The sequence below is a fragment of the Streptopelia decaocto genome (genome assembly GCF_964273445.1).
Source record: "Streptopelia decaocto genome assembly, chromosome: 4".
NCBI lineage: Eukaryota > Metazoa > Chordata > Aves > Columbiformes > Columbidae > Streptopelia > Streptopelia decaocto.
Window position 1 is genome coordinate 24,220,396 of NC_138658.1, and position 70,239 is coordinate 24,290,634.

The 70,239-nt window shown below is 46.7% G+C and overlaps 5 protein-coding genes across 9 annotated transcripts in view; 1 reads left to right on the forward strand and 4 right to left on the reverse strand.

Moving 5' to 3' along the window:
* Positions 1-1,084: 1,084 nt before the first annotated feature.
* On the reverse strand, positions 1,085-7,566 carry LOC309438983 (ovocleidin-116-like). The gene is made up of 6 exons (XM_082051030.1): positions 7,514-7,566; positions 6,352-6,417; positions 4,792-4,848; positions 4,003-4,095; positions 2,087-3,920; positions 1,085-1,831 (listed from the first exon to the last, which is right to left on the reverse strand). The coding sequence occupies exons 2-6, from the start codon at positions 6,403-6,405 to the stop codon at positions 1,482-1,484; spliced, it is 2,388 nt and encodes a 795-aa protein (XP_081907156.1). The 5' UTR covers positions 6,406-6,417; positions 7,514-7,566; the 3' UTR covers positions 1,085-1,481.
* A 2,471-nt stretch (positions 7,567-10,037) lies between these two features.
* IBSP (integrin binding sialoprotein) lies at positions 10,038-14,481 on the reverse strand. 3 transcript variants are annotated; one of them, XM_082050541.1, is made up of 7 exons: positions 14,392-14,481; positions 13,254-13,318; positions 13,120-13,170; positions 12,929-13,000; positions 12,685-12,738; positions 11,069-11,170; positions 10,038-10,772 (listed from the first exon to the last, which is right to left on the reverse strand). In XM_082050541.1, exons 2-7 carry the CDS (start codon positions 13,305-13,307, stop codon positions 10,212-10,214), a joined length of 894 nt encoding a protein of 297 aa, XP_081906667.1. In that variant the 5' UTR covers positions 13,308-13,318; positions 14,392-14,481; the 3' UTR covers positions 10,038-10,211. The 3 variants fall into 3 exon arrangements, with proteins under 3 accessions (XP_081906667.1, XP_081906669.1, XP_081906668.1); XM_082050543.1 differs by having other exon boundaries at positions 13,254-13,400; positions 14,392-14,473; XM_082050542.1 differs by having other exon boundaries at positions 14,363-14,440.
* Positions 14,482-22,670: 8,189 nt separating this feature from the next.
* LOC309438843 (uncharacterized protein) lies at positions 22,671-26,610 on the reverse strand. Its single transcript, XM_082050764.1, has 5 exons — positions 26,595-26,610; positions 25,610-25,683; positions 25,450-25,497; positions 24,784-25,017; positions 22,671-24,635 (listed from the first exon to the last, which is right to left on the reverse strand). Exons 2-5 carry the CDS (start codon positions 25,661-25,663, stop codon positions 23,343-23,345), a joined length of 1,629 nt encoding a protein of 542 aa, XP_081906890.1. The 5' UTR covers positions 25,664-25,683; positions 26,595-26,610; the 3' UTR covers positions 22,671-23,342.
* A 25,674-nt stretch (positions 26,611-52,284) lies between these two features.
* Positions 52,285-64,129, forward strand: SPARCL1 (SPARC like 1; the record flags this gene model as incomplete). Its single annotated transcript, XM_082051215.1, has 10 exons — positions 52,285-52,338; positions 52,469-52,522; positions 55,182-56,342; positions 57,439-57,508; positions 58,135-58,253; positions 58,841-58,961; positions 59,776-59,912; positions 61,533-61,681; positions 62,478-62,626; positions 64,025-64,129. The coding sequence occupies 10 exons, from the start codon at positions 52,285-52,287 to the stop codon at positions 64,051-64,053; spliced, it is 2,043 nt and encodes a 680-aa protein (XP_081907341.1). The 3' UTR covers positions 64,054-64,129.
* Positions 64,130-67,309: 3,180 nt separating this feature from the next.
* Positions 67,310-70,239, reverse strand: part of NUDT9 (nudix hydrolase 9) — a 7,252-nt gene continuing 4,322 nt past the window's right edge. For all 3 annotated transcript variants that reach the window (XM_082050265.1, XM_082050266.1, XM_082050267.1), the window contains exons 5-8: positions 69,229-69,340; positions 68,692-68,838; positions 68,393-68,477; positions 67,310-67,935 (exon numbers count right to left, since the gene is read on the reverse strand). In XM_082050265.1, coding sequence (XP_081906391.1) covers positions 67,760-67,935; positions 68,393-68,477; positions 68,692-68,838; positions 69,229-69,340 — 520 coding nt within the window. In that variant the 3' untranslated portion in view covers positions 67,310-67,759. The remainder of the gene's footprint in view (positions 67,936-68,392; positions 68,478-68,691; positions 68,839-69,228; positions 69,341-70,239) is intronic.

Genomic DNA, 70,239 nt, shown 5'->3' on the forward strand with positions numbered 1-70,239 from the left:
CTGTGGCAAATTGCTGAGCCCAGGCTGTGGGCAGCCTTGCAGCTCCTTTCACTGTGAGCCAGGTGGGCTGGCATAGGAGGTCCCTGAGCCTTTGGGGGGTGCTCATGGATGCTGCCCCGTGCTCAGGAAGCTACTTGAACATCCATGTCCCCACAGCACCAGCACCAGGCTGCCTGGCATGGATCCCCTGGGGGCACTGGGGCCTGATGCCCTGATGTGGGTTGCAGAGGACACATGTAATTTTTAGCCCTTTCTACTGGAGTGCACAAGCTCTAGTAAGGCAGAACCCCAACAGTTGGTGCTACTGATAGCACCAGTGAGCTGCACAGTGTTATCCTTGCTCTGATGGTCCCAGAGTCAATCACCCATGCACAGTCCCTAAGAAACCAGTGTTTGGCCTGAAATGGGACCTGCCCCTTCCCCACATGTGGCTGTAGAGAGAGCAGGTGCGCTGCAGGTACATCGCTGCCATCCTCGCTGCTTCCACCCTTTTCCCTGCATGGGCACAGTGCCAGTGAGGTGTCCCCTCCTGCACGTGCCAAAGTTGTCACCTCTCCCTGCGGGGCTTGACACTGCTCCCACTGCACCGTTTGCTCTGGCACACTGCCGAGCACTCCCATTTTAGCAGCTTCTCAGGCAGAAAAAAGCAACCTGCAATTGTATAAACAGTGATTAAGCTTGGGCACCATCGGCAGCACGGCTCCAGCATGTCGAAACCCAGCCCGGCTCACGTGCGGAGACCAGCGGTGGGAATGGCGGCAGCACAGCCAGGGATTAGGGTGCTGCTGGAAGGGTGGCTGGGTGCCCAGTCAGTGTGCCGGGGGATGCAGTGGGGATTTCCCTACTCCCGCGAGGGGACATGCTCTGTGGGGTTCCCCAGCAGGACAAACTGCCTGGAAAGGCTGGTGGCCCTGCGAAGGAGCCAGTGGGGTTTGATACCCCAAGGGAGGGATGTGTGGGGCCAAGGGGTGAGGGGTGTGCTGGGGAAACCTTCCCTGTACACAGGACCAGCCCCCCTGCAGCATGCTGCTCACAGCAAAGCAACCACCTGAACCCCGCTGCAAACACCAGAGTCATCACAGCCTTAAGTACAGAAATGCCTTTATTTCTCTGTTAGGCTGGAAGTGAAACTGCGAGGACAGAGGCTTTTTCCTCACCCTTTATTTACTCGCTTCACATCAGTGCATGACCACCACTACCCAATGCCGCATAGCGTGACTGCTGTTCCATGGCTGCCGAGCACGCCTTATCTACAGCAAACCTATGCACCGCTGGACCAGCGCCAGATGCAGCCCCCCCTCAAAATTAACAGCAGGATTGCATGAAATGGTGATTTTTGGCTCCTGGGTTGCGAGCCACCATGAGACCCCCAGCAATCTGTGGGGTGCCCAGGCACAAGTAGCACCTGCAGCAGGGACGCTGGTGGGGGACAACATGTGGGACCCACCGGCTCCTCTGCTGGACCAGACACCAGCAGCTCCTCAGAGGGTTCCCCGGCTCCAGCGGCTGTGGTGGTAACCCGGGGCCCCCAACCCCGAGGGCCGACGTCCCACCTGTCGGCTGTCACTGCCCTGCTCCCCCTCAGAGGACTGGCTGCTGTCGGCACTCCCAAGGCCCGTGTAGGGGCCATGGGGGCCACCCCCTGCCCCACCAAGGGTGTAAAAGGCCCGTTCCCGGACATGGAGCTCGTCGGCACGTCTCACCTGGTCCACCTGTCTGCTGCGGCCCAATGCCGTAAACGCCCCTGGTGCTGCAGCCCCCGGCCTCCGGCCATGGTGCCCGGGAAGGCGACTGCCCCCAGCCCCTGCTGCCATCACACTGGCCTCGCCACCTCGGCCCCGCTCCTGCCCCTCGCCTGCTGCTTTCACCCCAGCCTCACCACCTCGGCCCCGCTCCTGCCCCTTGCCCGCTGCTTTCACTCCAGCCTCACCACCTCGGTCCTGCTCCTGCCCCTTGCCTGCTGCTTTCACTCCAGCCTCACCACCTTGGCCCCGCTCCTGTCCCTCGCCTGCTGCTTTCACTCCAGCCTCACCACCTCGACCTCGCTCCTGCCCCTTGCCTGCTGCTTTCACTCCAGCCTCACCACCTCGGCCCCGCTCCTGCCCCTTGCCTGCTGCTTTCACTCCAGCCTCACCACCTTGGTCCTGCTCCTGCCCCTCGCCCACTGCTGTCACCCCAGCCTCACCACCTCGGCCCCGCTCCCGTCCCTCGCCCGCTGCTTTCACTCCAGACTCACCACCTCGGCCCCACTCCTGCCCTTCGCCCGCTGCTTTCATCCCAGCCTCATCACCTCGGTCCTGCTCCCGGCCCTCACCCACCACCACGCTGCCCCCAGGTCGCCCTACCTGCAGAGGGGGGCTGCCGCCCACTTCAGCGGTGTGCAGCTTCCCCCCAGCATCACTGCCACGGCTGCCAGCCCTCGCCTGGGTCTTGCTCGATGCCTGGCCGCCAGCTTTCCGGAGTGGGGACAGTGCTTTGTCCACCCTGGAGGGCTTTTTCAGCCCCATTCCCCCTGGCTGGACCTTTGCCCCTGCACCAGGTTGGCTCTCCTCGAGGGGCCGGGGGGTGGCCAGCCCTGCTTCCCCACTCCCACCTCTCCCTGCCACGGTGCTCCCACCTCCCTCGTGGCCACTGGTTGTCCCCAGGGTGGTGGTGCAGTCTCCCTCGCTTGTCCCAGGGGAGGCCACAGTGGTCCCCAGGCGGATGCTGGCCCTCTTGGCTGGGTCAGCAGCAGCAGCCTCCTTGTCACCCTCCTGATGGGGGGTGGTGACAGCCAGGTGGCCCAGCCTCCCCCTGGACCTCTGCCCCTCACCCCTCACCTCCTTGTCATCATACCCACGGCCACCAGCCCCCATGGGGACAGTAACATGACCACCAGAAACCCTCCAGGCGCTGGGGGCCACCGGTCCTTCCCCATCACCAGTAGTGGTGGCACCATCCTCATCATTTCCTGTGGGACGGCTGTCTGCAGGGCTGCTGGTCACTCTGTCCCCATGGCTTGGGGTGGCTGTAGTGGCTGGTCCTTCAGGCTGCCTGCGAGCAGGGGTATTGTCATCATCATCACCATCACGTGCAGTGGCAACATCCAACCTGGGTGTGGGGCTTCTGGTCCCCATGGTGAGGATGCTGTCATCCTCACTACCAACAGTGGCACTGGCCAGGGGGGTTTCTCGTTCCCCCACACGGATGTTGGCCTTCCCAATGAAGATGTTGATCTCGTCGTCTGCATTCGGAGAGATCTGGGTGATGCTGGTGCTGCCCACCTTTCCCTGGGTGATGGTGACGCTGCCAGACTCAGGAATGTAAGCATATTCATCCACACCTTTGGCGTCAACTTGAAAATCCTCCGTCTTCTCAGTGACAGAGGAAAGAGCAGCACCTCCTGTCCCTGCGCCCTGCACAGCATCCTCCTCCCCTCGGCCAGGGATGGTGGCCTCACCACTGCCCTCATCCCCAGCCCCTCCAGTGGTGAGGGCCTTCTCCCTCCCAGCTGTCATAGGCCCCTCTATGGGGACCCAAATCGGGGCACCGTCATCGCCATCCCCGCTCCTGATACCCGACCTGTTCCCCACCACTGCCCCGCCAGGGTGTCCACCATGGGGGAGGATGGAAACACCACCATCAACTTCAACCACCAAATCCAGGTCACCGCTGCCCTCTGAGCTGGCTGGGGTGGGACCCACGATGCCAACACCACTGCGTGCCCGTGTGCTGGTGCCCGGGCGAGGACCAGGGGCATCCCCGCCAACACTTGTGATGCTGTGGTTTTCAGTCTTGAAGCCAGTCTCATTCTCCATCACCTCAGTGCCACCATCACTACCTTGCTCCGGGGCTGCCCCATCCTCTGTCGGCCCCTGCCTGGCATCGTCCTCACCCAGCTGGCGTACGGGGCCGGTGCTCTGGCTGTTGGCCTCTTCCTTCTGCGTGGCACACACAAGGGAGAGGTCAGGGCCACCCCAATGCCCACCAGATGTGTGGGGTCCTGCCCAACCACCTCCTCACCTCTATATGCGTCTGGTTCTTCCGCGTCAAAAAGGAGTAGACATATTCGAAAACGTAGAAGCCATGGTTGGCATTGCAGCCTTTCAGCAGTATCTGTGAGGGGGAGAAAAAAAAAACCCTGAAACCCACATTTTTCTTTATTAAAAGTGGTGGGACAAGATACCCCTGCTGGGCCCAGTGCCACAGCAGGGTCCTGCCAGCACCCACTGGCACCCATGGCACCGGAGTCCCCAGGGCGTTTTCTGTCTTTGTTTGCTTTCAGGAACTGTGAGGTTGTTTGTTTTGTTTTGTTTTGTTTTTCTGCGAGGCAGCCTATGGCTTGAATAAACGACCTGGTTGATGGTCCTATTGGATATGAGTGATGTGACCTACAGCAGCTGAAGCACTGGAAGGACAGCAGCTGGCTTGCAACAGGGAAAAACAGGCATTTTCTTCCACGCTACTCATCTGAATTTTGCTCCCGGTGCATTTGATGCCAATACGCCTTGAAAAAACCTTGTAGCAGCTGGGCCTGGGACTTTTACAACCTCACCTGTGGGTACATGAAGCATTTGTGTCGTGGAGCTGGGAAGGGGCTTGGAGGAGGAAGCCCTCACCTCACCTGAGCACATCACACTTTTCCCCTCCCCTGCCATTCATAAGGGGCTGCTCAGACATTTCTCTCCCATGTCCCCACCAAACACTGGACCCCAGAGGCGAGGAGACCACTGGTGTCTTTTCCTGCAGCTCTGCCCTCCGAAAGTGGTGCTTCCTCCCCGTGTGCCGGTGCAGGGCACCCTCAAAACGTACCCGGTGCTGTCCCAAGCAGTTCCCACCAGCTCTCCCAGGCAGCGGTGGCGGCGGCACCTGTGGGCAGCAAAACACAAGCGAGAACTGAAGCATCAAACACTGCCCCAGCGTTCAGGCAGCTGCCAATGCCTGCTGCCAGCTGCCTGTCATCCAGGGAAGGGTGGGAAAACTGTGTCGGTGAGCTAATAAATTGCCAGGTACCATCTGGGGTGCCATCTTAAAGCTTGCAATAGTAGGAAAGGTCAGAAACCCATTTTCAGGGTCTGAAAAATATGGCAAATTTTGCTACAGCATGCTTTTGTTTGTATGTTACTTTCAATAGAGTATCGTCAGTTTGCAAATACCTTTTCCCCAGATTCTGCTGCAGAGTGTTTTTATTGTAGAGCAGTTTCAATACATTGCACCACTGCTTGTGCCACAACACTCCAACTTACAGATTTAACTGTGCTGGGAGCCTGGAGCTGGTTAAATGGGAGAAATTCCCAGCATTTGCAGTGATGCCTGAGCCCTCATAGCCAGATTTCTTCACTTGCTTGCAAGCTTCTGGCTTCCCCTGATTATCCTCACATCTTTTGGGATCTATTAGCCAATACATCCCTTGGGGATGGGGGACCCAGGGGTGTGAGCATCCCATGAACTCCACCAAGTCATTTGGGTCATTTCCCTGCCTGCCACTCTGGTGCCAGCAAAATCAGCCCCTGAAGCGCCCTAAACCCACCTGAAACAGGCAGAAAGGCAACTCAGCCTATTTAATGTTCCCAGGTGATTCTATTGTTTGTGAACAATGTCATGGGCTGGGTTACAGCCCCGGTTATGTGAGAGTATTAACTATCACTTTTCTGCACCCCTATCTGAAAAGCAAATCTGCACTGATTTATTGCCTCCCCAGCCCTGTGCTGCCCTGTGACAGGCCCAGTTGTGCAAGCTTACCTGGATGGCTAACGGACACACAGCAGGACCCAGCCCCCAGAAAAGACGTGTTTTCCCTCCCTGTTGCTCAGTCGGAAAAGCAAGCCTTCGCTAAGAACATATTTTCACTCTAGCTGTGTATTTAATATGTTGGGCAACAGTTATGCAGGACAAAGGAGGCTGCTATTAAATTTATCTTAGTTTACCCTTTGTTTTATTTATATCTGTCTGAATTTCACATTGGGAGAGCTGGAACATGACTGCAAATGCCCCTCCAACACCTACCCACATGGGTAAGACGAGTATCTTCCCCTTCCCATGGCTCCACTCAGGCTGTTCCCAGGCCAAAAGCTCTGGGTAGATCCTAAATCCACAGAAAACAAGGGGAACAGTCGCAGCAACCCAAGCCAGTCCTTGTGCAATGCCCAGACTGCTAAATTTTAGGGATGTGCTCAGGGAAGTCAGTGCTAATATGTTTTTCCTGATGGGTTCACCTCTGTGCCTCAAAAAAAAAAAAAAACAAACCAAAAAACCCCACAACAAATCCCAGGTGCTATATACAAGTACAACTCATTTTCCTGCTACTGAAAGCGTGCCGGGGCACACCAGGTAGCGAACTTTTGGCAGCACGCTGGGGAGAGCCATACTCACGGGTGTTGAGATGGCCATGCTGAGCAGGCACAGGCACAGGAGGGCTGTTTGCATCTTGCGCAGCTCCTGGGGGGCACAAAACAGAGCATCATCACCAGAGCTTGTCTTCCCAGGACTTGCCATCGCCCACACTCCTGGTCAAGCAGCAACCAAAAAGCTCCTGCCATCCCAAAGCCTCCATGGTGGCAGGGTTATCCAGTCACCCTGGCTTTCCCGGGGCTTTGCAGCACCCCTTGGCATGGCTCTGCCTCTCTGCACCCCTCGCAGCGAAGGCGATGCTCTTGCCTTGTGCGCATGGTGGTGAGGCAAGGGCATGGACAGCCACAGCAGCACAGAGCCTGGCACTCCCGACACCGGGCATTAAAGCTGCTAAACTCACTCCTTCAAAGTGGCTTGCGTGGTTATTTGCAATAAACCACTATCGGCTGAAACACACATTTGTAAGTCTGAAGTAAGAAACTTGCATGGTGTTTTCAACAGCTCTGTCAATTAATAATTCTTGTCTGAAATTACCAGGAAAGCGAGAAGTTTCTGAGGATTTTCTCTTTCCTTGTTTTCCCTGGTACACAAGCTTTACCCTCGCTAGCACTGACAAAGCATTCCTGCTAACATTGTGGGGACCAATAGGCTGTTGGTTTCTTAGGCTAGACACAGGAATAAATTTTACACTGAGGGTGGTAAAACACTGGCTCAGGTTGCCCAGAGAGGTGGTGGATGCCCCATCCCTGGAGACATCCCAGGCCAGGCTGGATGGGGCTCTGAACAACCTGATCTGGTCGAAGATGTCCCTGCTCATTGCAGGGGGTTGGACTAGATGAGCTTTGAAGGTTCCTTCCAACTCAAACTAGTCTACGATTCTATAATTCTATTATTCTATAGTTGTTACACCTGTTGGCCCTGGCTGGGGCTGGCAAGTCGAGCCTAGAGAGTATTTTCAGCCATGCAAGCATTGCTACAGAAAACACGGGAGGGGAATTCATGCAGGAGGCTCAGCAGTACAAAGTAAGGTCAGATCAAGAAAGCATGACAGAGAGACACGTATGGCCAAGGCTTCGGCCATCTCCCTGTCCCCACCATGGCTTGCCCAGAGAAAAAGTGGGAAATGCTCTGCTCAGGAAGGGCTGGGGAGAGACAGGACAGGCAACCGAGGTAAGAAGATTACCTTTCGCTGTCGGAGGCAGATCCCAGCGGCAGACCGTGGAGGCTGTGCCCACTTTGCTGAAATTTAAAGTTGGCCCCCAGGCACGCAGAGCCAATCAGCTCCTGCCCAGCGACATTTGTCAGGGCTGACAGCACCCGCAGATAACCAGGGGGAGTAATTTCCAGCTAAAAATGTGTTTGTGGTGGAAGACAGCTATCAAATGTTCCACCTGGCTGGATAAACAGAAAGCATGGTTTATAAATATCTGTTCTGAAGGCGAAATTGCTCGATGATTAGCGTAGATCTTAGCACGCTGCACGTCCAGCCTGGCTACTGATAAGGGGGGTGGGGGATGCTGCAGGTTGCGGGGTGTTCGCCGTGACCAACACAGGAAAGCTGGCAGGGCTGCAGAAAGGGAAAGGTGATCTACTGAGCCCAGATGCCACAACTGGCAACACTGGCCAAGCCACTAGCCGCTGACACGGTGTAGCCCCCAACACTTGCTTTTTGGGTTTCAACCTCAACTCCCCTGTCCTAAGCCTGGTGAAAATGCAAACTAGAAGAGCAGTAAAAATGAAAAAAAAAAAAAAAGTCTATTTTTCCAGGCACTGCTGGCACAGGTCCCTTTGAATCCACTTTTGCCGTGGGAGGGTGTCACAAAGATGTACACAATGTAGGAGCTCTCCTCTGGTTTTGGTGGTATTGCTGGTCTCTTACATGTACACCAAGGGGGGTTCCCCCTGCTGCGGCCATCCTGGCTCAACTGCTCCCTTGTGGTGACAGTGACAGCAGCTCCCATCCCACCCACCACCCCGCCGCAACCCGAACCCTGGGAGAGGGCACAACCATTGCATTAACACCAGACATGCTTAAACCATCAGCATCCAGCTCTCAGCTGGGAGCGAACCTTGGAGCCAGGAGGAAACTCACCCTTTTCCCTGGCTGGGGAGCTGTGGTTGGATGCTGCCCCATGTGTACCGGAGTGGCCACCATGCCTTGGCCCATGGAGACAGAGCTTTGGCTGGGTGCCTGGGACTGGGGGGGGGCTGACGCACGTGGGGCCAGGCTGGGCACCCCGTGGGAGCAGGATGCAACCCTTAGCAGCACCAGGGCACTTTGTCCTTGCCAGTTCCCTGACGTCTTTGGATTCTCGTGTCTCCCTCACTGGCTGTGAACAGGTGCAGGGTTGCACAGTGTCACCGGAGGGATCTGGCCCCAGGAGTGCCCACCCTGCAGGCAGCATCCCCCACCAGCTGCAGCCTGACTTGGGCATGTGGAGGAGGCTTTGTACAGCAGCCAGCAACTCGCTGCTGCAAGAACAGAAACCCATTTTGCAGTCAGACCTACCTCAGGAGCTGAACACAAGTTTCTCTTCCAGGAGCTCCAGGGCAGTAAGCTGTGAGAGCAGCCAGCATGGTGCAGAAGAGCCACAGCTTTTCCTAAATGGGGGCACCTGCGTGAAACCTGTCAGGATTCAGTCCTTCCCCATCCCTGGCGCTGATCCACACCTGACCAAGGCCACACTCCCACAGGGAGGTGATGCTCTGTGGACCACAAGCTGGTCATCCCCATCCCTGATGCAGGAGGTAAGTGAATGCCTTGCTGTCACCACAACAGCTCTACCTTGCCCTGGGGATGAGTGGGCAGGGAGAGACACAGACTATTTTGGCCTGTGTCCGAAACACACATCTGAGGTGACTGACCCACATGCACAGCGCAGGGATGCAGAAACAAAGCTCTCATTACAGGGGTGTGCACCTACAGCTGGTGATGCATGGAAAGAGAAATTAGTGTCTTCACCTTTATTAATATTGCCTGGTGGGTGGTCAGGCCACAGGAGGCATGCTACCAAGGAGTGGAAGACATGGTGAAATTATCATTCACCACACGGGGCAAATTCACATCGACACTACTGAATTTGCATAAGATGTGAGAGTAATGCATAGAACCATAGAATCATTTTGCTTGGAAAAGACCTTCAAGACCATTAAGTCCAACTGTTAACCTAACTCTAGCACTAAACCATGTCCCTAAGAACCTCATCTACACATCTTTTATACACCTCCAGGGATGGTGACTCCACCACTTCCCTGGGCAGCCTGTTCAATTGCCTGACAACCCTTTCTGTAAAGAATTTTTTTCTAATCTCCAATGTAAGCCTCCCCTGGCACAACTTGAAGGCATTTCCTCTTGTCCTATCACTTGCTATAATACCTGGAGAAGAGACCAACACCCTCCATGCTACAATCTCCTTTCAGGCAGTTGTAGAGAGTGATAAGGTCTCCCTTCAGCTGCCTTTTCTCTAGTTGAATTCCACAGCAATGACCCCAAAAATGCCCTTCCATTTTTCAGATGGGACTCTACAGAGGCTTTCCTCATTAGCCTTTTTGTTCCTCCCTCCTTTTGTGTGCATCTCTGCTGGAATAAAAAGATTAAACCCAGTCCAAGGAGCACAAGCACCTGCAGCCCCTCAGCCCACCGAGCACCACGCTTCACCTGCTGACCCCAGCAAATTCAGCAGCAAACCCTTCCTTACGAACAGAGCTCAGTTCAGTTGCTTTATTTCAATTTCGCTTTGCGAGTTACAAAAAAGCAGCCTGGGACAGAGCCAGTGCATGCTGCGAGCTGCCCGGTGTCCCCTCCAGCGAGCCTCGAGGTGCACGTTCCTGAGTGGGATGGGGCAGGTGGGGGGCAGCACTGGGGCTGCCCCCCCGCCCGCTCACTGGTTGTAGTAGTAATCCTGGCCATAAATGTCGTAGCCATGCCCCTTGTAGTAGCCGTACTCGTCCTCGTAGGCCCGGTAGCTGTCCCCCCGGGTGTACTCATCCTGCTCCCCATAGCTGCCATCGGTGGCACCCTCATCCCCACGGCCATGGCCTCCAACTGTCACCTCATACTCCCACTGCTCCCCAGCTGTGGTGGCATCTGTGGGTGCCTGGTCTCCCACGGTGGTGGCCTGGGACAGCCCCTCTTCAACGGTGGTGCTGGCAACAGTGGTGGCTTCGGTTTCCTCCCCCTCCTCCTCCTCCTCCTCTTCCTCTTCTTCTTCCTCCTCTTCTTCCTCCTCCTCCTCAGCCACTGCAGTACCATTGTTATGAGGTCCATCTGCCCCCTCGGTGGTGTTGGTGCTCGTGCCATTGATGCTGTTCTCGTTCTCGGCTACTTCTTCCTCCTCCTCCTCTTCCTCCTCATTTTCATCACTGTCTTCATTTTCGGAGTCCCCCCCCTTGCCGACAGCACCGTTCCTGCCCCCATTCTGGGGCCCTTGGCAGCCCTTGCCCTGGTGGGAGGAAATAACGCAGCATCAGGCGCATGTCAGGAGGTTGCAGATTTTGGGTGCTGCGTAGCAAGGGCCAGCTGAGCACAGCTGAGCATCCCCCTGTGGCTCACATGGCAAGGCTGCCTTTGTGGGATGCCCCTTCCAAACCCCCAACCAGGTTACCACCCAGAGCTTGACATCTTGTACAGCAAACCTCCAAACAGAAATGGGCTGCAAGGCAACCCACAGGTACAAGCAGGCATGCAGTGAATTCTCCCCCCTCCACGAGTGCTCCCCTCCAGCCCCCCAAACTGCACCTGCTGGGGGGATGTGATGTCCCCTCCCAGCCCGCCTTGGCTGTCCCCAGGGGCTGCTCCGGCAGGGTTACCAGCTACCTCAGTGCCAGCATGGGACGGCTCCTGCAGGGACAGGGGTAGGAAGGGGCAGGGGTCAGCAGTGGGAGCACAGCTTTACAAAGCATTTAAAGGTTTGCTTTTGAAGTTTTTTCCCCATTTCCCATAAAGAGAGAAAGCCACAGGGGCACTACATGCAGACCCGCTACACACTGGGTATAGATAGCTGGTGACAGTGTGGCAGCTCAAAGCCAAGTGCGAACCCAAACCCCACCAGAAATAAGCCATCAGCACCACTTGGCCCCAGAAACTATGCAGCCCCAGAAACTATGCAGCAATCTTTCATTGGTATGCATGACAGTCCGTGCTGCTAAAAAAGAAAATTAATTTAACCCAAATACAAGCAGAACCCGGAGCAATCAGTGGGGCAGCCTGGGAAGAGGAGCAGCACCTTGTCACCCGCTGTGGTGGGGACACACAGGGTCACTGCCACCTCTGCCTCGGGCAATCCCCACTGCTCACGTGCCCTGGCATTTTGGACCAACTCAGATGCTTAAAATACTGGTGCATGTGAAGCCAGTGAAAACCCAGGCTGTTTTCCTCCCCAAAATTGCACTATGCAGCTGGCCATGCTGATGGGAACGATTCTCCCCCTCATCCAGCAGCTACAAACAGCTACTGCATTCCTGCACATCACCTGATGTCTTCCTTGGGAATGAAACTCCCCCCTTGGCTGTCTCATCCCACAAGTCACTATCATCCCCAGTGATCACAGTAGTATTGGAGCAAGGAGCAAATTGCAGGGAGGTGCCTGGACTGGCACGCTGTAACCCAGCCCCAGGTGGGCCTCTAAAAGGAGTTTTAAGACAATAGGCCTGACAACACAGGTTTCCAAGCATGCAGGATCCCAGTCTCAAAGCACCTGTGTGCCTGAGACCATTGGATTATTTTCGAGTGTTTGCAGGCCACTGAGGCACAAGAGACCTTTGTAATCCCCGGCGCTAAATTTTGGACCTGGGTGACTCTGGCAAATGCAGCAGAGCCCAACCTCATATTGACCCAGCAGACAGGAGCAGAGTGTAACTGGGCTGGGCTGGTACAAACGTGCATTTCCCAATATAGCGTGAGTTTGTGTCACTCCACATGCACATGTGTGGACCATAACTATATTTTCCACAGCAATTTTATCAGCTCTGCGGGGTCAAACACCCTGAGAGGGGAAGGTAAGAGGAATCTTTACAAGGCCTTTTGCCTTGGTCTCCCTGCTTCTGCACTTTGGCCCGTCCTGCTCCTTTCTGAGCCACCAAAAATGGAAACCTGGAAAGTTTGTCTCAGGGTGGTTTGGTGTGTCCTCCGCCCATCTTCTTTAACAACAGAACAAAAAGGGGAAAAAAAAATACAAAAAATAATAAAATAAAACCAAGGGTAGAAAATCCAGTTGCATCCAGAGCACAAGGCTGTGGGCGGTCAGCAGCCACAAGTGCTGATGAGCAGAGACTACAAAACCAAAGAGAGTTCCCGAATTCCCGTATTTGTTTTTTTTTCTGGTTTGCTGGGAGAAGGGCCACAGGAGTACTCACCCCTGCATCCTCCTCCTCCGAACCATCCCCCTCTTCCTCCGATGAGTCGCTGTTCTGAGGAGAGGGAAAACCAAGCTGTAGCCGGGCTGGTGGGTCACCATCAGTGTCCCGAATGTGACAGTCTCAGCCCAGCCCTGCAGGCCAGTGGCAGCTGGGTGCAGACCATGCCCCCTGTCCCATTTGGGCTGATATATCCATGTTTGGCAGGTGGTGAAAGCATCAGTGACCCCTCCGAAGCACCCACCTGGTACCGTCGCTGCGGGGGATGCAGGTAGGCGTATCTGTATAGGTAATACCGGTGCCTGTTCTTGAACACCTATGGGAAAAAGGGGCAAATCCCATCAGTTTGAGGGCCTGGTTACAGAAGTAATCGAAACGTCCCCCCCTCAAAGCCAGTGCCATGTGGGGAGGGATGCGCACGGGGTGGTACCCTACCGCATTTTCTTCCGAGTCATCCGACTTGGCTCGCCGCAGCCAGCTCTTGACCTGGGGGAAAGGTGGGGTTGGTGCACACCCCTCAAAAGCCTGGTGAGGGGATGGGGGTCCCCCCAATCCACCCTGCAACTCACCGAGAAGGCGCATGCCATCCCCACCAGGCAGACGAAGACCAGGGCAGTCCTCATGGCTGCTTTTTCTAGGAATGGCAAAACACACCGAGGGCTGGCTTTTCAGTTCGAAAGCGCCGTCACTACCCCAAACCGTACATGTGTTTGTGTCTGCACAGGCGAACAGGGAGAAGAGTGGCTGGCCTCCAGCCACCTCTCGATGGGGTCACCCAACCCCTCTGGAGACCCAAGTCCTTCTTTTTTTAGACAGATTTGCCTCAGTTTCCATGAATACATCTTGGTTTTGCAAGAAGACACAAAATACCAGAAAAATAAGTTTCACCTGGTAGCAGACAAATTGCTTTCCCCGAGCAGGACAACTTGCTCCTGCTTCCCCATTGCCTGCAAGCAAATGGGGAAAACCAAACCCTGCCCAAGATGCGACCATTCCACTGTAGTCATCTCCCCACACCTCTGCAACCTGCTCAGGCTCTGCCCAGAGAACAGTGCCCCCAGGAATTACACCACATCGAGGAAAAATAAATAAGCAAACAAATAAATGAATACAATCAGCTTCTGCAGTCTGGCATTGACAAAACCAGCAGTAACAAGGCAACAATGCAAGGGGACCCCCCATAGGCATATCTGGGGGAGGCTTGGCTCTCCACAGGTTCGAGCTGCACCTCCTAAGCACCAAAACCTGGCCCGCCCCACTCTGTCCCTGCCCCAGCAAGGGGCGCACCAGACCTTTCCCGCAGTGCCCCAGCCTCCCTCCTCTGGGCGATACTCCTGGCAGCCCCTGGCCTCAGCCAGGCCCATTGACCTTCCTTTTTCTTACCCTTCCCTCTGGCTAAATCTGCTATCAGCTATGCTGAGGTTTGAGGTGAGTTGTCCTTATACTTATCTTTACTTGAGGTTTCTCCATCTTTCCTTAACTCAAGGAAAACAACTGTCCACAAGCGAGTTTCCCTGGCTGTGCAGCCAGGCTCTGGATGCACATCCCTGCTGTCTGAAGCCTGAGTGTTTAACAAAGCCACAGACCCAGGAAAGGGCTAAAAGCAGCATCCAACCCCATCAGCAAGCCAAGCACCCCACACCCGAAACCATGCAAAATGCAGACAGCAATGCACAACCTGTCTGGGAACAGCAGCAGCAAGCTTACCCGCTGTGGTGCTGGTGGCTATCCGTGGAGTCAGCCGGCACAGATTTCCTCCTGCTGCTGCCCCGCTGGGATATAAAGTCTATTTTTGCCCCCCCCCAAGCCAGTCACCGCCCTGTGACGCCAGCCTGCCGGCGTGCTCCAGAAAACCCCCAGATTTCAATGCCGACAGATTTGGTGCACAAACATAGCACCCCGTGCCACTGCCAAACCCGGGGAGGTTTGCACCGCAGCGCTTAATTGAGGGTCTGGCCTCAGAGGAATGGTGGCAAGGCCAGAGAGTATAATAACACTCTACATTTAAATTAAAATAAATATTGGGAAATCTGTTCTCAGAGGGTGCCTACCTCCCTTTTTGGGAAATTCTGTCACTGTTTTTTCAAGAAGGCAAAGAAGACCAACCTCAAAGGCGCAGCTCCATGGTCACTTGGGCAGAGCTGTTAGCCAAAAAAAGAGTAAATCTGAACAAGTCCCTCTCCAGGCTGCCTGCAGGGGTGAAACGGGCCTTGTGAAAGAAAAGTGCACTCCGATACAGGTGTAACCAAACCCCTTTGAGAGCCATTTCTGCCATAGCGACACTACAAAATGCATGGTTGCTTTGTTTTTCATGCCCCCCAAACCACACAGACCCATGTAGGGGCCAGCTAGGCCCCTTGCTCCCCAAAACCAGTTATTCCTCAGCTGAAACCTAATAGCTCTGTACACATCCCCAGCAAAGCAAAATAACTGCCTGGGGCAACAAAAATATGAACAATCTATCCTCACAGCCACCCAAAGCTCAGCGGTGGCAGGACATGACCACTGATGTGTGCAGGTGGCTGGGGGTCACCCCTCCTGCCCTGTGCCCCGTGGCAGGGGGTGGGGACATGGGGGTGCCATGGCTGCCCCTTTGTACCCACCTCCTCTGGGATCTCACAGCATCACAGAGTGGCTGGGGTTGAAAGGGACCTCTGGAGATCATTTAGTCCAACCCACCTGCTAAAGCAGGGTCACCTAGAACAGATCACACAGGAATGTGTCCAGGTGGGTTTTGAATGTCTCCAGAGAAGGAGACTCCACAACCTCTCTGGGCAGCCTGTTCCAGTGCTCTGGCACCCTCAAAGGAAAGAAGTTTTTCCTCATATTGAGATGGAACCTCCCATGCTTCAGTCTGTGCCCGTTGCCCCTCATCCACATGCAGAGGAGCCCAGTTTGGGTCTGAATTTGGTTGGGAAGCAAAGGATTTCCACTGAACCGAATTCCCAGGTTAGGACCAGAAAGACAAAGCTGCTTTTTTGTTATTGTTATTTTGTCTTCTTGCTCATCAACAGGTACAGTGTGGGAAGTTGCTAACTGCGGACGAAACGCCATGCATGTCACGTGCATTTTGGGACCGAGAGGTCCCTTGCAGCCCCCACAGGGGTCCGGTAGCCCTGGTGGCAATCTGGGCCACCTGCAAACCCCAGGGCTGTAGGGTGCAGCTGCGCCTGCCCCATGGGCTTCAAAGCTCGCTGTGTCCCTGCGAGGAGAGGTGTAATTACAAGGGAGGCCTGGAGTTGGCCATGACTTTCAGCCGGTGCTTCGGGCCAGGAAAACCCACACACAAAGAAAAAAAATTCAGTGATGCAGTTTTCTAATGCCAACACAGCGGCTTCTGGTAAAGAGAAACACCAACACCATGAGGGACATGGGGCTGGGGTGGCTGGAGGGCTTGCCCTTGGGGGACTCAGTGTGGGGCACACAGGGCAGAGATGGTTCCGTGCTGTCACAGGCTGCCCCGTTCAGGAGAGCGGCAAGTGTGCACCAAGCTTTGAGCTTAAATTTAATCAGAACCAGGGAACAGAGGGTGCTCGTGGGAGGTGATTTTTAATGTAATTAAAGGGTTGCTGCTCCAGCCTTCTTAAAAAAAGAAAGCTGACTACAAAGATGCATATTTCACCCAAGATCCCTAAAAAGCAGCGGGATAATTAACGTGTGCCGAAGAGCAACCATTATCTATGTTTAGCTCTCAGGCCAGGGAGCGGGCGCTGCCCGGGCAGGCCACTGACAGCAACAACCCTTGCGGCACTGCTGGCCAAACGCACCCAAAACATTTCCATTTAAAATAATAATAAATAATTTTTAAAAAGCATCACATCTCAGAGTTGGAGCATTGGCTCTCTTAGTGCTTTTGCAAGAACTCCAGCTCTCCAAGGCAGCAGGGCTTGGAAGAGTCACTGTTTTGCCCAAGAGCAACATTTGGTAGCTGTTACTAAAAGTGGCTGTGGAATTTGACAGCTTCCTGAAAATAATCTCGCCTTTGTAGACAAACAGCTGGAAACAAAACATCTCACCTTCCTCCAGGAGATGTTCCATCAGGTGACAACAGAAAAAAAACCACATTTTTCAGGAGCAGGATGAGAGGATGAGGCAGGCATGCAGCACACAGCCCACACCTGCAAATGCAATGGTTTCCCTTCTGTGCTCCCATTGATTTTTAACATGCACAAATACACTGCCATACTGTGAGGCAGCAGCCTGATCCCTGAGCCCTTCACAGACCCATCGCTGGTGGGGTCTGCACCATCCACTGGCACCAGCTTTGTGCTGCAACTGGGTGGGCTCAAACCCGGGATGGCGTGGCAGGGGCACAGTGTCGGGTTTTGGTGTAATTGCCCAAGGAGACCTCACGGTCAGAGCGTCCCTGCCTGGAGCAGGCTGACACGGCTCCTACATCCAAATTTAATTATTAGTTCTGCAGGGCGGTCATTGAGCAGAGCAGTGCGCTCCCAAACTGCCCGGGGCCGAGGCTGTGGTTAGGGCTGCACCGTTCTATTTCCACGCCCTGGAGCTATTCTGGAAGGAAACCTCAGGGACAAAAATAAGTAAAGAAAGCAAAAGCAGAAGGATGCTCGGGGCATGTCAGGGAGAAGCTGAGGTGCTGGCTGCAGCCTGTGAAAGGGGCACTCTTGCCATGCAACATGGTGGCCAGGACACCTTCAAAATGTGTGTGCGGGACACCAGGGGCCACCCCTGTCCCAGCTCCCACCTCTCCCCACATGCTGTCAGGGTTTGGAGTGCACATGTGCAACAGCCACAAAGCGATGAGTAAGGAGAGGGTGCACCAGCGACAATGTAAGAATTTGGGACCCCTTTCTCACCTCCCGTACATCTCACTGCACAAACCTAAATGCAAACCAACATCAGCCAGGCAGAGATCTTGTGATTTTTTTGCAAACAGACAATTTTAGAATAAAAGCGGGAGGGCTGAACACCTAAAATGCAGCACGTGTCAACCTTAGTTATTAGTACACAATATTTATATATTGGCCTTCTGCAACTAAACATTTTGTATTATTTTCTTTTTCTTCTCTGAGGCAGGAAAGCAGATGAAGCAAATTAACTCTACACACCTGGCAAGAAGTGGGACACAAGCAGCTCTGTAACCCGAAGCACTTTGAGGCAGCCTAAACTCTGGGAAACAGAAACACAGCAAATCACAGAGGCAAAATTACAGGGTTATCACAAATCCCAGCACTTCCCACCACCACCCAGGTCCTAACGTGCTTGAGCAACATCTGTATATCGTGTTTCCTCTTTTTTCTTTTTCTTTCTTTTTCTTTCTTTTTCTTTCTTTTTCTTTCTTTTATTTTTATTTTTCTCTTTTTTAACCTTTTTTCCAGGAGGAAAAAACTATGCACATCAGCTAGAATAAGTCACCACAACTGATCGCACCACCAGTCTGCTGCCTCCATCCACATGTGAGAGCCCTCAAACACAACCATACAACAGAAACAGGAGAGGGGAAAAAAATAAATAAACCTCAATAAAAGGGCCCATTTTCAGGAGCAGAGCGGGCAAAGAGCCCAGGTTTATTGCAGAGTCAAATCACTGTCTTTGGACAGACAGACATCTGGATGGTGTGGAGACACGCTCTGCAGGCTTCCCACCTCCCCATCAGTGCATGCCCTGCTCAAACCTGCACAAACCCTGCGTTTGGGCCTAAAAAGCTGCCATTTACAGCAGAAGCACAGCGGGCAGCATCGTAAGTGCTGAGTTTGCACCAGTTATTTGTTATTGTGTGCACACATGAGCTGCACAACACATGTACATGTAACCATATATACACAGACACGTGCATGTCTGTTGCAATAAGCACCTTAACAATCAGGTTTTTGAAAAAGAAGGCTTGGAAAGCTGTCATGCTATAAGGAACCTACTTTTTGCTCTACAGGTGAAACAGCAGCAGGTCTGGGATGGGAGATCTCTGCTCCCCAGCTGCAGGTCCAGCTCCTGCTTATAGAAACCCGATTCCTACTGCTGAAACAAAAGAGCAGCCCTTTGCAGCTTTGTAATTCAGGGGATGAAAACAATAAAACTTGAACTGCAAACCACTTGCTCGCTCTGCAGCTTGTACATCTCCATAGCGAGTTAGAGGTGCGGCGCGGATATTGACAGCCTCGGTGGATGCTGACCCTCGCATGTTATGTGCCATCCCGTGGTGCCCAAATCCTCAGGGCGGCACCAAGGGCATCACAAAACTCCCAGGACATGGCTGAGCTAAAGGGAGACAAAAGATTTTTTCTGCCAGTTTATCATTCAAGTGCATGACATTGAAGTAAGCTGGAAGAAAAATTTCCTTAGAGCATTCGAAAGGTTTGTGATGTTTGGGGTTTTCACTGAGGTCAGAGGCTGTTTTCCCATGGCTGAGACTTTTCTTTTGTTCAGACTGACGGCAGTGGCGATGCCGTCAGAGTTTTTTTTCTCCTGCTGAAAAGGGCAGAGAAACGCAAGCAAATTCTCCCAGTCTCACCGCGTGCTTGGCAAGGAGCAGTTCCCATCACAGAAATCCATCACAGGGAGCAAAGAAGAGGCATTCTCATGAGAATTTTTTCTTCCACTGATATTCCCATTTTGCTGAAGATTGAAAAAATGGCCAAGGAAAAGGCTTGCAGCTGACTGCAGCCTGCCATGGGAAGCCCAGGGCACTCAGCTGCACCACCGAAAACGCTGATGCTGGGTGGAGGGTGTGCTCCATGGGCCATGAGGGTTTCTCTGTTTCTCCCGTCTAAGTCAGGAAAATACACGGGTTGAACAAACACAGCTTGCCTGCTGTTGTCACCTCAAGATCAGCCACTGCAGTCGGGCTTGGCACTGCTGCCTCTCACTGCTGCAGTCACACCGGCTACTTATTAAAAATATATATATATTTTCTTTTTTCTTCTTCTTCAAAAGGACAAAAACAAATAAACAAGAAGAAACCTTTCTTTTAAGATGACGCAGACTCATGTTTTCACAAACCCAAATGTGACCAAAAATTTCTGCTTTAAACCCCAAATGCTGAATCATTCACTGCATTCAGCTCCACAGGCCACGCCCAACATGCAAAACTTGTCATCTGGGTGAACAAGAAAAATGCATACCTTGATGTGGGCATTTTTTTATCCTTGCCTAACCCAGCGGGCAAGCTGACCTTTACAACTTCATCACCCAATCAACCCGAAATGGGAAGCAGGGTTACCTCCAGCAGAAGCAGAGCCTGCAGCCAACCTTCCCAGCTGATATTCGTGCCCACCTGCCAGCGCAGAGCGGGAACACTCACTTCAGATGTTCTCTGCAGACACACACATGCCGCAAAAACCGAGGACATGAGCTACAAATTACTTAAAATCATTAAAGTGAGCATCTTTTGGCCATGTTATCTCTGGCCATTCAAAACCTCACCCTGTGGAGTGCCCCCTGCCATGGAGCCCCTGCTGAAGGCGTTTGTATATGGATGAACAGCATTCGGTGCTAAAGCTGTTCAGCCTGGAGAAAAGGAGGCTGAGGGGAGACCTTATCACTCTCTACAACTATCTGAAAGGAGTTCGTAGGATGAAGAGTGCTGGTCTCTTCTCCCAAGTAACAAGTGATAGGATGAGAGGAAATGGCCTTAAGTTGCACCAGGGGAGGTTCTCATTGGATACTGGGAAAAATTTATTCCCAGAAGGGGTTGTTGGGCATTGGAACAGCCTGCCCAGGGAAGTGGTGGAGTCACTATCCCTGTGGGTGTTTGAAAGACCAGTAGATCAGGTTCTTAGGGATAAGGTTTAGTGCCAGAGTTAAGTTAACTGTTGGACTTGATGATCTTAAAGGTCTTTTCCAACCAAAATGGTTCTATGATGGGGACAGCCCAGTGCCACCAGTGTGCCCAGACACCCAGCCACCCTCATGGACACGTGCTGCCAGGTGCTCGGCATGTCCCTGTAGCCAGACAGGAGGTTTCCCAAGCCAAGGGCTGAGTTTCCCAGCTGCGATGCCCATGAGGGACAGTTTCATAGGAAGCCATCCCAGCAGGACCGGCAGGCGGCAGCCAGCCCTGGCACCAGCTCCCTGGCCTTTGGGGAGAAGCCAGCCGGCAGGAGGCAAATTTCGGGCATTGCTGGCAGGGACATGTGTGCAACCACAGCACGTGCAACCGCAGCATGTCCCTGGGAAGGCACACAAAAGGGCACCCACGTGCTGTGTGCCCTGTTCGCAAGGCACGTGGCCCTCCCGCTCAAACTAATGCCAAATCACCCCAGTTTTTCTCTCTGTGCATGAAACAAGAAGAAAAGGAGCACCTGCCGTGCCCTTTGCTGGAGGACTAAGGTGAGTAGCCTGTCCCTGGCTGTGCAGCACTGCTGATCACCCCAGTGCCACTCGCAGGAAGATGAGGAATGGAAAGAGAGTTGTGCACAAATTGAAAAACAAAACAAAACAAAAACAAACAAACAAACAAAAAACAACAGACAACCATTTCAAAGAGCAATTTCATCCCATCCTCGCGATGTCCTGGCCATCCTGCCCATGGGCTGGGCTCACCACAGAGCTGTGGGATGCTCCTCGCTTTCCATGAGGGGCCCGAATAAAACCTCCTGGTCACCATCCCCACACAAGCACCACCTCTCATGGCCCCTGGGATGTGATCCAGCCCCATAGCTGAGCCAGCAACCAAAATATCGTGGTTGCTTGAGCAGCAGCACCACTTGCTGGGCATGGGAGAATTCACAGCAGTGCCCTTTGCCACACAGATGAGCCAGCAAACACGCCATTACTACAATTTTTAACCAAAGTGACAACTGTCACCCAGCTCTTTTTGCACCTCTGGGCTGCAAGGAAACCCACGCTTGTTATTTGTCACCCCAGGTATGGGGCTGTGCACCAGCATTTTGGTACCTGCAACCCTGACAGGCATCATCATCACCATCACAGCAACCCCAACTCCTCATACAGCTAACGCAAGGGGTCCAAAAACTAAGGGGTAAGTCGCAGCAGAGGTATCCACCATGAAGTGGGGGGCAGAGGAGGCAGGATCAGGAAAGTGGCTTGTTCCTAGGGTGGTAGCACAGAGAAGCTGCACGTTTTAGAGCTGATGTTATACAGAAACAGAAAAAGCTTACACATGGTGGAAATTGAAACATAAATTCCACTAAAACCACGAGCTGTTCAGCTCTCGGCTTTTGTGGTGGTGGAAAAAGTCTACAAATTAACTGCAGTTTTGCTATAAGTAGTAAAAAAAAAAAAAAAAGTTTTCATTTCTTTACTGGTTCTTTAATTCGGTATTGCAACAGCCAGCAATGACAGCGCTGACTCTAGGCAGCTGAAAGGCATGCACCCACCTGCACTGCCTCCTTGGAGACTGTTCCTGCGGAGCCACATCTCTTCTCTGCAAAACCGTGCAGCTACACAACAGCCCACGGGTTTCTCCATCAGCTCCAACACCCACACTATGCGGCTTGTTCTACATACACGAACAGGTAAGAAGAGGTTGCATGGGATGTTTAAACAAATAACGTATTGTTTACTTGCTCGCTGGTAGAAGAAAAAAATAAAAGGCACACTAAGTAATCTTGGATCTACCTGGACATGATAAGCCCTTTTCCATCGCTCATCTGTGTCTCTGCTGCAGCGGACCTGGCGCTGGGGCCACCACAGGCAGCTAGAGCCAGTGGTCTGGGAGAGCCCCTATGCCTTGGGAAGAGCAGAACAGCCCTGGCTTGCAGCAGGTGGTGGCCATAACACAGCAAAGCCCCAGATGCAGTTCACTGGGGTCGTTAACCAGCTTTTCCCCCCACTGCTGGCTCACTTTGGGGCAGAGCTTGGCCTTTGGGGTGCCTGGAAATGGGGGAGAGGGGGGTGGGAGCACCTCTCAGTGCCTGCTTTCCCCTTCATCCCCAGCATGCTGCAGTGTCCTGTGCAAACAGCCTGCCCTTTGCTTCCCGCTGACTCCAGCCTGGATCCAAATCACAGCACCCGACTCCCCCAGGAGACAAAAACCAGCAACACCTCAAACCACACCACTGTGGAGTCTGATGTTTTTAATGGTAAGCAAGGAAATCACCAGGGTACATTTCAGCTTTGAAATATGAGTGCCATCAATGCAAAAAAAAAAATAATACAATATAATGTTTTCTGTACATTTCTTACAAAAATATTACATACATCCCATCCCAAAGTGGTACTTCGCACGCTGCTGAGCCCATGCGCCACACGCGCACACACCAGCTATAGCTTTTCCTCCTTATGTACAGGACATGGAGCCAAGGGAAAGCTACCGGTGGAGTCTGGGCAGATGCTTTTAGCGCAGTGGTAGGTAAATATGAGGTGTGAGCGCAGGGACTCTTCTGCTGGGCACACCCAGGCACAGCTCCTGGAGCAGTGAGCCACCACCATGCCCTCACAGCAAGTGGGCAGCATCACCCCATTGGCACTCACAACTCTCAGCTGCTCTCTGGTTTGGTATCAGAAACAGCTTTTCTCACTGCAGTTTGGCCTTTTCCCCATGTCCAGCATCACCTCCTGCTTCACGCCCCGTGCCGGGTGCCCAGGTGGAGGCCTGGCGAAACCACCTCCATTTTGTCCACAGCATCTTCTCAGAAAGAAGTCAACCAGGCCATACAGCAAATAAATTAAACCCCTCCTCACACCCCCCCACCCCAGTGCCCCCCAGCACTGACAACAGTGTTAGGTGCACATCAGTACCCATCCTGGCAGTCGTTGTCATCATAGTCAGCAGCAGGCTTGTTGCGGAGGGCGCCCGGCCGCCGCTTGCGGCTCCCGCTCTCCAGGCTCTGCAGTGAGCTGTCATCCCCACGGCTGCTGGACTCACGGGTGGCATCCTCCTGGGAGTGGCTCTCTTCATCATCATCATCATGATCATCCTCCTGGGACTCACTGTTGTTGCTCTCCGTGGACCTGCTGTCCTCACCCGCATCATCCTCTTGGCTGCCATCATCCTCTGGCGATGCACTCTGGCTCTCAGCTGATGTGCTTGGCACATCCCCATCGGGGTTGGAGTCATTCCTGTCCTCCTGTGACTCCTCTCTGGTGTCCTCTGGAGACTGGCTCTGATCACCATCATCTTCCCCAGACTCGCTCTGGTCGCCCTGTTCCTCCTCAGACTTGCTGTCGGGTACAGACGGCACGCTCCTGTCCTCAGCAGACTCCTGGTCCTCCTGCCCTTCCTGGGACTGGCTGTCTCTGTGCTCACTTGATGTGCTCACCACCTCCTGGGAGATGTCCTCTGGGGAGTCTCCCAGCTCTTCATCCCTGGACTTGCTGCCCTCAGCCTCTCTGGAGCGGCTGTCCTCCCTGTCCCCTTCCTCCTCCTCAGACTGGCTGGGGCTGTTTTCCTCTGACTGGCTGCTGGTGGGCTCTTCCGACTGACTCTTGTCCTCCACAGATGGGCTGTCTTCTTCTGATTGAGTATACTCCACCTCTGGGGACCTGCTATTGCCCTCTTCCCAGCGGTAAGAGCCAGCCCTCCGGATGCTCTCCTGGCTGCTCCCCAGGGCACGGGGACCAGCACGATGCCCCCTGTAGCTGCTGCCAGGGCCATCGAAGACAGAGGGGTCGTCACCCTGCATGGCTTCATCCTCAAAGTCATAGCTCTCCTCCTCCTGGCTGCTGCTGCTGCCCCCTCCCTGCCTGTAGGTCCGCTCGTACCAGCTGCCGCGGTAGTTCCTGTACTGGCGGTGATCTGCGCTGATGCTCTCGCTGCTGCTACTGCTGCTGCTGTCACCATGCCCTCTGCCAGCCCCAGCATCCCCACGGCCAAAGTCATGGCCATCCTCACCTGCTCCATCGACACCGGCCACGTAAGTAGGACCTTCGCCAACCTCCTCCTCCTCCCTGTTTGCATCAAAGGTGTCATCCCCGCTGTCGTCCTCCTCATCCAGGAGCCCACCAGCATGTTGGGGAAGCCCATCACGTCCAGTGCCGGGGTGCTCTCCATCATCACCATCAGCAGCATCACGTGCATCTTCCTCCTAAGGAGGTGACAAATAGAGACAACTGTGAAGGCTCACAAGTCATGGGAACTTTTGGCATTGCTGACCGTGCAGGCCAAGCAGTGCCCTGATTGACAGGAAATTTGGGTCTCCTGGCAGACCAAAACACCCCTCTATTCTCACTCACCAGAAAACCAAGGCTGTTCTCCCGTCCGGCATTCGTGTCCTCATGGTCCACCTGATTCAGGTGCTGGACCTCCCGAGCTCTGTCTCCCTCATCTCGGCTGCTGAGCTCCTTGCCTACAGCGTTCCCACCTGTCAGATCTCCAGCAAGGGCATTGTCTCCCCTCTCCGCATGGGCAGGAGGGTGTCTGCCATCTCCACCACCCAGATCATTGATGTCACCTTCATTTGCTCTGTCCTGGAAGCAAAATATAGAAACATTTTAGTTGGAAGAGACTCTCAATATCATCAAATCCAACCATTAACTTAACACTGTCACTAAACCATGTTCCTAAGAGCCTCATCTACGTGTCTTTTAAACACCTCCAGAACAGTGACTCTGCCACTCCCCTGCACATCCTGTTCCAATGTCTGGCAGCCATTTTGGTGAAGAAGTTTTTACTTCAGTTATTTTAAATGCCACTGCATGTTTACTGCTATTGCAGTAAACATATTGCTCCTATAATCCATGCAAGCACTCAAGCCTTTTTCATTGGTTGCACCTCAGCCCTTCACCTGTTTCTGCTGATACAAGAAAAAAACAGCCACCAATAAAGCAACCCAGAAAAGCCCAAACCATGATGGTTCAGAGCACAGAAACTCCCTTTTTCAGGAGCACCCCCCACCTTACCTCCTGCTGGGCGCCACGTCGGAGACGGGTCGGATCCTGGCTGGGCACCTAAGCACATCCAGGAGACATCTGATCAGTGACCAGCAGTTAAGCCGTGTACCTCAGGTGGGGAAAAACTGCCAGGGCTTGGGGTTTGGGTACCTGTGCAGGGGGTACTTACAGGGTGGGCATAGGCTACAGCCCAGAGGAACAGCACCAGGAACACAGATCTCATGTTGGTTGTGGTCCTTGCGGCTGCAAAGGGGAGCAAAGTATTTTCACATGCCCCACAAAGCCCTTCTGACTGACACAGCCTCACCATCCCAGCACACGACGCCCAGCCTGACAATGTCATCAAACGAGCCAAGGATTTGTTCTTGTGCCACCTCCTGGCATCTTCTGTACAGGGACTTTAGTTTGGAGTTTGAAATACCTGGTCATGTTCTTACAGACTTTTTGTCTGAGAATCATTAAAGAGTATCATCCAAATTTCCTGTTCCCATGACGATGACAACCACCACCCCACCAAACTTGGTGGCCAAAATGGGAGCTGGTGCCATGAATAAGCAGCACGTTGAGACCACTGGCTGCAGAGCTGTGCCTCCCACCTGGCATGGTCCCCAAAAGCAGAGCACCCTGGTAAGATAACCCTGCAGAGAGCCACATCCCTGGTGGCCTCTTGGTCAGTCTGGCATCCTAGGGAAAAGCCCCTCAGAAGCAGGAACCCTCTGCCAACCCCAGCAGTAGCTGCTGCAGAAAGCAAGGGCAATGCCATTGATCAGAGAACCATAGAATCATATAGTTTGGGTTGGAAGGGACCTTCAAAGCTCATCTAGTCCAACCCCCCTGCCATGAGCAGGGACATCTTCAACCAGATCAGGTTGCTCAGAGCCCTGTCCAGCCCGGCCTGGGATGTCTCCAGGGATGGGGCATCCACCACCTCTCTGGGCAACCTGGGCCAGTGTTTCACCACCTGAGTTTAAAAAATTTCTTCCTCATGTCTAGCCTGAATCCTCCCCTCCTTTAGTTTAAAACCATCACCCCTTGTCCTTTTGCAACAGGCCCTGCTAAAAAGTATGTCCCCAAATCTACCACCCCTCTCCCCAAATATTGCCATTTTCACTCAAGGCAATGCCAAAGTAACCCAAAGTAACCAAAACCTTTACCTCGAGGTGTTGTACAAACCAGCACTCTCCTCCAGTGCTGGGGATGGGGCGAGCTGGCTGCCTGCAGTGGGATGTCCCAGGCTGTGTGTCCCGGCGTGGCCGTGCGGGCATTTAACCACTGGCCAGCACCGGCCCCGGGCCGGGGGCAGCCAATGGCACCAGCGGGCAGCACTGCCCCACGCGGAGGTGTCACCGGGAACCGGCCTCCCACACTTCCTCTGGCCTCCGCCGGGACGCCGGCCCTAAAAAAGCTTCTTGTGGTTTTAGGATGACGAGACGGGCTGGCAGCTAATGACTGACTGTGCCGGCCCTGTGTTTTGACTGCTAAATTTATTCCCTTCTCACACACTTCCCACCGTGACACACACACACACGCGCGCGCAAACAACTATGGCATCACCCGTGCCGAGCACTGGATCTCGTCCCAGGGGCGGCATCCTCCTAACGTGTGCAATTGGGGTGGCATTTGCCCCGTGCCATGGGGAAGGGTGCTGAAACCCACATGTGATCATTCCCTTGCCAAGACTCAGGCTTCCCCTGTGCTTTGGGGCAGAAGCACAAAGCGCCATTCTGCAAGGAGAGGTGGTGGATGCCCCATCCCTGGAGACATCCCAGGCCAGGCTGGATGGGGCTCTGAACAACCTGATCTGGGTGAAGATGTCCCTGCTCATGGCAGGAGGATTGGACTAGATGAGCTTTGAAGGTCCCTTCCAACCCAAACTATTCCATAATTCAAAGATTCTATGATTGACATACCTATTTTCATGCCCACCTATGCACATGGGCAAGGGAGAAAGGAAATACTGAATGCAGGTGCATAGGGAAGATTGAAACAAGCCTCAGCACAAAAGGACAGCAGCACCCCCAGAGCTTCTTCGAGCTGCTGGCCAGGGGACAAAAACTCTGCTCTGGAAAACATGGGCAACAACGCATGTGTATGGGCATAAATACACATGGACACATGTATAAAATTATATATAAGAATACACAGAGATGCACCGCACATACCCCAGGGTTTCTAGATGTAGCACAGATTATCTTCTCCAAACAACACGGTATGCTGGAAGCACAGATAACCTCTCCTCACTCACAGGTAATACAAGTAGGAGTTTGCAAACCCCCATGTGCACACACATGCACAGACCCTGACATGCCGCACCTGCACCTCTCTGCCCGGGGGGTTTGGGACAGGACTGGCCATATGCCCGGTGTGGCCCCTGGCTCCTGCCCCTCACCTGGCCCCAGCCTGGGCGGAAGGAAGTTGACTTCCTCACCTGGATTTGGCTGCTGCTAAATTCTCCGTGCCGACAACACCCCCGGTCTCCTAATAAAAACATGCCCCAAGTGCAAATACCCCTTTGAAGAGGGTAACACGTTCCCTGCTCTCGAAGCTGTTTTCTCCCCATGGCCAAGCCACAGATGATGGGTATGGCCACAGGGAGAGGGGCCAGGAGTAGAGTGCGTACGGGTGTTTTATTAGGGGTGAAGTGTAAATGATGGCATTCATGCTCTGTGAGGAGTGTTGGCACGTCCTCGCTGGCTGGGAGGAGGTGTTTCTGCTGCTCTGGGTAGAAGAAAGAAGCCTTCAGATGGGGATGGGTGGGCTGCTGTGGCAGGAGAAGCCTGCAAAACACGTCTCAGCTGGACTGTCCTGATGTAAAACCCTGGAACGCCACTGTCACCTGCAATGGCCCCTTGGTGCAGGGACTCGAATTTGCCAGAGGTGCAGGCACAACACAGGGGACACAGCTGCGGGCTTTCAGAGATTCACAGGAGACACTGGCGCTGCAGAATAAGTGACTTAAGGAAACTTGAGCAGGGTCAGGATTGAGCCGGCAGCTTATCTGAATTTGCCTAGGGTATATCAACCCCAGACAACATCATCCCCTGTGATGTGACGCCACCATGGCTCAACAGAGCCTCTTGTGAAAACAGACAGACCACTCTACTTAATTGCACCTCCAGAATCTCCTGCCTTTTTCCCCCATCGTTATCAGCTAGCAGACCATGTGGACTGTGCAAGGACCACACCGGTGCTGAGTGTGATGAGCATCTTTTTTCTCCTTCCTCCTCGCCTCCATGCAGAGATGCCCTGGTGCAGCCCTGGCCCCACCACCCTCCCTGCAGCCCTCACCCTCGAGATGGGCACCACTGAGGTGCTGGCTCTCAGGCACACATGCATCCTTGGCAGATGTTTTCCCTCTTCTTCTTTACCTGGCCGCTGTCACAGATACTGTGGGATGTATTTTCCTCTTGACATGCGACAAAATTATACCCCTGTCCCCAGTTAGATATGAGTTCATGTTGCCAACCTTTTTTAGGCACCTCCAACAACTGCCATAATATTTTTTCTTTTTTTTTTTTTTAAACATCAGACCTGCATTTAACTCAGCCCCCAAAGACCTGGTGCTGCCACAGCTCCAAGTGCCACAGTGTGAGAAAGGGACAAACACCAAGCTCTGCATGCCTGGCCTTTTTATAACACAGGTCACTTGCTGGCCTGCCAGCCGCTCGTTCCTGAGGTCACCTCCCTCTCTTCAGGCGGCCCCAAAACACTGGTGGCACCAGCACACCCAACAGCACCCACTGCCAGGACTCTGACCGGACTCTGATCCCCTGCAACCTCTGCTAGCCATGGGTCAAAAGACCAAGATCTTTCCCCTAGATCTCTTCCAGAGAGCATCCCCCAGCATCAGCCTGTGCAGGCGGTTCTGCCTCTGTTTTGCATGGAAAAGAAACCCCAGCCAACACAGTGTAACCTCACAATAAGCCTTTAGAGAAAAAAAAAAAAAACAACAACACAATAATATTTAGGATTACTGTTGTTACATCAGAGGTGAGAAATGGACTGAGGGTGGTGGGAGCAGCTCTCTGACTGGCATTTTAAATGCCACTGTGTTTCCCCAAGTCCCACTAGGAAGAACATCCTCTCCCAAGGTGCTCGGTCCCCAGCAATGGCTGGGATGGGAAGCAGTGGATAAGGGATATGGGGACATGGGGACACCTGGTCAGGCTAAAGCTGGCACCCTCAGATGGCTGAGTCAGATACAAGACAACTGGTAGTGCTAGTAAAAAGATGCAGGAACATCACTTTTCTGTTAGGCAAGTTGGACTGCATGGTATTGACAAGAACAGAGAAAAGATATGAGCGCAGACAGCAGGAGAGATTAGAAACGCCAAAACCAAGCTGGCACTGCAGAGAGCAAGCTGACGGTGGAAGCACATGACAGCTGCTCTCCTCCTACAATTGAGATATCTCAGCACTACTTCTTGAGTTTTTAAACTCAAGAAATTAAAGTGTTTTGTTTGGGGTTTTTTGGTTGTTTGTTTTTTAAAAAAAATTTATTTTATTTTTAAACCAACCACCTAATGGTGCTCTCCTTTTTTTTCAGTGTAAGTAGTTACATAATATTTACATTTCTTGTGCACTTCTCTTCTGAATATACCTAAGGGTTTTAGCAGCAGTATCAAAAGCAAAAGGACCCATGAATGGACTAGAACAGGAGAGACCAGGATGAGAGCAGGACTCAAGGCACACGTCCTCAGCCCTTTTCCAAGCACTCAATGCCTGCTCCTGACTCATTCTTGAATCCACATCCCTTTGCCAAGCACATACTGGTGAGAGGTGCTAAACTGCAGCACTGCATTTGCAATGGGGAACAGGCGGGAAAAAACGTGTCTCCTAAATGTTAATTTCACCAGTATGTGCCATGTTAGCAGTGGGAATTACCCAGTGTCCAATGCTGAGAGATTTGTTCCCATACTCCTCTGAAAAAACGATGCTCGACCTTTCAAACCAGCCAGGTCCCCATGTCACTCCCTGCTTTGCAGAGAGACTGACCGTGACCAGAGGCTGAGGGCAGAGAGCAGAGAAGCAGCCTGGATTTTGTCTCCTCTGTACCTGCAAGGGAGCTGAGCAAAGGGCTTGTGCTTCTTCCCTGAAGTCTGAGTAAATATTATCTGCATTAGATAGCAGTAATATGACACATAATGCAGTAGCTAATGGTAACATTTTAGATTTTTGAAGAACAGCATTGATATTTCAAACCTTCCTGGCAGCAAACCTCATATATCACAATGTGATATACGGCTGATGGATGTTAGTATTGTGTTTTTTCACAGCACAAAAGTATGCACAAGTTTGGCTTAAGCTAAGTCTTTAAAATTTGCTATTTCTCCTCACTGGAAAAACAAACAAACAAACAAACAAACAAATCACAACACAAAAACCCCACCAAATCAAGTCATTGGAGCCTGAGTCCTGGAGCCTCAAATGACAGACCCATACAGGGGTCCCCAAAAGCCAGATCCTGCACAAGACCAACAGCCCTCTCTCCTTATGCCCTGACAGGATGGGGACAGGATCATTAACCCACCCTTACGTATCTACCATGGTGTTTCCATTTACAGTTTGAGAAAACAAGCATGTTGAAGGCACCGATCATTTGCCCTGTATCAGGTACCTATCTGAGGCTGAAATACATAGTGGATGTTTAAAGTCTCAGTGACATCACTGATGGAGGGTGACCAGCGTGATCCTGTCCTTCCCACCCACCTTGTGGGTATCAAGAGGATGGGACCAGACTCTTCTCAGTGGTGCCCAACAACAGGATGAGGGGCAACGGGCACAGACTGAAGCATGGGAGGTTCCAGCTAAACATGAGAAGAAGCTTCTTTGCTTTGAGGGTGGCAGATCACTGGAACAGGCTGCCCAGAGAGATTGTGGAGTCTCCTTCTCTGGAGACATTCAAGACCCACCTGGACACATTCCTGTGCCATCTGCTCTGGTGACCCTGATTTAGCAGGTGGGTTGGACTAGATGATCTCCAGAGGTCCCTTCCAACCCCAACCATTCTGTGATTCCAGCAAGATGCACCATGCTCTTTCCAACACAAGCTCCCCAAACCCCTCTCCCCATTTCTCAAGTTAAACTCGTGCTCGCTTCACTTCTATTTCCAGCATTTTTCTCCCACCTCACTCTGAGCATCTGGGCCCTTGCTCTTCACAAATGTTTTCCCCTAGAAGAAAATGCCACGCAGAGAGGCACTTGCCAAAGCAATGCCTGTGCAGCCGCCTCCACCTCTGCTGGAGGCTGCAGGCAGACGGGCTGGGCTCTGTGCAGAAGGCAGAGATTAACTCTTAAAATTAAAAACAACTATGAGAGCAATGATGCGATTGCTTTTTCCATGTACAAGATGTGCTTGTGTAACAGGTGCAAGCTCCATTTGTTTTACAGGAGCCACAAGTTCTACTTGTGAATAACTGGGTACATCCCTAATTGTCAGGTTTCGGGCACACTCGACCATCACATGCAAAAGCCCCTTACTAAATGCTGGAAAGTACAAGTGGACGCTGCTCAGCCCCTTGCACTTACATTTTTGGGGACAGGTTGAGGCTGGTCCCTTCCACAGCCCCCATCCTTCCTTGCCACTGTCCCCCACACATACGGCTCCAGCTTCTTTTTGGCAGGGGAGCTGCAAAAACAGCACGTGGCCTTCACAATCTGTTTGGACGAAGCCTCACATGTATGTGTGCCTATCGATTGTCTAAACATTTCATACTGTTCTGATTTCTTGTTGGATGGGGCAGAGGGGGAAGAAAAAAACAGCAGAAGGATATGGCTGATGTGAATTATTATATGAAACAGGGACCGCATGAGTATAAATGAGTGATGCAGAGGCACAGGCTGTCCGGAATGGGCAGAGAGGTCAGGACAGGGCTGAAGACATCTGTACAGAGAGCCAGACCCTCCTCCTGGAGACTGGTCAGCCCTCCTCTGGTTCCTGTACTGTCATTATGGCTCACTTGGGCTAAATTTATCACTGCTTGGTGTAGCTCGGCAGGAAGCATTACCATAGTCCCCTGGGAGCCTGGAAAAGCTGGATAGATGCTGTCAATGTAGCCCTGAGCAGGAGACCGGCAGCAATTTAGCTCTTACTTCCTAAGGACAGAAGCAAGTTTTCAAAAGCTTGCAGTGCTTTCTCCACTACGAGCTGTTTCCTGCAGAGATGCTGAGCAACTGGGGGCCAGGACAGCCCAGCCTTCTGCCAGCTGGCTGGGTGCTGAGAGCAAGGGGACCTGCCGTCACAGCTCTGTGTGAAAGACAGTCCCCATCACCAACCAAACCTGGACTGCAAATCCTGCTGTACAGCCAAAGCATCAACTGTTGTGCCAAGGTCCGCACGCTCCTTGGAAAGCGTCCCATGCCGGGCCCTGTCAGAAAGAGGGTTACCCAATCCTCGTTCTGGCTTGGGATGAGAAATCATGTCTCCAAGCTGGTCCAGTCTGCAATGAGCTAAATCCCTGAAATGCCTGGGCTGAAATATTCTCCCCTAATGCTGACAACATGCCTTCCCTTACCCTCTTTTTTTTCTTTTTTTTTTTTTTTTGACTTCAAAATGTTAATGGACATTACAAAAAAAAAAAAAAAAAACCAAAAAACAAACAAACACACAACGAACACAAAGAACTCAGAGAAGACTCAACAAATAAATACATCCACAGAAAATAGAAGCAGTGCAGAAGATACTAAATTTGTGGGACAGCAGAAGTGCTTTCCAGGAATCAAGGCAGCCTGCTTCTTTACGTGCAAATTTCCTCCTGTGCTTACAAAGTAATTAAAACCTCATTGTTCAAAACTCAACCCAAACCAGCCACAGGACCACATCACTGCCCTCACCAGGCAGACAGGCACAGTGTTCCTCCTGTTTGATTCATCAGAAACAGCCTAATTTCAAGTGCTAAATGCATTTTGAGTAAATTACTATCTAAAGGCATTTCACAGGTGTTTGGCAAATCCTCTACATTTAGTCAATGATCTAGCTCTTTATTAACTGTTATTACATGAGTTCTGTAGCCGCATCTTTCATAACAATATTCCATATTGTATAAGGGTCTACATAATAAAAATGCTATAGAATTTAATTGACATTATATAGGATTCTACATGCCTATGTTAAACCACTTTCAGCGAGAAAAAAAATATTAAATCCACATTCACACAGACTGCAATAAGGACTAAGTGTTACAGCTTTTAAGATCTAGTTTCAGAACATCTTCTATCTATTCACCCCAGGGATCAGTTTTAACTGACTCAGATATCAGTTATAGGGCTGGATCAACTGCTCACTCTCAACAAGACAACTTCAACACTCTTACTCATTTGATCTATTTGTGAATAAAGCTTTATTTTTTTTTCCTAGTTGTTCCTTGTAATTCTGTACTGATCAGCTTAAACAAGCACAATGTCAATGCCAGACTGAAGTCTTACACAACAGACTAATTCTACTGGACAAGTATATTCACACCCTGTTAAACTTCCAGCTGAATTCAATGGTTCAAAGGAGTTACATACATATGACTGCACGTGCTAATCACAACCTTCTGACTTGGGCTATTTCCTCTTCACTATTCCCACTGGAAGTCCCTCTTGTCACACAATGCTTGTTTCGGCACGCTGAATACACATAAGAATATCATGCAGCAAGTATGATCACGCAAGCAAAAATCAAAAAAAAAAAGACTCCTAAGAAACAAACACTGGACAAGCAATTAACCACATGCACAGAATTCACACTTTTGCATAACAATTCACAAACAAGATGACAGGCAGATGTTTGATAACCAAGCAGGGAAGGCTGATGCAAACACACGCCTGCAAGGTGTTGGCTGGGGAAGCGGGGTTAAGAACTGCTGCAGTCCCACAGCTGGAGCAGGTACACAAAACTCCTCTGCAATTTTTTTTTTATTTTTTTTTTTTTTAGTGACCTCAGGGCTTAAGTCACTGACAAAAGCTTTCCTGAGGGTTTCTAGTACTTGTGCCTCTTGAAACACCCGTGAGCTCCAGCACTGCTTGCCTTCTCAAGTCACGTAAGCTAACTGCTGGCGCAGCGCTGCTCAGCCCAGATGTAATTACAACCTACATTTCGTGGTTTTCTATAAGGAAGTGGCATCAACACCTCTGTCTTCCGCCAGGCACCTCTCCAGAAGCTGCCCAAATGGGAACACAGAGCCATGAAAGGACTTCCTTCATCCACCCAGCTGGAGGAGGAACCCTGGCAGCGTCACCCCTCAGCTTACACACCCGGGCACCCTCTGCCTTCAGCAGGCTCCAGGCACTCCTCACTGAAGAAGTGGGGCCAGAATCACAAAAACTGTTCCATCTCACCTGTAATCCTCTCAGCACTGTGGGCTTAAGTGCTCCACTGCCCAGCCCACATGCAAATCTTGCCCGTACCCACAGCCGTCATTTCTATATATGATTCATGTGCTCCAGCTCCAGCAGGTAAGCTCAAATCTTTCCATTGCTTCCAATGCCTGGTCACACAACTGAAAAATAAATGGAATAAGAGAAGGCTTTGGTTTGACTCTCTCTCACAGTTATTTTTCCTTCTAATGAAAACAAAACCCATACAAACTGATCAAGCATTAATGCCAATGGTGTGCTCAAACAGATATCATCCAAAACCATTCACCTTAGCTGACTTCTTAAGAAAACTAATTTCCCAGCATAGATCCACTAGCAAACCAATGCTAGCCACATGCTGTACTGGGGAACACCAGACAGGTTTGCTCCATCTGAGCTTGTCTTGACCCAGTGTGTGTTGTACTAGGTTTGGCTGTGACAGCCACATCTGTAGCTGGCCAGGTGTTTATGGCCACAATTCCAACATGGTGACACAGTGTAGGGAAATACTGCCATGAAATAGGTTGTAGCATGGAGGGTGTTGGTCTCTCCTCCCAAGTAACAAGTGATAGGACAAGAGGAAATGCCCTCCAGTTGTGCCAGTGGAGGTTTAAATCAGATATTACAAAAACTTATTCACAGAAAGGGTTGTCAGGCATTGGAACAGGCTGCCCAGGGAAGAGGTGGAGTCACCATCGCTGGAGGGGTTTAAAAGACACATATATGTGCTGCTTAGGGACATGGTTTAGTGCCAGAGTTACGCTAATGGTTGGACTTGATCTTGAGGGTGTCTTTGAGCCAAAATGATTCTATGATGGAGGTGTAGAATGCAGCATGGGGGGGGAACCGGTGTGGGGAGTAAGAGACAGGCACATGCTGGGCACTGCAGACTCCTCGGCTAAGCACAGCACACCAAAGCTCAGGCCTGGGGCTTGTGGCTTCAGGGTTAACAAAAGAACTATTAATAGCAAATGTATAGTATTATATTATTGAGAATTTTACATGTAGAAATATTCTAAATTATTATTCTTTCTTTACTTTTCTGTAATGATTAGATCCAGACTAAAAACAATGAAGATCTGGAGCTTTCCAAATCCATGTAGCATGGAGGGTGTTGGTCTCTTCTCCCAAGTAGCATGTGGTAGGACAAGAGGAAATGGCCTCAAGTTGTGCATGGGAGGTTTAGATTGGATGTTAGGAAAAAATTCTTCACAGAAAAAGTTGTCAGGCATTGGAACAGGCTGCCCAGGGATGTGGTGGAGTCACCATCCCTGGAGGTGTTTAAAAGGCATTTAGACGAGGTTCTTAGGGACATGGTTATTGCTAGAGTTCAGTTATGGTTGCACTCAATGATCCTGAGGGCCTCTTCCAACTGAAATGATTCTATTATTTCAATTATACCATTGGTATTTTCTTGGTTTTATATTAGCTGTGAATGCTCTCAGCCCACTCACAAGATTCTGAGTGCAACTGCTCAGAAATGGGCACGAACTCATCCTGATGTGATGGCCATGGAGATTTTGCTCTACAATGGTGGTGCTGATGACAGGCTTTTTTTTTTTTTTCAGGCTGTGAACTTCAGGAGCTCAGTTTCTGGGGGAAGGCAGGTGACAGTCACAGCCCCCCACAAGGTTGTGCCTCCACGTGGTGCTTCATTTGCTCCTGATTTGGGTCCCACTTCCCTCTGAGGGCAGGGAGAAGGTGCAGCATCCTTCTTCCCACCACCTCATCCCATAGTAAAACTATAATTTGATTCCTCTCCCCACAGCTATTTTTGGGATTTTCAGCACTGAAATTAGTACAACTCATTCAGTCAGGAAGTCATTGCTACAGCCCTAGAGAAAGGTACCTGGAAATGAATACTAGTCTTTGACTAAAAGATGTCTAAAACCCTTTTAATAAAATGCACTGAAACAGACATATAAAAAAAGGCATCTCAAAAGAATGCTCTGCTCTATTATCCTTATTTCATTTAGGCAAAAGGCAGCAGAAACACTTTTACAACAATACTGTATAATTGACCAAGATGTTTCTGCAATGGCAAGGAAATGATCAAACAAGAAGTAAATAGCAAGAAAATGAAATAAGTAGAAATAAAAGTTTTACTACGTGAGACACATCTTGAATGGTTCAATTACATCAAGCCTTCACCAACTGCAACCTTTTGCCTAATGGAGAAATGACCGCTCAGACAACCTGTGAGACGTAAACACCTTCTGCACTTCTGGTGCTGGAGGAGCTAGAGAAGATGAACATCTCATGGCAAATGCATTTGTCTTTCCTCACTCCTCCTTTCTCGCAGAAGGTCCCTGGCACCACATGAAAAGCAAGCTGCCTCTCATTCCCCTCCCAGCCCACCCCATCCCATCACCTCTTTGCTCCCCTCTCCCCATTCAAATCTAGTGACCTGAGCTACCCCAAAGAGGCATTAGGGCTACAAGAAAAGCCACCAGCCACTGTAACACCAATGCTGCTCGAGTCTGCAAGATATTTATCTCCTCTCAGCATCTTCTTCTCTTCATGTTTAGTTAAATTTTGTTTAAAATAAACATCTCTTCAAATACCTTCCCCATCAGACAACTAACTAAGTTGTCTTGGGTGTGGACCACCTTCTAAAACTGCTCCCCTCAGGTAGTTGACAAGTGTTATTTTTAAACCCATCGCTCACTGAACAACTGACATTACACCCACCCACCCACAGACACTTCTTGCGAGAGGCTGTAACAGCGAGACATCATACGTTTGATAGGAAACTGACCTTCAGGCTGGCACAAACAACACATGCTCGCTCCTCTGTATTTACTTCTATTTGAGGAAGAGGCGACTGCGCAAAGTCCAGGATGCACAGAACAAAACCCCAAGGGAAGGGAGGAGCAGTCACCCAGGGCAGAAGACCAGGGGCACAATGCTGCAGGGGATACCAAAACAACAAGGGAAGCTCCCTGAAATGCTGCCTTGGAGGCAGGGTAAAGAGACACCCAGGAGCAGGGCTATGCAATACCACAAATTGTTTTTTGCTGAGTCATGAGAAAGAGAAAGCTGGCATTAGTGCTGAAATAATTTTGGTTGGAAGAGACCCCTCGAGATAATTGAGTCCAAACATAACCTAACTCTGTCACTAAACCGTGTCCCTAAGAGCCTTATCTACACATCTTTTAAACCCCTCCAGGGATGGTGACTCCACCACTTCCCTGGGCAGCCTGTTACAATGCCTGACAGCCCTTTCCATGAAAACTTTTTCCCTAATATCCAATCTAACACCCTCACCCGTAGGAGGCCATTTCCTCCCCTCCTATCCCTTGTTAACTTGGGAGAAGAGACCAACACCCTCTGTGCTACAACCTCCTTTCAGGTGGTTGTAGACAGCGATAAGGTCTCCCCTCAGCCTCCTTTTCTCCAGGCTGAACAACCTCAGTTCCCTCAGCCACTTCCAGGCTATATGGGATATGAGCAGCAGAACCATGACCACAACAGGAAATGCTGACACTCCAGGCTAAGGCCATGCTGTTCCTGCATCATCAACAAGGAACAGATTAAGTGCAATGTTCTTTTGGACAGAGGCTTTGCTGCTTGTCATCACCAAAACACTTGTTAAATACACAGTCTTGACAAACTCCTTTGTGAGTCTTCGCGCGTTTTTTACATCAGCTTCCCCGTCACAAGCAGACACGGCTTTTTTCTCCGCTTACATTTGTTGCATGGTGTTCCCCAATGGCTGCAGAGCCACTTCACACGGCAGGGGGGCTTGATACTGAATGATCCATAATACGTAATGTGTTTTAAACCCCCACTCCAAGACTTAAATCCATCTACATAGGCAGTCGTAAGGTTCAGTGAAACATCAGCAATGAGGAAGATGAGCCACAACACACGGGGCTATTGGGACAGCCGTCTCTGCTGGATAACTCTCTGCGTGACACTTCCCCAAAAGCCTCTAACTGCACCGTGTGTCTGAAACGATTAAGTGAAATAACCACCAACTCCTGAGCTACACGTGGAGACTGCATGACTTCTGTGAGTGCTTTCAGCAGAATTGCCCTTAAAATACTCCCGCTAGCCTCAGGCTCTGCCTCTCATTATCAAAGCAAACGCACACTTGAATAATACAGCGAAAGCCCATCTCTGCACCTCTGAACTATGGCAGGGTTCAGGTACAGATAAGAACTTCTCAATTTAGAGCCATGTCTCCCTTATGCTGGTTTAAAAACCTTTCCTGTTATTTTTTTTTCTTCTTCTTTTTAAAAATTTGGTCAACAAAACATTTTGAACAATACAGACCATTAGCTGAGTCTGTCTGTCTGAAGGGCAAAAATAGCCATCCCTCAGTCTGAGCTTTAAAATAGCTCCTCCCCAACAGGACTCAAATGTTCCCTGCCTGGGAGAGATGTTTATTTCTTTCTCTCTTTTTTAAACTTTTAATTTCAGCTTACATAGGCAATGTGGTCAAACACAACACAGCCCAGCGCAGCAGCTCACAGAAGACAGGACGAGAGCCTCCAATCCACCAAACTGCATCACACCTCGAAGGACGAGTGCCCGATTTAGCAGCCTCAGCCCATTTTGGAGTCCATTCCCACGCATCACAAATGCGACTCATGTCCGTGCACACAGGAGGCAAGAGCCCTGGCTGGCACTCCTCAGGCGTCATGAAAATCACACACAGAAACAAATTCAGCACAGCACTTAATAGGGGAAGAGAGGAAGGAAAGGAGGGAGAGAGACAGAAAGAGAGAGAGAGACAGAGAGATAGAGAGGCAGAGAGAGAGAGAGACAGAGAGAAAAGTGATTTTTTTTTTAAAAAAGCAATATATGTTTTTGATAAATCATGATTCCCATAGGATCAGGTCTTTGCCCCATGCAAGCAGATAATGATACAGTGAAGAGATCAGCTTCCCCACTGAAGAGAGGCTGCTCACGAGACCTGAGATCAGTGCAGGACTGGAAAATGCTGCATAGAAAGTCAAATAATTACAATCTGCAAGTGGAAAGAACTCCTCTATGGAATAAAACTTTGATGATGGGGGGGCTACTGGACTAGCACATGAGATAAAATGTGAAACTACATAATCTGTATGGCTCTTGAACCTCTTTTTAGACACAGAGCTGGCCACGTAACAGGCTAAAAAGAACATATAGGAGGACTTTTAACTTAGTCTCTCTGGGATTTTTAAAATGTTTTTAATGCTACATTTTGTTGAGCTTTTTCTCTGGAAAACCTTTTAGGAGATAGACCAGTTCAAAAATATAGATCCTCAGCTCATATACATTTATTATTATCCTCCATCTTAAGAGATCCTTTTTAATCTCAGAAGGGCTCAGGACATCGCTGATCTCTAATTGAGAAGGGCAGCTTTTAGAGTCAAAAATACTGTGCTGAAATTTAATTTTTCAGAGTATAAAAATTTCAGTCCAAATTCAGTACAAGGACCCTTCAGAAGGCAGTCAAGTTTTCTTTCTTTTGAGGTAAAATAGAAGGAAGGAGTAATATACTATCGTAACTTAGTCTAGAGGATGTATTATATATGTGTGTATATACAAATATATATTATATAAACTCTATAATTATCAGTGATTCACTTTACATTTGGTAAGGACATTATAGAGACCTTCCTTAATTTCCTGATGAGCTGTTAATGAATAACTAACAGGCAATCAGAGATCTATATGCTCAGAGACCCATCCACACCATGTGGCAGACAATGATCTGCAAGGCCCAGGGAAGCCCCAGCACACGCACATCAGCGCTGCACGATCAGCCCTGGCTGTGATCAGACCCAAACTGCTTTCATGTCCATCTGGTTTTATTTGTGGTTTTCGTTTCCCCCTCCGGTAAAAAGAGAAAAAGCAGGAGCACACAAGCTTGGTACAATATAATGGATACAATAGCCAGTGTACGTGCACTGTTCCTTTATAAGCTCTAAAAACCCCACTTGAATTCCAATTTGCTTACATTTTTTTTTTTCAGTTCAACGTAAAGCATATTTGACAGAAAAGCCAGACTTTATTTGTGAATCAGAACTAGCACCGATGTCAAAACATACTTCACATTTACAAAGCCTGTGAATTGAACCCTGGTACCCGGTATGGACGTGGATGGCTCAACACCACTCTCTTGTGGGCAGAGATCTGCAGGTCTCTGGCTGGACCACGCGTGCAGACAAAAAACAACTTGCCTTTTCAGCCTAACTCCCTCTCCCCCCGAGTCAGTCATACCCACAGACCATTTCTGCCAGGGAATACAATGCAAGACAGGCATATTAATAAATGTCAGGCAAACTTTACTGAGCTTTTCCTCTCCTTCCTTTGTTTCAAGTGTCCATTTAGCAGCTGTCATATTGAGATGATAAATCAATTTTCTTCACCTCCCTGTACTCATTTGCGTTCTTTCTTCTGTCTTTACTTTTTCTTTCTTGTTTGCTGCATATTATCCCTTTCCCTTTCCTCTTCATGTTGCTTTTTTCATTCCGACAGTCACACTCCTCACTGCCAGTTAGACTTTTGAAGGCCACCATGCAATATTCACCAGTAAGTATTCATTTTGCATAAAAATACTCTTAAGGATGTGAAAAATGCACTTGTGATTCGTACTAAGATGTTTAATGTTTACAGGTATAACCAAATGAGGCACGGACTCTGAACTTGGAAAAGGGAAAGGTGGTTAAGTTCTATGTAAAAAGTTATGAAACTTGTTTAGGAAGTTATATTGATAGAGGGAACTAACATTTTAAGGGTTAAGCAACTATATAATAAGGGCCTACTAACAAGCTAACATTTTAAACCACATAATTAATATCTAGTTTAGAGCTGTATGTAACTAATTGTGCTAAAAAAAGCAGGACTTCATTAAATGCCGAGATAAGAAATTTTACAGCACCAGCTGCAACCTTGAGGAGACAAGATAGCCAAGATTTACAGCAAAAAGGGGGCGCCAGTCTGGTTTCAGTCGGTTTGGTAGCTTGGGTTCCAGCCAGTTCCTCCTAATGAGCCAAAGGTAAAAAGTCCACTGTGACGAAGCTGAAGGAGCCTTCATCCAAAGACCCCTAAAGACCCTTCCTCAAATTCACCAAGTGACATTGCGCAGGCGCAACAGGGGAGGGTCAAGGAGGGGAATATGTAAATGGTTATCTGAGACTCATTTTAATAAAAAGCGGGAAAGTTCATTAATATGTATAGGCGTTTCTGGGGTCATTATGAATATGTAATACCGTACTGTATTTAAGCACACTTCTTATTGTTAAAAGTGTGCATGTTGGGCGGAGTGAATCCCCCGCACACCCAGCACTGTTTTGCTTATGCTCTAATGAACACGTGTTTAAGGAATACAAGGAATTGGATTAAATGCTGTTTATCCATAGAAAAAGCGTAAGTTATTTATTTCAAGGAGAAACCCACATGTCCAGTTTTCCCACCCTCCTGCTGGATAATGCATGACTTCACCATAACAGTATAGGGTGCAATTAAAGAGTTGAGGTCTAAAGTGAAACTATGTATTTTATGTGAGGTATATCAGTAATTGCACAGTACAGCAGCCCTCCAGAATGTGACCCACTGACACTTCAAGCACACATTCATGAAAGCTGTCACGTTCACTGTTAACGACCATGTGTGGAATCCGGCAATTTGGGGAATATCTGAGTTTAATTAATTTAATTGGGGATTAGTCCAAAGTCCACCAAAACAAAAAAGTGGCTCTCCACTGGCACATTTCCTTATCCACCACACAGGTTACAAGCACAGAGCCGAAACAAAAATGGAAACCAGGATATAAATATTCTCTTTCCAAAGGAAATCATCTAATGAGTCACAAAAATAATTTCTAGGTTGCAGTTTCCCAGCACAGCAACTACATGGCTTCCCTCTCTGTGCCCATACTTTGCCACGATGGTACAGCACCTCTTTCTGGTGAGACAACTGTTAATCCATCAGTAAAAGGGTTTCAAAAAATTACAACACCTCGCTATAGACTAATCCACCAGCGCTGACAGCTTTGAGACGAGTTCAAGCCGCCTGGTGACACTCAGAATGAAAACAGGGATCTTTTCTCAACCCAAGCATTTTGTCACCAAACGCAAACCAGAAATGTTGATTCAATGAAACATTTTGTAAATACGTAACAGTTTTGGTAAACAATGTATAATCCCTCAACATCCTCAAAATCAAAACATTTCCTCCCCCCACCCCTTAAGTCCCAAGAAAGCTGTTCAAACACAGAAACAGAAAAGCTTAGAAATCACACCCACATTTTTCAATAATAACCTTCAAACCCCTACAAGTTTCAGCTTCGAGTTCCTGCACAGTTCTTCTCAGCCTGGTGCGCTTTTTTTGTAAATTAACAATTTGAAGGCGATGTTAATAGCCATTGTCTGAAAGTCTTATGAGAAAATGAGATACATACTTCGCTAGCATAAGATTAGCTTTGGAATATTTGTCCTAATTTCTGGGAAGCTACCTGAATATCTTCTGTTGTCTGAAGATCAGTCCATACCTGGAGTAGTTAAACAATCACCAAAAGCCACTTACCTTCCATCCCCCAATAAAGCTAATCTGACAGTACAACGAGGCATGTTTGTGGCACAGAGCAAAGTTTTGAACAGATAAAACCATTCATCTTTTTTAGAAAAAACAAACACAGGGAGTTCTGAAATATCACTGCTCCTTTCAGGCGCTAACTGGCTGACAGACCAGCAGAATTTCAACTCCAATAAGCATGAATTATTTTCCAGGCAAAGCAGCAGAGATAAAAGGGGAAGGGATTTAAAGAATTTCTCATGGGCTTTTGTCAAGGTTTTATTTTCTGCTTGGTCCACAGAGATGGGGATCAGCTGTGATTTCAGCCTCTCTTTTATATTTTTTTTTTAATTAACAATGAACTTCACAGTTGGTCACATGAATCGTGGTAAATCTTCATACATTTCTTACTGTGTCTTCAATAATCACCTTGACCATGTCTACTACCATTTGGGATGAACAGAGCAGAGGACAGTAAAACTGAAATCTTAAAAAAAAAAAGCAAAACATTAAGACATTATCTGAAATTACTTCATTTTCGGCATGTGCATTACAGTTCTTACTTTATTTTGACCTCGCTTTCAATTGTGTCAGCGCAATATACAAAGTGTCCTCCTTAGTAAGGCAAAATATTGGCAGAATGGGAAACTGAAGGCCTGACCTGCTGACTTTACTGCGTGTGCCACTGAAATGCCTGTCTTATTATATTGGTGCATCTGCTCAACTATTTCTGATCTGAGAACGTCTGAGGAAGTATTTCAGTTCAGAAGGTGCATTTTATGGAAGGATGAAAGGGGAAAGAAAAATAAAATTAAAAAAAAGAAATATTAAACTCATTCATACTGAGTCATTGCAAAACCAAAAGCTGCAAAGCATCTGCTGCAAGCAGGTGCCACTTGTAGGGGTTTTCACACTTACACCAGCTTGCTCTGCAGCATCACAATCAAAGAGACACGACAGCCATGGTAACAGCTTCCAAGTAGCTAATGCTTAAAAGTTATGCAAGATCCTCCAACTGATCCTATTTATTACATTTTTAATTTAGAGTTTTGCTTTTCACTTCTCTACCTTCTTCCCTTTTGCAGGGATGCATGCCCTGATTTATCCATAGTGACATGAATTTACAGTATATGGAAACAAGATTGAAAAGCTCAGCAAGGAGCAGCATTCCCCGTGTTTTACCTTCCCCCAGGCCCACGCTATGACCACCCTGGCTGATCCCTCAGTTCAGCTCTTCTGTGACCAGCCAACATGGGAGGAACCGCTGCACCCTTGGGCTCCCCTCCCCACAAAAGGCTAAATATGTCCTTCCCACACAATGGCTGAGCTCCACTGGCCCACAGCCTGTGAGCACTGAATGGTCTTTCAGATTCAATTAATTCAGCAGAATTACACGAGTCCTTTATCGCCCCACCTCATCCCATGGAAGCCTAGGAGATATTTTCCTTTCCTTGCACCAAAACCCACAGAGTATCTTCCCTTCATTGAGGCTCACAGAAAAACCCACTTGCTGAGAGAGGCCACATCAGATGCCAAAATATATCACAGGAAAAGCAGCAAGATTCCACAAGGCTTGAGGATTTCTGGTTCATCCGTGGCTAACCAGGGAGGAGCACCTCTTCTACTGCTATGGTACTGTTTCTCCTTTATTTTTAATTAAAACCTTACAATACCTTGTATCTAACCCTCTGCAAGTTTTTTTCATTTACTGTGAAATAGCTGAAGCTTTCATAGAGTGGCAGTGTTTGAGGATAAATCGATTCAGACATTTATACCTAGAACTGAAAGAAATGTTCTGTAGAAGAGAAAGCACTGGACAGTTATTGTGTTGGGGAAGATTACCTTTACCTTATCACTGGGACCATTATTTTCCATGTGATCCTGCAAAACAATAAAGCGTTATGCGATGGCCAACAAGAATCAAGCAAAATAAAAGCCTCTTGCAGAAGCATACAAACTGTGGTGCAACCTGATTCCCTAACGGTTATCACAATCTCCTGTAATATCAGTTCATGGACCTCAATCCAACAGAAAAGGCCACAAAAAGCAGGTTCACCCTCCTTTTTTCCCATAACAGAGAGGAGAGATAGAAACTATGTGGCTGGAGCCTCTCACAAAGGTGTTGTTAGAACTGGTAAAAAGTTGTAGCAAACAGGGCATCTGTGAAGGAAATGCAGATTTTGGGAAACCGCAAAACCTGCCAATTTATATCAAATAGAGAAAATTATTCTGGCTATTAAAAAGGTTTTATTTTGACTCTTCTCATATTAAATCAAAGTATCTCCTTTTGGCTTGAACTGGACTTAAGCTACACATTCCCTAGGAAAAAAAAAAATCTAGAACTCAACAAGTGAAAAATTAATTCAAATGGTAGAAGGGAAGTGTAACAGATCAAACAATTACATTAAGTGAACCTGAATAGTTTATTTAAAATTGTCTTAACATGTCCTGAAATACTGGGGCTTGGGGCGGGGCTTTTTTTGTTTGTTTGTTTAGTTTTCTGGTTCCTGGTTTTTTTTTTTTTTTTTTTCCCCCACTCCTCTTCTTGTTTGTTTGCTTGTTTTGCATGAAGGACTTTATGGCCATGGGCTGTTGCAGCTCTAAAACTGGTAGCATTGGAGGGATCAATTCCCACTAGCAGACATTTACTGGTACAAAACAAGTGGAACAGTTTTATGGTCTGGTTATTTGTTTTCTTATTAAAATCTCTTCTTTTAGTCAGATCAGATCTCTGCCTCAAACTCTGCATTTAATTTTTATATACGTACATGCATGAACCAGCTTATATGCATATATAGCATGCATACAAGGACTCTCACAAGGGCTTTTGATATAGACCTATATGTAAAAACGTGCTATACCAGTTGGAATGCAAGAATATCATGTACACTTGTTGGTTATAGAAACAACAGATGTTGCACAGAGAATTTTCCGTTTCCACACTCATTAATTCCCCCTTGTACACAAATTTCCATCCCCTCAGAGTATTAGTGCTTTAATCATTACCTGACCACGAGGACCACATTCTTACAGCACCTACCAGTGAGGATGTGGGCATCAGTATTTCTTGCTAACAATCTTGATATAGCACCAAGCAGAGACTTTTTACAAGAATTACAAGACAACAAATTTTATTGCAGTCCAAGAAAGTTTCAATGGGGTGATTAAAAAAAAAAAAAAAAAAAAAACACAATCACTCTTCATGGATTCTCATGAAATGAGCTCGCATGCCCATTCTACACAATGAGACACTAAGTTCCAAAATTAACCTGTAGTCTTCCAGTTATCTTTTCTAAGTGCCAGACAACATTCAAACTCATTAGTGATGGCAGCAGGCTGGGCAACAACTTCTTCTAGAGCCAGATCCAATGACAAAAGCCTATGAAGAGTTCTCTGCCAATGCTAGAGCTGAAAGTAGGTCAGTCTGCATGATTTCTTTCATTAAAAATGAGACATTTATTGTCACCTTCAGCCACTGTCTTTGAGAATTAATCACTTCTGGGGGCATTTCAAAAGGCAAGAGAACCTGCCACATTGCAGCTGCAGGAGGTTTGCTGTGCCTGACAACAATTGCTGAATCAGAAACAAAATACAGAGACGGCAGGAAAGACTGCACTTGGCATCTCATCTATTCTTGAAATTCCCTCTAATTTTTTATTGAAGAGGCAGACTTCCTGGTGTAAACAACAAGAAACAGTGAACCCTGTCGAATCTCCTGGGTAACTGAGCTGGACTGGTGCACAAAATGCAAGTGATAGCTGAGAATGACAGGCAAGACCAGCAGGCATGCCAGATGCCATTAATTCAGGGCCTCTAGACAAAAATAATGTCAGTAATCAGTATTTCAAGTGACCACTGACACAATTTATTAGATGGCAGCCCTTGTGCAGCCTTCCCACAGGGATAAGCTCCCAAGTTGTCTCTCTGATACTTGAGTGCATTGCTTGAGTGCCAGCAAAAGCACCAGCAACTGCAGCAGCACGAGGAATGAAATAACCCCCAAGCAGTTGTCTCTGCAACTGAAGGCTGAAGGACATGAGCCATCACCTCAGTTAAAACTTGAGCTGTTGAGTTATAACCTTTGGGTTTCCGAACAGAAGACACACGATCATGAACCTTTAAATGGCATATTTTAAAATGCGCTTATCTCGAGGATTAACTGACGTTTAACTTTATATCCCTTTTTCTAACTCTCCTTACTGGAGGGAAAAGTGCTACTGTTTGCAAGCTTAGCAAATCATGCATATAGAACCATAGAATAATTTTGATTGGAAGAGACCCTCAAGATCATCAAGTCCAAGCATAGCCAAACTTTGGCACTGAACCTCATCTACATATCTTTTAAACACCTCCAGGGATGGTGACTCCACTACATCCCTGAGCAGCCTGTTCCAATGCCTGACAGCCCTACCCATGAAGAAATTTTTCCTAACCTTCAATCTGAACCTCTCCTGGCACAACTTGAGGCCATTTCCTCTTGTCCTATCTCTTGCTGCTTGGGAGAAGAGACCAACACCCTTCATGCTACAACCTCCTTTCAGGTAGTTGTAGACAGCAATAAGGTCTCCCCTCAGCCTTCTTTCCTTCAGGCTGAACAGCCCCAGTTCCCTCAACCACTCCTCATCAAACTTGTGCTCCAGGCCCCTCACCAGCTTCGTGAGAATAAGATGAGAAGCATTCAGTCTTTTAAAACTCTGATAATCAGAGGTTTCAGTCCCCCTGCCAGATACTTCTGCAAGACTGCTCACAGGCTGGGACAGACGCTCATGCTCAAGGGGCTCTCAGATGCATAGACAACAACGTATGGCTGCTGCCTGCAGCCCATCATGAGAGAGGCAACTACTCTGCATAAAGCAACTCTGCTCAAGCCCTGGCAGAGGCTCGCATGAGATGGACGAACTTTGCTGTGCAGCAGCTGCAGGATCCTACTTTAGAGCTGTCAAACATGGCCCACTGCGTCTGTGTCAATAGTATTTGGTGCACAGATGTACCCTTCGCTCTGCTTCAGCTGGGCAGCTGTGCACTGTCCTCTGTAAAAGGGTCATTCAGAGCAATTATCACATCCACATCAAGAATAGCAATATGTTTTTATTTTCCATTTAAAGCAGAGCTACGTGTCTCCTGCTGGGAGCTCACTGCCATGGAATAAATGACTTGGAGCTTTTGCCTTCTCCAGGTTTCATAAAAAACATATTCTTCTTTCCAAGTCTAAAAAAGGGGCAGGAGGACCTAGTTAGTGTTGTTTTCTCAAGACCTCAACCTGAAGTCTTAAATTCTTCATTCTTAGTTTAAAAAAAAAAAAAAAAAAGGAGAGAGAAATTTCATATTCATCTTTTGACTAAGTTTTCCTATGCATTATAGAGACTAAATTTCTCCAGGGAGATATCTGCTTACTTTTAAAATAGTTTCTTGTGTAACAGTTCTATACTCAGAGTTCTGGGAATTTATACTTAGAGTTGGGGGACTGGACTAGATGATCTTTCAAGGTCCCTTCCAATCCCTAACATTCTGTGATTCTGCTAATCTTACTTGTTAAAAAAGCTTGTTTTTAGAAATTCTATTCTGTAGGACAAATTTGGAAACTAAAGCAAGAACAAAGTGTCTTCAAATTTAGATCTCAGCATGAAAAAGTGAATGTCACAATGCAGATCCTTGTATCATATGACAGTTAGCTAATGCTTTATTTTTTCCATGACCATCATCTTAATTGCCAAATATTACATATAACCCACAAGAGCTTTCTCATCTCTGTACCTGCTAAGGCTGGCTATATTATCACTAAACTAAAATTGACTTTTCTTTTGTAACAGTGAAAGACTAAATGAGCAAGTAGAAAAATCCCGTTGCCATGAGAAACAACCCTTGCAGTCAACAGGGCTGTAGGCTTGCAGGAAGAGTTCCTTCTGTTTGTTTGGGGTTTTTTTTTTCCATCTAACTAAGAGCTTCATCCTTCAAGCAGCAAATCCCCTGGCTCTGGCTCCAGCAAACCACCTAAAACCCTTCACATGATCTACATGTAACAAGCAAAGAAATGCTCCTGAATTCTGGCAAAAGTTCTTGGCTGCCCAACCAAGTCAACAGAGCCTAAGTGACCATGGAGTGGCACCAACAGAAACACTTCTGGAGAACAGAAGGGACCACAGACCATTGTATCAAGATTTTTGTTGTTGTTCTTTTTCTCCCTGTGTTGATTGATGTTGCAGCTTTCTTAGCAGTCATCCCAGCTTCCCCTACTGCTCTCCCTTCATGAGCACTGTCAGCATTGAAAAGAAAAATCTTTGTGACTATGGCTTTCCAGCCACCAGTCACCAACAGCTCCCTGTACTGGCTGGACAACGGGACCGGTGTTGCAGGAAGGAGACACAGAATTACATGGTTAACTTAGAACAGTCAGGTCCACTACAAGGCACTGTCTGAACCCCAAAACTCCTTGCTCTGGAAACAGTAGGAGGAGACACTCGCTGCACAGGAATCGGTATTGCTGCCATATTCAGAAAGGCAAAAACTAATAACTGACATTGGCAACACTTGCACACGCATTACAGTTTAAGAGTGAGTTTAGAAATGTTACTTGATGTTTTGGGCAGACTACACTATGGGAAGAAATATTATAAAAGTTTGCAACTCATTTAGACTACTATGACTAGAATAAAAGATACTCAACTATGTTCCTATACTCCATTCAGAGTGGTCAGACTCCTCCAGTAACTAAAGATTTATGCTTCCTATGGGCCACAAAGCTTCTAAGAGAAAAAATAATATAAAAGCCCTGTCCTGCCACCTTAACTCAGATTTATTCCAAATGCTCTTTCATTGTTTGGACAAAGGTGGCAGAAGCAACTTTTACAGTCAGTGCCAAATTTGAAAACTGTAAAACCAAAATACAACATGCAAAGCTTTTCATTTGTAGCTCTCAAACTAGTTTACCAAAAAAAATATGACAAATGAGATTTTTAGAAGGAGAAACTTGGGTAAGTGACATGCCCACAGCTGTGCTGCTCACCAGGAGATGCAGAAATCAAGATTACCTGTCTTGTAGTACTGCCATTCAAGAACTTCTTTCTTCAGTCACCTGCCAGGCTTTCAAAAGTATGGCATACAGTTTTTACAGCTATACATGAAACTGGATGATGCCCCTGCAGTTCTGGCAAGTCGCCTGCACGACCCTCAGTCCAACAAAACTGGCCTTGATCTGAAGTGACCGCCCATCCACAGCACAGTGAGGCATTTTGCATGTGCTCATTAATGGCTGTAGTTGTTTTCTGTCTTTCCCTCTGAAAACATCTTAAACAATTAACTCAGGATACCAAAGGGATAATAGATAATTAGATAAGAGAAAGTTAGGGAACTAAATGAGTAAACTGAGAAAAATCGTTTGCATACTAGATATGCCCCACTAATCATTTTGCTCTTCATTACCAAAAAGATATTGACATTAAATAATGTATAACACAGGGATCTTCCAAGGTGTACACTTCAGAGGTAAGCACAGCAGTAGCCAGGGTGCTTTTGCAAGCTTCTACATCTAAAAAACCCCCATCCAAACAACAGCAGCAGCAACAGCAGCAACCAACATAAATTTCAGTGTAAGGCTCCAAGTCCTTGCTTCTTGCTTCACCACTCTGGCTCCCATAAACATTAGCTCCCCTAGAATTTTCCTTCTGGGGTTTTGTGCTCCTCCTCTTTCCCAAGAAAAATGAACTGGATGAACAACATTTTGAAACTGTACCTTGAGCTTCACATATCTGAACATGGTTGACCAAACTGACTTAAAATCACTGCCAGTTCCTTCATATGCCAGGAGGTTCAACCAGCAAAAGACGTTATGTTCTTCAACTAAAGATAGGGTGGTGTTTGTTTCATTCATGCTTCAATCAGCAAAAGAAACATGATGCTATTCAACTAAGAACAGGGTGACATGCCTTTCATGAGGAAAGGGGGAGAAATGAAAAGGATATGTGTGAGATGGAAAGTGAAAATATTTTAAAGGGCAAGGGAGGGAAAACCAAGGAGATAATTTCCAGGGAAGAACAGCCAGTAGAATGAGAGCAGAAACAGAAGCATAGTGGAAAATCCTAGTGATTCTGTATGAATACAGAAAATAAAGGGAAAAAAAAAAAAGAACAGAAGGACATTAAAAAGAAGCAGAATGCAATACAGTTAAAAAAAAAAAAAAAAAAAAAAGGGAAACAGCAACAACATGACTTATTTTTGCTTTTCCCAGTGACACAACTACAGCCATAGAAACTTCCAGTTCATCTGCACTGCAAAAGTGAGATTTGCTGGTGACATTCTCAAGGTAAAAATGACTTGCCTTTCACACAAATGAGGATATTAGTGCAGCCTGAAAAACGTTGCTAATGCACCATATGTTCTTTCCAGCCATTCGTCTCGCACACTACTGTGCAACAGAGTTGGGTTTGTTGCTTCCAAAGCAGAACCACACCAGCCCATCAAGCAGCCCAGACAGCATTTCTGGGCTTTTGAGACCTGCTGAGCAGAGCTTCGTCACCGAATTCTTCATACTACAGCCACATAGCAAAGCAGCCAGGAGAAACCTTGGCTGGAGAGATGCCACAAACAGACAATGTCTCAGAACGGAATAAAAAGGGACATTTTTCACAAAGTAGTACCCCAGAAGAGTGGGTAGAACTTCACAGGGTTGTATCTATGTGCATTCATAACTCTGACTTTCAGTGACACCACTAGAGTTTGTGAGCACCTAAGCCCTGTAAAAGAACTAAGACCAAAGTGTCCTCTAGATGAGCTTCTCTAATGCCCGAGTTAACATACAACTAAGCACGGCATGGAAATGTTGTGGGTGTTCAGACTCAGCAAGTTACATCAGCCACTACATTGCTTATAGTAATCATTTTTAGACCATTATACCCAAATTGTGACTTTTTGTTTGTTTGTTTTCATGTTGTTTGCAGAAAGGAAACCTCCAAAACCTGCCACTGTACCATTAACTGTTGTCCTGTTCGAGATCTGAAAAGCATGAAGGCTGTAGCTCTCTTCATTTGTCTTCTAGTATCAGCTTTTGCTATTCCAGTAAGTCCTCATCGTGCTATTGTTGCTGTGCAGTTAAAATTTCCCTTTCTGTGAATACTCTATGTTTTCCCATTGCCCTGTACAAGATTTTCATTTACATGCAGATATTGAGTATATTTGTCTATTCTAGAGCCATGCCTTAAACTACGAACTTGGAACCCACAGACAGAAAACTCCAGAAAAGGTACTCTCATTGTTCTTTAAATAGAAAAACCTATCTTTTTCATCTGAAATACGTAAGACACATGACCACATATGTAGTGGCTGGTAAATAGATTTGGGTTAAAAAAGTACACCCCTTTACCCCAGGAATTTGTACAAAGCATCTCATGCTTTGCATATTACATAGCTAGAAACAGAGCAAGACAAAATCTAAAGCTCAGAACAGAAGTTTCACTTATTTGAAAAAATTACTTAAATAGATCCCCACATATAAACATTACACTCATATTTGTATAAACAATAAGCCCCACTGACAGTCAAATTCATGGTCATCACTGCTCCAGTAAACAAGGATGCAATCCTCAAATTATCATACATCAAGTGATCGTACACAGTCTCAAATATGCAAGAATTTTAGCCCACATAGATTTCATTATTCACGTTATAGAGATCCAGCTTATCTTAGAAAAGTGCACTGTGGCTGACAAGCCAAAAACACAACTCTCATGGCAATAAGAGAGATTACTTCAGCAGCACTTGCCATATACACATGCTAACAAGAGAGCTTCACAATTTTGTACTCATGGTTAACCCAAATTAAAATTATTTCTTATTGTACCATTCTGGTGAGCATCTGTGGTTCAGAAACAATGGGCCTTGGCTCCAAGCCAATGAACTTTTTATAACATCTAAATTCAGAGCATGCTGTGCAGAAGCAAATGCAAAATCCCAGCTCTTATGATAAACTTTTTTTAAAATTACACGTTATATCCCACTCTGTGCAGCTTTCCATATGCATTTCCTGCTGATCTGGATGGTGCCCTGCATTATAAAAACAAAAAAACCCCAACTTTTCATCATGAAGTATCCATCAGAACAAATTATAGTACAAACACTCATTTGCAGCCTGCAGTCTCCCAGAAACACTTCATATAGAAGACACTTGCATCAAAACAAAACATTGCAACACCCAACAAATCATCAAGTGAATTTGTGACACTTACCAAAGGTCAGTTGTCCCCTAACAGTAGCTAATTACAGCTACGTTGACTGAAATTTGCCATCATGTTAAGAGACCCGACTATTTTCACAAGCAACTGAGTCTTAAAAGTTTATTTTATCCTGAGGACAAAGGTCTAACAAAAAGCAGCAGCCAAAAGCCACATCCAGGAACACTGAGATTGTGGTGGTGCACAATGAGCCTTCTTGTCAAGATATGAGCCACAACATCTTTCTCAAATACTACTGCTTCAAACATAGGCACCCGTAAGAGGCAATCTTAATGACTGTTTGGCCTTATATTAATATTTTCTAACTCTAGAATGGAAAGCCCTTCGCAGAAGGCTGCTTCTTGCTTAAAGACATATAATATGTTGTACACAGCAGTGCCCAGAAACACATGTAAGGAAAATTCTTGTTGAAACTTAATTTTCCAGTGTTTTAAAGTAATTTTTAGATACTTGGCAACACATCAATCACTTTTTGTAAGGTGTCCAAGAAACACACATTTAATCTGGAAAAAGCTCTCTTCAGCGAATTTCCATTAGATTTTAGCAAACCTACAACATTTCCCTGGGAAGGAAATATATCGCCTGGTACTTTTCCTGCATCAGCAAGTACACTAGGCAAAAGATAAACTCGCAAAACACTAAGATACCACCTTGACTGTAGGAAATAGGATACAGCTGATCTGCCAAGACCCAAATTAATACTTTTAATCCTACTATTTTTTTAATATTTGTGTAAGTATTTGTTAGTGGAGTGTTTGTTTCCAGTTAGTCTGCGCACACCAAAGGAAATGTTTTGGCAACTTGGGCACCGAGGTCTTGTCTTCACAAATAACGCCTCAAGAGCTTTAAGGAAAATCCTTGTTAGGTGCTATGTTGTAGTAAGCAATAAACATTGAATGCCCATAGCGGTGTTTCAGACATACAGATGTTCCTGCTACTGGAAATGCCTGTACATACCCAGTGAGTTTATGATACAGTCGTTGCCACCAAATACAAAAGCTACTGATGAATTCAGCTAGGAAGCAATGATGCATCAGACTCAAAGTACCTAAATAAGCTGATTATGAAACAGTTAAGATGCAGTGCACTCCTCAGAAATTACTATTATACCACAGTACCTTATGAAAGGTGCACTCTCCCCTTGCTCCTCTTTTCCCAGGCTTCCCACTGGTCTCTGTAGGAAGAGGAGTATCACACCCACCTTCTCTAAGTGATAATTACTGCAGCCTACAAGTGCCTGAAGTTACGACGCTAAATTATCAATTAAGCACTTAGGGATTTCACAAGACACCCATGTGCCATGTATCTCCTATCAGATCATAAACAGAGTTGCATAGACTTCTTGAGAAACTCCAGCAATAAAAGAAGGGACAAACCAACCAATTTGCTGGGAAATGGAAATTACATCAGCAGTGAATTTCATGCTCTGGGCTAGCTTAAGAGGTGCATTTACAAAGAAAACAAAGTCAGCATCACGCTTTGCAATGCAAGGCAAAATTAACATTGCATTGACTTCAAATAAATTCTAAGATTTATTGGTTTACTTGGTTTTGGGTTTTTTTGCTTGGGGTTTGTTGGTTTGGTTTTTGTTTGGTTTGGGTTTGTTTGTTTGTGGTTGTTTTGTTTTGTTTGTTTTGTTGTTGTGGGGTTTTTTTTGTTTTTTTTTTTAAGATTGAAGATATTAATCCTGAAGCTCCAAAGGAAGAGAACACAGAGTATGTAGACAAGGGTGATCTGCTGCCCAGTCACAGAAACGTAAGACTACAGTTATCAGTACCAGACACTGAGCACAGAGATGAGCCCTGGACCACTAAAAAACAAGGAAGAAGTGGTAACGAGCATCAAAGGAAAAATAGCCTAAAAAGCATCAATCTCCTTTCACTGCACAATAAGCCAGTTTTGGCTTTTGATAACCAGGACAGCGAGTCAGAAAGCAATGGCAGAGAACAGTCTGGCTCTGAGCATCACCAGATAAGGAGGCAGGAGAAACAGAGCAATATGGCCAAAGAAAATGTTCTGGGTGATGCAGGAAATCCCGTGGACACTCTCAGTCTTGATCGTCAGCCTAACAGGTGGAAATATAATAAAAATACAGTTGGTCTATCTGAAGACAACCACGAAAGCGATGAAGAAGAAGGTGTGGAAGAAGAGGATGAGGAAGCTGGTTATAGAGATATGAATCACAAAGGCCACAGGACAAATCAAGGTAAACAATACAAAAGACAGCAAAATGAAAACAGTATGCAATCTGATGAAATCCTGAGAGATTCCAGTCAACCAATCCGGATAACCAAGAGACACGGTGAGAAATTTGACCTAGAAGAAGACAAGGAGGACAGCCAGATGAAACCCTATAAAGAAAAAGAAAACATCCTCTCTCAAAAAAAACACAACAAAGAGCAGTATGACAAATGGCAAAGCCAAGAGAGGGAAGATGATATTCAAGTAAGTTATCAGAGTGATCATGACACACTAGTGAAAAGACAAGATGCAAAGGACAGTAGTGTTGATGATGATAGTCATGACAGTGGTGATGTTGATGGTGAGGAAGATCTCAGCAATATCTGGAAAGAAGCGGCCTATGAGGAAGAGGAGAGAATCCAGAGTAATGACCAAGAGACCACCAGCACTGAGCATGAAGGGGAGAAAACCATGGAAGATGAAGCTGCAGGTCATAGAGAGACTCAGGATTACCAAAATGTCAAGATTAAAGACCTCATTCATTCTGAACAAGACGATTATGATCATGAGACACCAAATTCTAACAGCGAGCAACAACTGGAAACAAGTAGCTCTGTTCAGAGCATGAATTCAATGGAACATGAAAACAAGGTAATTTCTTTTTAAAATAAAGCTGGAATACTAGGAAACAGGGAGGAAACTAGTCCCAAATTTAAATTCCTAATGACCAAAAGGACATTTTGGAGAATAATAGGTATAATTTATTAACATTTGGCAGAATCTTACCTTGTTTTCTTCACTAATAATCTGGTTTGTGCTCACTTCACATATAGTATTTAGATGAATTGTACCAGAAAGGAAGTTAGCACAAGTCACAGAAGAGCTCCAGCCCAAATAGGCTGTGTAATGAAACACAGAAATAAATACAGATACATACAAAAACTGGAAGCCAGTCTCAGGCTGACTAGGAAAGCCTGTTCACTCCCCTCTCCCAAAGATTTTGAACACTACCACACAAAAGTGAACGGCTTGGAAAGGCAGGGCTAGAGTCCCCAGAAAAATCACCATCCTGGTGGATATGATGCTTGCACACAAGATGAAGAACGTGAGTTTTGCCCCTTCACACAAAGGAAGATGATGCTCCCAGATCTCCTGTATTGCAGTCACACATTAAGTAACCAGTGGACTATCAGGGGCGTTCTTCAGCAGAAAAGAGTGAGTTTTGCTATGGTTGTTAAGCATGGATCTGTAATATTAAAAAAAAAAAAAAAAAACAAAAAACAAAAAAACCCAAAAAATCGGAGGCATCCATTCAAAAGAGGGCAGATATATCCCCACAGGACCAAAGTGGGGTCTGGACTGAAGACACACTGAGAGGCAGTTCTTGCCCACTGCACCTAGAGAGACCCAGCACAAACTAAAACTTGAAATACCAATTCTGTCAACCTCAAGGCATTATACTGCTTGTGTGTCAAGTACTGTAGAACTACCAGGTGTGCAGGAGCCTTACTGGGCTCCTGTATTTCTCTCTCCACCTCCTACATTTTTTTCCAAATAACAGAGCACCTTAATACTACCAGACGCTTTATGTGCTTCTCACACATTCTGCATAGCAACCTCTTTCTGCTACAAACAGAGCAAACTGCCTCAGCTCTAGAGTTGTCATTGAAAAAAATTTTATCCAAGTATTTTCTTTTTCTTCCCAAGATTTACCACAATTTCTGCTCTTGTCTCTGTGATGTTACAGGTTAAGACTGCAGGCACATCCTATGGTAAGATAGAAAGTGCAAGCAACAGGAGTGAGAGGGCTCTGCTGGGTAAGTCACAAGGCAAAGCTGTCATGTCACTGCTAACTCTCTCTGGCTGGGGAATTTGCTGGTCTGCATTTCTTTTCTGTTTTTGGCAGCACATGTTTCACATGACTGAACTGCACTTGTGCATAATTCCTGCAGTGCCAGTTACATTCCCAGAGAATCCCATCCATTCACCCTTGGATTTATTCATTTGTCTGTGAATAACTTGTCTAGACAGTGCACAAATTGTGTCAGTTATACTGGACTAGGTTTCAATCTTGCATTGAAATCACAGAACAGGATCTTGGATTCATGTAGGAACGGGACATGTGCCAGTGCTGGGTTCAGCAAGGACAGACGGGACATGCTTCAACAAAGGAAGCTGAAAGAGAATGTCATCCCTTAGATAAGAAATACCTTTTTCTATAGAATGTATTTCGCCATCCAGCTCAAACCTGGGACTACTAGAAGTCCCACAAAAATCCTCATTTGAAGTTTGTCTTTATTCAATGCTAGATCCAGCTGCATTTTAACAAACTTACAAAAAGCACTTGACTTCTTGGTGAATGCTGGGCTGTATTTTGCTTTGACTGTCATAAAACCTGACAGGAACATTTGACTTTGTCCTTGCTTCTTCCTATGATCACTAGACCCATGTAGGAACTTCCACTGCAAAATAGGTAAAGTCTGCCATGTGGACAAACAAGGGAAACCCAGCTGTATTTGCCAAGACCCTGCTGCTTGCCCTTCCACCAAAGACTATGAGCATGTAAGTATTTCATTCATTGCACAGCATGGGGGAAAAACAAGATGTTTACAAGCTAACACATTCCACTGCTATTATTTAGAACAATTCTACCTTAAAAAACATGCAAGTAATTGTAAAAGTATAAAGTACCCAAACTCACTGACTATAGCTTGAAAATAGTATGAACACATGTAGCTACAAAGTACCTAAAGTGATTTGCTTTATTTGGTCTCTCAGGGATCATAGCTTTTCCCTTCCACTCAAAGTATATTTATCCATTTGATGTTTCAGAGCACATACGGACTACTAGTACATATCTAATATGATAATCCTGTACCATCTCAAACTATATTACTAGTATGCAAAAATGTATTCAAGTGTCTCAAGACTAGGTATATAAATACAGAAGAGCTAATCCATAGGTAGGCATGTAACAAATATGATTTTCAATACTTCCCACCACATGCATTCCCTGTGGGTATTCACAACTTCTACACCAGATGTTAACAATGCCTTTATTATTGTAACGCCTATAGGAGTGAGCAGAATTTTTCTTAACACAGTGGTGGTGGTGGGGTTGGTGGTTTTGTTTTTCTCTCTTCCTCTAGGTTTGTGGTACAGATAATAAGACCTATGATGGCACATGTCAGCTCTTTGCCACCAAATGTCAACTTGAAGGGACAAAAATGGGACGTCAGCTGCACCTAGACTATATGGGCTCCTGCAAATGTAAGCCTTGTTTTTCTACAAAGAAGTTACCTGAGTATAAAGAGCCAGTAGCCTTGGCTAGGAGCTGGCTCCAAGTTACCTGGTTTCTTCCTGTGCTCTCCTCATTCTGCATCAGTTATCTGCTAATTAAGACCATCAAACCCTAAACATGTCTAAAAAGTCACTTTTTCTATAGGATTCAGATGCTTAATACCCTTAAAGACATCCCTCCAGCACTTAGACCAATTTGTCGTCAACTCTGTCTTCCCACCTGCACTGTCTTACATGCTCCCATTGCTTTAGCATCTCAAGATGGTTTTTTTAATACCTTGACCAGAAAACCAGTATTTACAGCCAGTTAATAAATTAAAATGACAAGTAAAAAACCAAAAACAAAACAAAAAACCCCACACACTACTTAGATGCCAAATATAGAAATTGGGATCTAAAAATCCAGAATTGATTTGCAAGTTCTTCGGCTGCTGCATGCACTGGGAGGAAAGTGCACTCACTCTCAGCCAGAATTTTTCTTTGCTGTCAAGAACTCTGCTTTCATGCAACTGACTGATAAAGGCTTCACTGCAAAACTCTGCTCAGAAGCTGAACGGATATGAAATGGTTGTGGCTTGCACAACCGGTTAAGCATGTGCACTAAAGACTCAAATTTAAAATTGAACCCATTAGCAACATTCCCAATTTTATTTATTAACAGCTCCATCAATTTTGAGCTCAACTGGAAGTTTGCTAGCAAGAATCAAATCTATCTTTGCTCAGAAATGCTTAAATGAGGACTTAATGGATCACTTGTTAACAAAAGCTCTCTTGTTTGGCACAGACATCCCCCACTGCACTGATTATGAAGTGGATCAGTTCCCCCTCCGGATGAGAGACTGGCTCAAAAACATCCTGATGCAATATTATGAACGTGATCTGGACAATTCTGGATTTTTAACTGAAAAGCAAAGGAGCAAGGTCAGCAATCCTTTTCAAATAAGACCATGCAGTTCCACTGTTAGAGCTGGACAAACCATGTGAAACAAGTTGCAAAATACATTTACATGTGCCCTTGCACTCATTTAAGCTGAGACATTTCTGCTACAAATGTTCCTTTTCTCCAAGCAAATGCAAGCCAAGTGTATTACTTTGAAGCCGGTGTCTACAGACAGGAGGCAGAAAAATCAGAATTGGTGCACAACTAGATAAAAATAATTTGCTTTAGAAGACACAAAACACTTTCTGTTTGGGAAAGTGCTTTGTGACAAACCTCCTGGAAAGATCAACTAATATGTAGGTAACAATGACCCAACTCATGCAGTCAGTGCGTTTTTCCAAAGGACTTGAGGAAACTGAGCAGCCATAGTATAAGATGGAGCATCCAGGTATGGGTAAAAGACAGAATAAGAGCCAACAGGCAGCCAAGAGCTCACCTGTGGAGACCCACAAGTTAAAAGGACTTGTGCTCTTCAGCTTTTGTTGACTGAGCTGGTAGAGGGAGGCGGGTGACAAAGTCTGCTGACAATGCACAGGTATTCAAAGGAAGTCAGGACTTGGACTCACCATGAAAGAAATTGCTCAAGGACCTCATGAGACTGAGCAGCTGGGCAGGATTCGAGACAGAATTACAATAGAGAGTTCAGGGGCAGAGGTCCCTGCCCTGGACCAATGAAAAGTAGCTCCTCTTCTGTTCTTGGGACACACCTTGTACTTGGCAATCAATACAAAAGTACCTGAAAATGGACTCAAGAGTTAAGGGTATTGTTTGCACTTGCTAGTAGTTACATACATTGTCCACCTACACCACGATATTCAAGGGCCATAAAATTACATTAGTCCCATGCTCAGTTTTTAAGAGATACAAGCTGCTTTCTACCATTCAGTAGACCTTAAGACTAAATAGTCTTAAAAACCAGCAAGCATCTATTACCATTGGGCTTTTTTTTTAAAAGAAGAATTAATGACAAGTGAATTGGTGACAATAGTTTATTTTTGAAGGTACAGATGCCTTAACTGCCTAAAAAGCCAGAACTCTTGCAAAATAGTTTCAGTTAGACCAAGCTCTGGGCTGTTCTAACTCTGGAGTAGGAGGTGCACACAGTAGGTCACAGGAGGTTCACACAAAATACACTTGAGCAACACCAAAGCCCACATACACAGTTACCTGTGTAGGACACTGACCTACCTGGAACATCTCATACTAAATTATACAAATTAGATGATTTCTCAGATGGCTTATTTCATGACAAGAGCTGAGTTGCTTGCCTGAGGACAGAAGATGGACAAATGTGATAAAATTGATTTCATATCCTACCAAACTGAGGACACTGCCCTGCATAGCTGAGTCTGATGATTAGGTCACAGGAATTTTACTTCCTTTCCAGTTACTACAAAAGTTGACATGGACAGCAACAAAAATCATCTGGACTCCTTGAAGCAAGATTTTCTTGCTGTGTATGGTCAGGAACACTAAAATCCATTTCCACAGTGGTATTTTATCAAGTTCCATTTCTCCAAGCCACCTCCTTTGCTGGATAGTTCTCTTCAGGACAAATCTTCATCCCTAAACAAAAATATCCATTTCTCTGTTGTGTTCAGGCCAAAAAAATCTACCAGAATGACAAGCGCCTTGTAGCTGGTAACCACACAGTTGAGCTGCTCCTACATGACTTTGAGAAGAATTATCACATGTATGTATATCCTGTGCACTGGCAGTTTCACCGGCTTGATCAGCACCCTGTTGACAGGTAAAGAAAAGCAACCTTTGCAGGTTCCGTTCTGATTTGCTGTTTAAGCTCAGGCTGTTCTACTATAAACCACTCAAAGTGTTCTCTACATAGAGGAGCAGTTCCTCAGCTGACAGAAGCCAGCATCCCCCTTTCTAAGGAAGCATTCATCTCTGACACAACTTCTCTCATTGTTTTGCTGAAGCCATGTCTTGAGGACAAGAGCAACAGGCCAAGTAAAAAGGGCAGAGGCCTGTCAGCAACAATTCACTAGCAAGGTACATATGGTCTTCAACTAATACTACAGAAGTCTCTCAGTTTAAGGAACAGATACGGTAAGAAAGCAGCAGTGTAACAGCTCAGAGGAAGCTTCCAGCTTACTTTGGAGAACATGACTCATTTCAGTCTTTCGGTCATGACTCAGTGGTGGGATTCATGTTTCAAGGCTGTAGGTCCTTAATACCTCATGCTGATCACACCTACTGTCTTAGAACAGAACTTGGCACCATTGCAAGCTTGCTCTCTCAGATTCATGGCAAAATGACAAAACTGATGAGTTGTGAACAAGTCACAGTAATAATTGTTCTAGGAAAAAAACCTTAGTGAACAAATAGCAGTTAAAATATTTGAGTTTATCACGTATTATACATCATTCTAGTGACCTGGGACAGAGTTACTCCAGAAGCACCACAAAAGAATCCATCAGGGCATCTCTGTCAAAGCCACCATTGTCATCTTCTAGCAGCTTAGATCATCTTTGATGATCCTGATGATTTATTAATGAGAGACAGCTCTACATACCTGATCTTTCTTTCAGATTATTAACACACTCTGAGCTCGCACCTTTGAGAGCCTCCCTCGTTCCCATGGAACACTGCATAACCCGTTTCTTCCAAGAGTGCGATGGAGACAAAGACAAACTCATTGCTTTGGAGGAATGGTGCCACTGCTTTGGGATTAAAGAAGGTAAACCTAAAAGAACAGGCAAATGGACCAGACAAAGTGTTCTGGTCAAGGCTAGGCACATTCTTGGACCACAACATACAGGAAAGAAACGGTAGCCAGAAGCTCATGGCTCCTGTTGACAGAGGCAAACAGAACAGTAATAAGACTGCCAAAGGTGCAAGGTTCTGAATTGTTTTATAAAGATAGGAAAAAGTCATATTTTCCATGAGAAAAAGTTCGGGACATAGTTTGTACTAAATACTGAACCATTCCTGTGTGGTGTCTAAACCTTTACACTCTGCATGTCTCTGTCTCTCAAGAAATACTCATTTTATCCTTCAGTGCCAAAGGAAGGGCAAAGAGAGCTTGTGCTTCTAAATCAGCATATCAATTGAAAATGCATTTAAAGGTCTCAGGCCAAGTAGGGAAAATAACTGAGATCTCTCACTAATCATGTAACTACGCTCACCTCTAGATTACTAGATACAACACAAATGCTGTTGCAGGCCAAATCATGTATCTTACCTAACCTGTCAGATGCAACACATGCTCAGATGGTGCTCAGACTGTGTGCATCAGGAGGCTTAGGCAGAAGCAGGTAGAGTTTCTGAATCCTAAATGCGCTCCGCATGTGTTTGGTTTAGCTCAATACACACCAAGAGTTTGAGGAAAGTGAAAAACTAGGTACTACTGTGCTGCTGATGTCTCTAGAATTAGGCAGCAGCAGCTGAGCAGAAGCTGCCATGATAGCAGTTCGAGATTCATGGTACTACATTCAACCTACAGCATTCTTTCACAATTCACCTTCTTCTGATCTAGCCCTGAGCGACAGCTGAGCAATATCACCAGCCATTAAGCAAGGGTAGCAATAGCACAGGTTAATCCTAGAGCAGTTACTTGACTGAAAACATTTGGCTAAGTGTGTGGACTGAAGAAATGTGTTCAAAATCCTACTAGCAACTCCCTAAATTTAAAGTGGAGGCCAATTCTTGACAGAGGTCAGACATGAAGAGCCTTCACTCTTCTTTTCAGCTCTTCTGATGACAATTTACCAGTCACAAGCCACACATGGAAGTAAGCTGCAAGGAGTTACTGTAATACACACATACTGCTGCCAGTGATCGTTCATCCAAAGAGGGCTTTAGGGTCAGTAATTTGGGAAAAGGAGGTGGAAAGGATTCTTGGCTCACAAACATATCAAGGAGATCTAACATTAGAAACAAGAAAGCACCTATCAAGAAGGGTCTAAATGAATGGCTCCTGAATATGATAGCAGCAACTATACTTTTGTTGTTGTTGTCAGGGAAAGCATTCCCCTACATGAACCCTCTGAAAATTTGGTGTATCACTTAAGAGTCATACAGCATAAAAATGTCTTTCTGGCATCAAATGTTCATAACGTTTTCTTCTCTGTTGCAGAAGACATAAATGAAAATCTCCTGTTCTGAGCCTGGCCGAACAGAATCCCAGTGCTGCACTAAAACTAATGAAATATGTGAAACCCATTTATTTCTTTAATTAACAGCTTCATAGTTTAAGACAAAAGTGCCATAAGGTTCACTTCATTCTTATCAACTAACACAAGTGCAGAAAAGTCCTACATTCATTAACAGCAGGAAAATTTGACTACTTCAAGTGGTTCGTAGCTAAACAACCAGCATTTTCCCCTGCATGTATCCATAATCTCTCTGAACCTATAAATAGTACTAACCTGACGACTGAGCTGTTCGCAAAGCTCTTCTTCAGCAGAATTACAGGATGTAGATTTTGCCACACACTGAAGAAACTGGACTTGTTTCCTTTATTTATTGTATTTTGTCAGTTTAACATTCTGCATAGAAACCTTAAATAAAACTCTACACAGAAATACGGGTTTTGGCAGAACTCTGCAAAGAAAAGGTATCATGGCAACAGTTCAATGGAAATTTCATTTCAGATTTAAGGGAGAAGAAGAAACTAGAGTATTCATCACATACACCAGTCCTTAAACCATAATTCCTAAAGTACATTAAAAAACCAAAAATCAGCATTTTCAGATACTTCTTTCCCCTGCCCCTTGAAAAGCAACACTAATAGCAGCAATGCCACACAACAGAATTCCTGCTGACAAACTGTGTCACGAGCTAATTGTATGAGCAGAGTGAGGGTGGATGCGTGTCAAAAAACTGATTAGCAACAGCTCCGCCATCACAAGGAGCAGAGGATATCACAGCTTCAATGCCTCCTTATTCTCCTTAGCAGGCACATACTTGCTTTCTCCCACAGAAGCACCAACTACTGCTACTCTTTTTCCTGAGAAATAAATAGTAACTGTTTCTTTCGCTGCCTCCCAACTTTTGCTTGCCTGAAGATAGGCACAATTTAAGCATCAAAACCAGGACAGAATGAGATTATTCCAGAATCTGATTAATTTCATGCTGTTAAACCAAGCACTTGACTGTAAATGCTCTAGGCATGCTCTGCTGTAAGCAAGAAGCCCCAAATGCTATTCCTACAAGAGAAGATTAGAAAACACTTTTCACCTGAACCACATCACCTTTCCAATTAAAGGAAAATGGGATTCGGAAATGCTGGTTTGGTAGCTCAGAGAGCAGAAGTCCACCCACCCCTTGCTGATTTGCTCTTGATCCAGTAAGGGCTGCTAATCCTTGTCCAACTTCAATGTGATGTTCTGGGAGACAACAAATCAAACTACAATTCTTTTCAACACAGGAACCTGTTACACAAAGAAAATATTATTTTCCACCAAAATCAGTTTCTCCCATAAGCCTGACTTGCCACACACTTCACATTCTGTTACACCACACAGCAGTGTAAACAAATCAACCTGGATTGCATGTATAAAAGCATGTTCTCTGTGCTAATTCCATTTGAAAAAGATACTTTTTCTGGGACTTGAAATGTCTCAGGGATAAAGACTGTGTGTTTTTCTGTTTGACTGCAGCCTATTGCTAAGAACAAATATGCTCTTTCTACAGCCAAGAGTCAGCTACCTTAAAACAATCAAATACAGTCTACACAAGGACAACTCACAAGGCACTGACCTGTTCTCCACTGAGGCTAATACCCACCATTGCTCCACTCAAAGTACTAGAAAAAGATGCAACAAAATTGAATTTGTCAAGGCAAACAGGGAAGATTTTCCTTTAAACAATTCAAATTCTGCAGGGCTAACAACACACATCACCTCATTGCTCACGTTTAAACCATGGCACAATCTTATCTGCTGGTTATAATGTGAGCAGGACCAAAATTACCTGACCTACTGACTTATCCTCTATGTCAGCTAAAACAGCAGGTCAATAATAAGAGAGAAGAAAAGCAGATGGGGATGGATGTTTTTAGTCAGGTCCATTAAGGGATATCCAAGTCCAGGATGTAGCCATAACCTCCAACCTTAATGGAAGGCTGACAACACAAGGGATATTCCACAAGAAACATCACCCTGCATTTCCCAATCTCCTCACATTCCAAGCCAAAGCGCCCACTGCTACAGACACAACAGCCAACCAGAGCATCCTTCCCTCTGATCCAGGACAACCACTAAATCCTCTGTAGATGAAGTATGTCCTCAGGACCTAGAGCTGTACATGCTGGGGCAAGTACCTTCATCAGCTACAAGCGCTCATCCTTGCGACAACAAATTCAACAGAAATGGCCTGCTGTCATCCAGTTTAGCTTTACCTGCTAAGAGGCAGGACATTCAGCTCTCAAGGCAAGCATGAGCTCCTCCTCCATTCAGTGTGGCATCTTTGAGTCACTGTGATTAGAGCTTTCAAAACAACACAAACAGGCTTAAAACAGGGGAAAAAAAAAAAAGATTAGCCATATTTTAGTTTATGCTTAAGAACAGATAAAACGCCATAAACACCACAAGTGAGCAACACCACCTCTGTGTAGTTTCCACCAACCAGCACCCAACAGCAGTTAACTCACAAAACCTTTCCTTCAAAATATAGTGAAATTGCTCAGTTAACTCCACAAGATTCCCAGGGTTCCCTGTATAAATGAACATGACTTCTCCAGACTTCATTAGCTAACTGGAGGGAAAGGGTGGTGTCAAAAAGGAGTAAGCACTAAAATCATTCATTAGTTAAGCAGGATGTGGCCAGTCTCAACAATATACAAGCATGTCACAGTACTGTTACCCAAGAAAATTCCAGACAATGACATTTAACCACCACCCTACATCAACATACAATTCAAAATTCACAAAGATACCCTTCCCAGGTCTCAACCACAACTTGTAGCTGTTACTGTCCTCAACTTTGACACTATTACACAATGGACAGCAACTACTCCTTGGCTAAAAACACAGGGAGAAGTGTCAGCAGCTGTTGCGCAGCTCTTTATCAGCAGCAATGCCATGTAAGGCTCATGTTGGCCCCTTGACTGCAAGTTACTCATGTTACCTAAACTGTGACAAGCACCACAATTTACAAGATTATACTTAAAGGCTGCTCTTTCCACCAATCCTCTTTATGGCACAGTCTCCCCAACAGCTGTACTGCCACAAAGAGTGGAAAGAGAGGAACACTGAAATCCAGCTCTCCCAAAACATGTCATCAAGTTACATCAGACATTCAGATCTGAATACCATCCATACTGTAAACTAAAAAGCAATTAAACATTAATTGCTTTAAATTAAAACTCATATCTCAAAATAGAAAATCATTGAAAAGGCTTGTTAAATGAAACCACTCAGAAAATTAACTTCCCTTTATTATACAGCACTTAAAATAAGTCATTATTCAGGTTCTCATTATACAAGTCTCACATCCCTTAAGGATTCATACTCCTGAAAAGAAGTCGGAGCAAAATTGCAGAGCTGAAGTGAACAGTTTCTGAACTATGAGTCAGAATCCCAACGCTGTCATGCAAATCCTCAGATACGATGAAATGGCTGAAAATAATGAAGACAAGAAAGGAAACCAAGGCAACAGCTCCACATTCATCTCATTTCACACTAGTTGAGAAATACAAATCAGAAATCTGAAGCCTCTGAGAAAGCCTCCGTTTATCCCTGCCAAGTGTTTTGACCGGCCAAATTTCACAGAATTTTCACTGAATGTCCACTGGAAACGACAATGTTATCTCTGTTTCAAAGCTGGAAAACTTAGTTATCCCTTGCTGTGCACTGGTTTGTTGTTGGTGTCACTCATGGCATGCACGACTGGGATCCTCACTCCAGTGGGCTTCCCGTTTGTCCGTCACAAGCTTAATGAAGTAGTTGTGACTTGCATAGAGCTTGAGGTCCTCACTGATGTCGACCCACTTGACTACTCCAGCATCATCACCTGCTTCCAGAGGCAAATTGTCCATTGTTTCACCTGTTCACAAAACAAGAGTGAGAACATGATGCTATTGCATCTTCTGTCTGACTTTTTCTACTCCCGTCTGATCAGTTTTGCCCTTCTACATGGCTCCTCCATAGGCAGCAGCCTTCAACTGCTTCTCAGAAACCAATACCATTGCTCACTGAGTCTATGCCAGAACCATTTTTCATACACGCACTATTTTACGGCAAATCTGACTGGCAGCAGTGTAACTCCTCATCACCTCTCCTGGGGTACCATCAGCCACACGAAGAGTTCCTAGAAGTCATTAGAACAACACATAACCACTACCACAAGTTTAGTCAAATCCTCCAACTGTTGTTTCCAGGAGAGGTCTTGCCCCTAGTCTCTCCTGATTTGCACACTCCTCTAATTTCAGCCCAATCTCATCCCAATTTCAAATCAATATACACAATAAAAGGCAACTAAGGGCCTACATGGAGATACCCACCAGTTTCATCATGATAGTTCACAGCCTCTGTCTCCATCCAGGCATTATCTGTGTTCCGGGGGTCATCCACATATCCTCTGTATACCTAAGGCCCCAAACAATCTCAGTATCACAACAGGAAACAAGGCGCAATCAAAACGATGGGTTTTGTTTTGTTTTAATTTCCCTACAGTCCTTTTCCTACAATGCAACAACCCCACCATGACAAATTATCTTCATTTCAGCTATACTCTTTCAACTTATTTACAGCTGCAGTTACAGGCACAGCACAAGAGGCTAACACAAGAGACAGAGCTCACCACAAAGTGCTCCTGGCTGAACAGCTTGTGGAGCTGCTTCTCCAATTCTGCTTTCTCCTCAGGGGATTTCTGCAAGGAGTTCAAGGCTTCCTCCCCAAATTCTCGCTTCAGGGTAGCACTGATCTTCTCCCCTGGGTCCACCATTCCCTTAGAAGGGGGAAAACAAAAGTTACTATCCCTCAGACTCCACTTGTTATTATTCCCCTTTAACTGGCCCTTAGTATATTCCATGAATCTATATCATACTCTGGACATCAGAGGAACTCTACACTTAGTAGTAAAGAGCAAGCACTCACATCCTTCAAAACCTGCACTGGATTAAACTGTTCCTGCATTGAGCACAAGACAGGGTCAGTATTAAATGAATAGCACCTTGCAAGGCAGGAACAGCAGAAGGCACAACCAGCTTATGCAGCATTTCTTCTCACCTTTGCAACATGAGGTCATTCACCAAAAAACATGCTTTTATCACGCATACACCATGTAACACCCCACAACCTCACCAGTGGGGAAATGTCCCCGGAGCTTTCTTCTTACCCCCGGAATGGCCCACTCCCCACAGTCTCGCCTCTTGATAGCTACAAACTGCAGAATGTTTTTGCCGGTAACTGGATGAGCAATTTTATTGCCACTTCCATCCCTCTTCCACCTGCAGCAAACAACAACAGGAACATTCTTTGCTGCTTCTGGACACAAAAGGAGGAGAGGAACAGTGAGAGGCACACTCGCACAGCCACGCTGCCAGTAACAGCTCCTTGGACAGCGATGTGCAGCATCCAACTGACTGCAGCTGCACCAGTACTGGCCCAGAACACACGGGTAAGCGCTGCTGCTAGAGCAGCACATACGTGCAGCCTGCAGCACCTCCCAGCCGCGCACCCAGCACCATGCCACAATCACCCACCATTGCCTTCAGTAAAGAATTTAGAAGAATTACCAATAGTTAAAGCAACTCAGTAGCACTAGCAGCCTTCTGATAAGGAGAAGGAGTAAAACACATTAGGATGACTTTCACAACGGCTCTATCTTGCATGGCACTTCCTTGCTTGCACCTTATTTTACTAGGTAAACTTCTCTGAATGCTTTCTTTGTGTAAGAAAGTTACCATGTACACGCAGATCCCTCAGGTAAAACTGCCATTAAAACAGAGCATACACGGACCCAAAAAAAAAAAAAAAAGGCCTAACACCACCTGATATAGCTGGCCAAGTTATTTCCTACAGAGTGAAAGCAGGCACACCAATTCTTTTGCAGTTGAGTCTTTATAAGATAAAACACACTCCTGCAATTTAGCATGCGTCATTTAAGGCCTTTTGGCATATTACTTATACAGCATCAAAGTAACACGTAATCCTTTCAGTTTTCATGTTTGTTACTGAAGATTATTTTGTACAATGCACTTCTATTGAGTTACACTTCCTGGGTTGGTGTTGGTTGGTGGTTTGTTTTTGTTGCTGTTTTGGTTTTGTTTTAAATCTGCTTCCTCTGCATTTCAGAAGTGATTGCTTGTCAAACAGCAAGTCCTTACTCTTTTCGAAAGACAAAGAC

Bases quoted from the DNA above. Each gene is read 5' to 3' on its own strand.
- LOC309438983 (XM_082051030.1), bottom strand. From the start codon at position 6,405: ATGCAAACAGCCCTCCTGTGCCTGTGCCTGCTCAGCATGGCCATCTCA. The intron at 4,849-6,351 runs GTGAGTATGGCT...TGCTGCCCACAG, and splicing joins GCATGGCCATCTCAACACCC to GTGCCGCCGCCACCGCTGCC. The intron at 3,921-4,002 runs GTGAGGAGGTGG...TGTGCCACGCAG, and splicing joins AGAACCAGACGCATATAGAG to AAGGAAGAGGCCAACAGCCA.
- IBSP (XM_082050541.1), bottom strand. From the start codon at position 13,307: ATGAGGACTGCCCTGGTCTTCGTCTGCCTGGTGGGGATGGCATGCGCC. The intron at 13,001-13,119 runs GTAGGGTACCAC...TTTTTCCCATAG, and splicing joins ATGACTCGGAAGAAAATGCG to GTGTTCAAGAACAGGCACCG. The intron at 11,171-12,684 runs GTGAGTACTCCT...CTGTCCCTGCAG, and splicing joins CGGAGGAGGAGGATGCAGGG to GAGCCGTCCCATGCTGGCAC.
- LOC309438843 (XM_082050764.1), bottom strand. From the start codon at position 25,663: ATGAGATCTGTGTTCCTGGTGCTGTTCCTCTGGGCTGTAGCCTATGCC. The intron at 25,498-25,609 runs GTAAGTACCCCC...GGATGTGCTTAG, and splicing joins CTGTAGCCTATGCCCACCCT to GTGCCCAGCCAGGATCCGAC. The intron at 24,636-24,783 runs GTGAGTGAGAAT...TCACCTCCTTAG, and splicing joins AGAACAGCCTTGGTTTTCTG to GAGGAAGATGCACGTGATGC.